Here is a 70644-nt window from a genome sequence, read left to right as displayed (position 1 = left end):
ATCAATCAGTTTTTTATCTTCCTCCGGAGTCCATGGACCCCTTTTCAATCCGTTTTTGTCACAACAAGGAATTTTCCCCATAATATTCGTCGAAAACAAAAACTAGTTTAGAAACCAGTAATGTATGCTCCAGAGAGAGAGAGAGAGAGAGAGAGAGAGAGAGAGAGAGAGAGAGAGAGAGAGAGAGAGAGAGAGAGAGAGAGAGGGAGAGGGGATTTTGAGGTATTGATCACTTGGTTTGAGGTGAAGAAGCAAACGAAGAGCAGAAATGTTGGTGTAGGGCAAGTGTGAGGTGGGATATATATATATAGGGAGGGGAAGGAAAGCAAGCGAAGCAAATTGGGAAGTCAATGGAATTGGGTACCGCCCTTTTAAGGAGACGTGTCTTGTTATGACGACAAATTACAGAGCTAGCCGCAAATTATCTCCCTCCTCTATCAGATATTTAAATATGAAATAAATATGGTCCCCTCTTTTAATCAATCAGATCACGTACGCAGCATGCAGGATTATGCTACGTAATATTTACGTACCCATAATTATTATTAAAAAAAAAATTACACTTACGGCTGAAAATTTATATATACAGTTATTTTCTTATGCGGACGTCCGCACGTTATTACATCGTGCATAATCACTGTAAATAAGAAGGAAAGCAGGGAAAGGGAGTAGAAAATATATAGCGTTGGCGTTGGAGAAAATTCTCAAATTTTTAAAACTAATAAGCTTATCAAAAATAAACAATGAGCTAAATGTCTTAAATATAAGCAACCAAGAATGGAATAACGAGGGAGAATCAGAAGAGAAAAAGAAGTTATTTTTTCAAACAACTAAAATACCATTACTCCAAAGTCCTGTGTATATATACCAAAATAGAAAAGCATATCTCTATTTCAGATTTTGTCTTCTTTTCTAACAATTCATATTGAAATTGACTCTTGTTTTTGTTGGCATTTAAAATGAAATTCAAACACGGTTTGAAAGTTCATGAGATAATAATGAGTTACGGACTCTTTTCCTGGGCAGATAAAACCTTGAGTTTTGTTTTTGTTCATTGAACTATCTTTCTAATATAAATTCAAAATTTTCAACTCTCTTAATTCTAAACTTTCAACCCTAATTCTAATTGGATTATCCTATTTCATAATTAGTAGATTCCAGAAAGGTAGCTCTTAATCTCAAAGACAAAAAGGTTTCTGTTTGTAATCTTGTTTAACGCAAATAAAATTGTAACAAGGAAAAGACAAATTAGGAATGGGAAGAACTATTTCACATATTTCTTTTGAAGCACCAAATGGCCATTGGGATATATTCAACAATCCCAACTGTGCAGGCTCGCACAATCAAGAGCATGGCAATCAACCTCGTCAACTTCTCTCTCTCTAGTTAATCTCTCAGTTGGTAGAAAAATTTGTATATCACGAAGAACACTGTTTTGATATCCCGAATCAATATACTGCCACACGTAATGGGATTCTACCCTATGACAGTCCTCCGTCTCAGCTGGAGCGGATTGATGTATCTGTCCAGATACTTTTGACCCGATTTGCATCTAAAGTCGTTAAACTGTGTTTGTGTTGACACATGCAGATCCTTTTCCCTGGGGAGGTCTAATTGTGTGTATTGGCTCTTCTTATCACAATTACATTACTAGCTGGCACCACAATAATATCACCACGTTAGCCCCCCACTGACGCAATCGTAGACCTTGCTACAGCAACACACAAAACGTAGCTTCTACACTAGTCTACACTACACCTAGCGTTCACACATGGCTCCCAGCCTCCAAGCCGCCCAGCTGCAATTTGTTTATTTGATTCTCGTTTTCAACATGAAGTCACAAAGCGGATTCCAGTGACTTTGTGTAAGGAGTTGTTATAATTTAATGATATGTCTACTGATTTGTAATTAGATTTGAATGAATTGAATTGAGGAAGAGTTGGATTGAGAAAAATTAAATTTTAAATTTTTATCAAAATTATTTATTAAACTATATGAATTGAGGAGAGTTATATTTTGAATTCATGTTAAAGTTGTTTATTAAACTATACGGAATTGGGATATAAGTGGTGCTAATTATTAAAATGTTCTCGTAGTTAGGTTAAAGTATATGACAAATTTTAAAATTGTAAAATTGTGTGAGGATATAATGGGTAAAAAGAAGATTTCCTAATAAATTAGTTTTCCAATAATTAGAATACAACATCCCACCCAAAAATTAGAAGTAAACGCATGAATCTTTCATAATTGAAATTCAATTTCTGATTCTAACTTTAATTCCTGATGAGTAAACAAACTTAAGTGGAGACAGTAACTTTGTATATGCATAAAAGAAATTGTTCGGATTTAAGTAGATCAATTCTTGCAGGAGTGGAGCTTGCTAAGTTCTTAAAGACTACCACGAAATTAATGTTTTTTTTTTTTCTAAAAACGTGTACTGTGCTAGAGTCCACTCCATAGTCTAGTCTAAGAGTGGCTTTGTCCTTGGCACAAAATTGACCACACGTGAAACCATCATTATTATTTATTGGTGTTTTTTATTTTCATTTTTGAAGATTATATTAGTGATTGATAGGGAAAGATTAATATCAACAGCGACATAAATTAATCAAGGGGTGACCGACTAAAATTGTTTTTCACTAAATATAGTCTTTAGTTATGTCCATTACTACGAATATCTTCAAGGAAAATTCAACTGAAATATTGAACCATACCTGAAATAACATTTCTCTCTTTTGTTATTATTTTTAACTATTTGACTTTGTAATGTTTTATTATTATTTTTTTATTATTGTTATTCAAGTAAAATGTGCCTAGATTGTAGTAAACTAATAAACAATATGTAATAAAATAATATTTTAATTTGACATATCGCGTAGAATGTAAAATCCTAAATTATCACATTAGTCATCAAATTCAAATTTAATAATTGATATTTGACACTTCTCTTGAAAAAGAATATAGATCCTTTTTTTGGGCAGGTACAGTGATCCTAATTTACATGTGTCATGAAGAGCTAGAAGTGATTGATGTGCCTAGATTATATGTAACGACAGCGGAACAATTTCTAAAGCAATTTCGTAAAGAAGATTTTGAATTGAAAAGAGAAAAAGATGGTCAAGATTTTGACAGCAATGACAACTATATATGCATGAATATACCCAATTGTTTCCGTTGTGGAGCTCGGTCGGTCACATTGGTGGTAGTGTATGGCAACCGTATATATAGATATATAAATATATATATAAAGATAGCGATACCCTAAACTTAGGAACCCTAACCCTATTTGAAAGGGAATTCTACTTCCCATTTCCATTTGTTTAATAAGTCCTCCTTTAATAAATATATCTTTGACAAGAATATTCAACAAGTGCATGCATGCATCAAAAAATCCATGTATGCCTAGAGTCTTCATTTCATATCTTTCCGTAATCTTGAAAATATATTCTTCGTATGCAGATTTTAATGTCAAAATGTTATCAAAAAGTGTGACATATATAATACGTATTGTCATACTATCAATTTAGATCGTTTTTCAAACATGTCAAATATGCAATTTCCCCTGATTCTATGCATTTCATGCCCAACTCATTCTATGCTGGCTACCACTACCCATCAGAAAAACTATATGTGAAAAAACGAGAAAGGTCTAAAAAAAGCATGTGATAATTGATGTTATTTCCACGGATCTTTAATTCCTAGAAATATGAAATTTTGACCAAATCTTGTGTTACAGTGAGTGATGGACACCTATAGTACTCGTTCTACAAGTTAGTCTCTCGAGGAGTGACAGGTAACAAGACAAGGATGCCATTACCCATTAGAGGACTATGAACCCATGGGCTTTGACTAATCACATCAGATTCATTTCTGCTTCCTGTTTCCATGTTTTGACCATCCCTAAGTATATTTCTCCCTCTCGTAAGTTGTCTTTTAGTGCATGTTCTTTCAGTGCGAACCATATGACTAGATAGTCGACCAGCTTTGTATCGGACTGTTTGATATGTCATTGATAATGTGTTGATATTATTATTGCCAACTAAACGTACAAATACGTTATCGATACATTTTGTTCAATTAAAAACCGGATCCGATGTTGAGAATTTCTATATTAATTCATCAAAAAAAAATTATATATGATTTGGTAATTGGTCATATATATTTGTAACCCACTGTCAGTTCTGGATAATGCAATGTGAAAAACTCACCCTCAACTCTCTTTTCCGGTCCCATGAAACCATCACATCAACTTTGTTTGGATAGCATTGTACATTCGACCGAAAAGAAAGATAGCATTGTACACTGTATCTGATGGCTCCCGTTCTTGTCAAAGAAAGTTTGGGAGAAGTTTGAATGCAAATCAATGAAAAATAAATAAATAAATGTGCGGATGGAGATATGTCATGAGTTCATGTCACCCTCTTGTTCAAACATTGAACATAAACACTTTGCTTTCTCAATTTACTCCTTAGATTTAGCAGGCATAAAGAGAAATATAAAGTTCGTCGTAGTTTCAGTATATCTTATATGGTTCTAGTTGGTAGTATTATTAAAATTGTTTATAAATATCTAACTAGAAATTAACGAGCGATTAATTTTGAAGTTTTCTCTCCAGATAGACTTTATAAGAATTTTTGTATAATAAGTCATCTTAGATTAGTTCCGTAGTTTTTTAAAGATATATGATCAATGGGCCCGCATTTTACTTCAATCAATCATCAGTTTATCATTAACAATCCCATCCGATCAATAGTTCAACTCAAGGCCCCATATACGGTTGTTGATGTTTGGGTTGTGCAGCATGCTTTCAACTATATGTAGCCCTATTCACACGATCTGAACTGTAGTGTCAACGTCAAGAAAGAAAGAGAAAAAGCTACAAATAAATAAATAAAATAATTATATATATATATATATATATATTTTTTATAGTTATATATGTCAAATTGATCTTAACACAAGTAGTATGAGATAGATATGTAGAATCAAAACTAAATATTTTGATTAGGTTGAAACATGGCTCTTCCATTCACAATCTTGCTCAACTTACGCAGGGGCTAATCTATTAAGGGTTAGCTATGAGATGTCAAGTTTTCATAATTTTTTGTGTCGGACGAGGGCAATCTCTTTGATAAAATGTCTCAAAGAAGACCAAGCCAAAGAGGGCCAACTCCTTCACGACTCATGTTTTTCTTCTTGTTCTTTAGATTTACTCTCTATTTTTCTTTTTTTGACGTGCAATGGAGAAATTATGTGGAAAATATAAAGTTTGTGCTTCATTTATTTTATTTTTCCATGGATATGTTTATATAATGTGTTATACTACATTTATTAGTAGTAGAAATTTCCTCAATCTATTGAACCTAGGTACCTTATTTTAATTAAAAAATATATTTATTTATTTTTTTTAATCTTTATACAAGATTACTTTAAATGAAACAAAACACTAGTAGCAAAAGGAGCAAAAGCTACAGACGTCACGGCCACGTCAGATTAGTTGTCGTGGCCCAATATCAAAAGCAACACCATGCTTGGACCATTGTTATGGAACATGTGGCCAATACTCTATATGTGGTTCACATGTATAAGTCACGGATATCACACCTGGTGTAAGTGGCGTTATTGCATAGGGCTTCTGATTGTTTAGGGCTCCGAACTTTTTTGACTTTATATTATATATAGAGATATTTAGTGATATACCCATTTCTAGCACTAATATTATAAATAAACCCTACACAATTGAATTCCTATAAACAAACCCAAAAAAAATCCAAAAAATGATAGCTGGCCTTATTGAATTTAATATTGATTATTAAATTACTTTGATGCCCTATTGAGTGCTTTAGGTATTTTTATGAGATTTTGGGGTTGGGCTTGTTTTAAGAAATTGATGGCAGTTTTGTAATTTATAAGAAGTTAAAAGCTTTTTTGTTATGTTGTAAATGGGCTTTGGGTGTGTTTCTAAAGTCCATTTTATGTAGGGTATTTTTATAATTTGGGCCCCCATATTGGGTATAATAGTGAATCTCCCTTATATATATTAATATTATAAAAACTGCAGTATGCAACACAATGAAACAAAAGTGTATGTGGTGGAATTTGTTTCTAACTCATATCCCTTGGTACAATGCCCAAGTTCGAGTCTCAAAATCCAAAAAAAAAAAACCTTTCTTCCGCTCAAAATAAAACTCAAAAAAAAATTCATGCATTCTTCTATCTCTTGAACTCTTATCTTTTTAACCGAATATATTAATATTTAATGTTATCAAATGTAAACATTAAAAAATTTATAAATTTGATTTTTAATTGTTATTACATCCTAATGGATGATGCATTTAGTTATAAAAAAAATTATTTTATAACATTAAGTCATAACAAATTTTAACACAGGGCCTTCAAAATCTCGTAACCGGCCTTGTTTTTAGTAAGCCTTGACTTGAACAAAGTTGGCTTAGTGGCTAGCTACTAGCTACCCTAGCTAGCCTAACATGGAGTGTATAGGTTATATATATTATGAATCTTATCAACGTCGTAGCATTAATATTGCATGCTGACTGGACCACAAGGTCTTCGGTCCACAAGAACAAGGCGGCTCTTTGTAAAATATTTTTTCGTTTCATTTGCTGACGTGGAACATGATTATTTGTTAATATTAGAAGATAACAGAATTGGGTTTCTAATTCTATGGGATCATGGATTGTGTGGTGGTGGGTCTCCTTTACTTCAATAAATAATGGGGATATTTCTGGATTGAGACTTGTGAGACGGTTACCTAATCGGACAAGTAAAAGTCTTGGACCCTGAGGCACGAAATTTAAATTTTAAAAAAGAAAATTGAAAAAAAAAACACCCAAAAGAGACCGTTTATACTTACATCAAAATTATATTAGTGGTGTGTTTATTAATCAAGAATTAGAATTTTTATCAGGAATTGAATTCCACATATGGAGGTTTTCTATGTTTAATTCACATCAAAGAATTAAAAAGTAAGTAGGACCCATACAAAATTAGGAATTGAATTCCTGAATTCCTGATTTTGGAAGAATTCAATTCTTAGGTGGGAGGTGGTATTCTAATTTCTGAAGAAGTAACACATTATGAAATCATTTTTTTATCCATTATATCCTCACAAAAATTTAAAAATTTCAAATTTGCCATATATTTTAAAATTTTGCCAAATTTACCATCTACTTTAACCCAACAACGATGACATTTTAGTAATTAGTACCAGTCATACTCCAATTCCATATGATTTAGTAAAAAACTTTAATGCGCAAAGGACCCACTAGTGTAGTGGTTTGGAGTATTTACTCCCTTAGGCAAGGTCCTGGGTTTGAGTCCTAGCATCCGTGTTATGTATATGAATTTAATATGTTATCGCCCATTTCAATAGGAAATGTCCTTAAAAATAAAAATAAAATAAAATAAAATAAAACAACTTCAATAAGAATCCAGAATCTAACTCTCCTCAATCTATATAGTTTAGTAAACAACTTCAATAGGAATCTGAAATCTAATTCTCCGCAATCAAACTCCTCCTCATTTCAATTCATCCACAATTCAATTCTTCCTAATCCAATTACAGATTAGTAAATATAACATAGAATATGTGGTACTAAAAAACTTGTTATAGACACTTCAAAATAATTATAAATGACTATTTCATAATTATAATCATTTATTTTCTAAATCACACCTCAAAAATTGCTAAAGTAAGTTTTTTTTTAATACAAACAATAGTCTAAACTACTAAAGAATAGAGGTTTCTCACACACACTACTAATGTATTATAAGGGTTCAAACTTAAGACTGTTAATTTATAAATCAGACCTTATTTTCACTGTACTAGACCTCGAGTCCTTGGATTTAGAAAATGAATTATTCTAACTATACAATTATTGTCCATTAAGAGGAGGGCTGAGTTCATATTTCATATAAAAACAAGGAGGAGGAGATGTTTTATGCTTTTTGGCCGATAGGTTCCTACGCAGGTATACTCCACAAGTTGACATGACATATACCAAAGAACATGTGTGGGTATTATTAACTGTGATCTGATCGCGATCTAAAATAAAACAAATAGTAGAAAATAAGTCTTTCATAATCTAGTTTTATATATTAATAACCCTAAACGACAAGACAATCGGTCAAACCTTATTTTATACTTGAACTTTCATTTGTTTTTATTCGAGTTTTCTATTGAATAGAAAAATAAAGCCAAAACCTGCATTATTTTTGTTTTGGCCCTACTCATCATGACTGTGGAACTCCCTAGAAACTGCAGTCTAATCAATAAAATAGATATGCAATAATATAATGGAACTAAGATATACATCTTATTATTATTATTATTATTATTTTGGTGGCGGAGTGTGTAACGCAAAGATTGAAACCGTCCAACCTCAATTTATATGATTATGATGAATTGAGATGATTATTATTATGATGATAATGATATAATTAATAGAAATTTTGGTATATAAGTTCAAAATCGAAAACATAAGTTAGGTGAAATTCACATATTTTTTTGTTGTTGATACAAGTTCTTTAACTTTTATGCTACATATGATTATATTTTTATTTATTTATGTTTACATATTATTTTTTTTCAGCTTTTAATTATTTTGTTGTACCAATTATGCCCCTAAAACATAAAATTAGGTAATAAATTAATTTATGTCATAATAATAAAAACAGCATACACATCCTACAAATCTCGCCTCCATCTACAAATCACTCAAAATTATACCTATGACTATGTTTTAGGGGATCTCAAGCCTCTATATTTAGAATTTATGCATTTTCCCGTATTTCGCAAAATCTTGACCATCATAATAATCTAACTATTTAAAAGACATGACATGTGAACAATATAAGTATTTAATTTTCCTTTTTATCATAAAATTTATTTAAATTTAACAATTATTTGTTTAAATAAAAAACATAAAAGAAAAATTAACTCCCTTTCCATAAGGTGGGTGGGAGGGAGGCTATAGGTTTTTTCCCGAAAGGTTAGGGGTAATTAAAGGGGGGCTGTGAAGAATATAGAGAAAGATTATTAAGAGAGAGAGAGAGAGAGAGAGAGAGAGAGAGAGAGAGAGATGGTGAATGGTATATATAACGGCTTGGGTGGTGTTGGGGTGGGTTGGGGAGAAAGATGGTGGATGGTATGTATGCTTGGGTGTGTTGGGGTTGGTAGGGGCGTCGGGGATAGTGGTGGGGAGGGAAAGTTGCATTTCTGGTTTTTTTAATTTTTAGATTATGTGACTTTTTTAATCTTATTTTTTAATTTGAAGTTTGTTTTTAATTTTTTTTTTTTAAAGGTTTGATTATGTGTCTTGTTTTAAACGGTTAGATAATGAGGATGGTGAAGATTGTGCGAAATGCGGGAAAATACATAAATTCTAAATGTAGATACTTAGGATTCGTGTTCCAGGTATACTAAGCCAAACCGGTAAATATGCCTCTTGTCCACGTACTCCTCCTCAAAACTAGGGGTGCATACAAACCGAAACCGGGGTCAAACTGCCCAAACCAAGCCGTACGGTTTGGTTTGGTTTGTTTTCTTCTTTTGTAGTGTCATTGGTTTGACACCGAACCGTTTTCTATGGTTCGGTGCTCTACGTTGGATATTGAAAATCACGGTTTAACCAAACTAAACCAGTGGTATTTACATATACTAAATAAAATTTTATTATAAGTAATATATAATATATGAGAACTAAAAATTAAAACTAAAAACCTTTGTCCTGCCACCAACACGCATGCTACATGCATGCCTCTGACCAAAAACAAAAAAACAAAAAAACCCATGCATCCCTCTCCATCTCTCACGCTCTATCTTTTATCTTTTTCTTTTTTTGTCTTCTTCTTCCTCTCTCTTCGTCTGTTTCAGTCTCTTTTTCTTTCCTTTTGCTTCTTCTTCTTCCTTTTCACTTGTCTCTGTCTTTTTTTGTTTCTTCTTCTTCTTCTCTCTCTCTTTTATTTATTTTTTTCCTTCTTCTATCTATCTCTCTTTTCCTTCTTCTTCATCTGTCTCCATCTCTCTATCTTTTTTTTTTCTTTCTTTCTTCTCATTTTTCTTCAACCTAAACCTGACATCGAGATAATCCAAATCGTTCAACTGGTTAACCAGAGGTGGTGGTTCGACGTTGGTGTTGAAATTGCTACATCGAAAGCTCTGATTCGATGAACGATTTGGGATCAAACCCGAACCAACCCAGACCGAACTCACCCATACTCAAAACCGTACCTACGCCTCAGATATAGGTACATCAACAAACATCCTCCCACATTCAAAAAACTAAAAAAAATAAACATTTACCTATGCTCCAGGCATTGAAACCCAAGTATTAGTTAAAAACATAATATCTAGGTAATTTTTTGGTTGATAATATCTACATATAAAAAGCAAAATGCATAGAATGGTGAAACATTCAAAATACTAGAAAATGCCCCTGGTTAATGCAAATATTAAGAATTAAAATTATTAATAAAATGTGAAAAATATGATAAATTCATACCTTCCGTATTTAATAAATTTAAAATTAAAAACAAAATCAGATAATGGGTCATATTTTTATGGAACACAACTAACCATTATCTTTTTTAATTCTGAAATAAAAAAATAAAAAAGAAAATCAATTGGCACGCACGTGAGCGTGTGCAAAGAGACTAATCTAGGTAATCAGGGGAATAATTGCGTTTTAAATGTGTAATGGCATAATTCCATACCAGGTAAGGTAAAATAACCAATGAAAAAAACACCTATAAGAAAATCGAATATATGAATTTATACCTAAAAGGCAGGTATAGCGCGGTTATATTTTTAAAATACATTAATATTTTAAAAGTATAGCCACACTAATATACAGCACAAACCACACTAATATACAGCACAAAATATTTTTATAATTAAGTGATATCTTAGCTCTTTTTAATTAATTTAATTAGTAATTATATTTTAATTATTAGTCTTTAAGGAATAATTAGTATTTAAATCTTTTACTAATTTCATCAATTACTTAATAATTAATAATTAATAATTTCAAATTATTTTGTGGACTTTGTTCTTTATTTTTTTTAATACAAGATTAGTTTGTTTATTTAATATTTGCAATCAGTAATATCTTAGCCTTATTTAATTACACTAATTATTATTTATGTATTAATTATTTTTTATTTAATGAATAATTAGTATTTAAGTATTTTAATTAATTTCATAAATTACTTAATTAATACTAATTAATTATATTTACTTATATTAAATGAGTTTTTGGACTTTAAAATTATTTTCAATTTTCCAATATATTTTAAAACTATTTTCAATAATTAGAAAATTATACCAAAATAGGACTAACCCAAGACCCAATCTATGATTATTAAATATTAATTATTATGTATATATAATCAAAGCCCAATAAAAAGGTAAGGCCCAAGTTCCACTCCACTAGGCCCACAGTACATATTGCATGTGTAGAAAGATTCGCACTTATAAGGATACATATTTTCTTTTCTTTTCTAATGTGGGATTCAAGTTCATGTATTTCATTCAAACTCTAGCAAGTAGTTTATATTATCGAATCATGTTGTAACTTGGATTTAGAGTTTGGACTATAAGATCTATATTTGGAATTTTAAGGACTCAATTAGGCTCCGACATGTAAATATTAAAAGCAAGCAGATCCTAACGGAGTAGAGGATCCAAACCCATAAAAAATTGCACGACATTAAAAGTTTACAATTATTTAAAAAATTGCTTAACACGCTTTGGCTAATATGAAATCCATCAACCTTTTTGGGTTCAGTAGATATGTTGGAATTTAATTGCATTGGAACATGTGAGTTATTTTTCTAATGCATATGTGATCTGGTTTAATGCAATTCCTAATTGCTAGACCTAATTACTCTTATTTAAAGCATATAGCCACACAGCTATACTTTTAAAATATTCGAATACATTTACATAGTATAGCTGGAGGCTATATGATTAAAATATATTAATATTTAAAGAATATAGCCACTTAGCTATATTTAAATATTTTAATATTAAAGTCGCCCAATTATAGTTTTAAAATATATAAATATTTAAAGAGTATAGTCGTGTGGCTATACTTTTTAAATATATTTGAATATTTAAAAAGTATAGTCGTGCCACAAAATATGTTTATAATTACATTACGTAATATCTTAGTCTTTTTTTAAATTATTTTAATTAATAATTATGTTTTATTTATTATTTCTTAGTGAATAATTAGTATTTAAATATTTTACTAATTTAATCAATTACTTAATAAATAGTAATTAATTATTTTAAATTATTTTGTGTTCTTTTTTTTTTATTTTTTTTATACAATATTGATTTGTTTAGTTTAATATTTTCAATTAGTAATATCTTAGCCTTATTTAATTATACTAATTATTTTTTTATGTTTTAATTAATTTCATAAATTACATAGTAAATACTAATTAATTATATTTGCTTATCTTAAATGATTATTTGGGCTTTAAAATTATTTTCAATTTCCGAATATATTTTAAAAATAGTTTCAATTATGAGAAATTATTTTATGAATTAAATTTTTTTTGAATCCATATGGAGTGAAATCAGCATAAATTGAATGCCAAAAGCTTCGATGCAGGTGGAAACGAAAGTTTAGGATTCGTATTTGCAAAGACTTGCCATTTCTTTTCTTTTTTTTTGTTACAAGGCAGGCCGAAGCCAGAAAAAAAAAAAAAAAGCTTAACAAGGCACAACCCTACTTTGGGCTCTTCCTAGTTCATCATCCAGCAGAAAGCTTGAGAGGGAGATAGGAGCAGATTCTAGATATGAAGCCCCAAGGGTAACTCATACCCCAAGTTAGTAAGGTAATTAACTGCTCTGTTTTGCTCCCTATAGATATGAGAGACATTGCCATTTCCATAATTAAATACTAGCCTCTTTGCACGTGCTTCTGCGCCTGCAAGAGACTTTTTAAAAAAGTTTTAAATTTATTTTAGAATTAAAAAAGATAATGGGTAGTTGTGTTCCATAAAAATAGGATCACCCATTATCTGATTTTTCTTTTAATTTTAATTTTCTTTGTATGAAAAAGTGTGAATTTACCATATTATTCTCATTTAATTAATAATTTCAATTCTTAAAGTTTGCATTAACCAAAGATATTTTTTGGTATTTTGAATGTTTTACCATTCTCTGCCTTTTGCTTTATGTATATAGATATAGATATGTAGGAATTAATTAATTATATGTACCCCATCATTAAATTAATTAAACTAGTTAAAGCATATCAATGAACCTAAACTATTAAGAAAATATCCTAATTAAGATTCAGGTATATACTTAAATTGAAGAAGGCCTATCATTTATTGGATTGTATGTATATTTTATATCTAATGAATGCAATTTAAAGTGCAAGATTAGAAATATGTAACAAATGGCGGACTTAATACACTAGCATACTTGGCCGACTTATTACACTAGCATGTATGTTTATGCTTAATCTGTGTAGCCACAATATTGTTTTGAATGCAAGTATGTCACTATTAGTACTACATACAAAGAGCCTAATAAAAACATATATAATTAATTTTGGTACAAATAATTCAAGCTAGTTGTATATGCATATTTTCTTTGGAATCTGCAATCCAGATTAGATTATATGCTTCACCCACAACATTATTCATAAAGCTAAAAATTTGCAAGCCATGAATTATTTTCATATAATAAATAATTTATGATCAAGTACTGTACACATGTCAAAGCAAGTCGAAAAGTACTTGATAAAAAAATATTTATCTATATCTATATATACTAGCCTCTCTACACGCGCTTCCGCGCTTGAGAGAGGTTTTTTTAAAAAAATAAGTAAATTTATTTTAGAATTAAAAAAGATAATGGATAGGTGTGCGCCAAAGCGCGTGGAGAGAGGCTAGTATATATAAAGCAAAAGGCTTAGAATTGTGAAACATTCAAAATACCAAAAAATATCATTGGTTAATGCAAATATTAAGAATTGAAATTATTAATTAAATGAGGATAATATAGTAAATTCACACTTTTTTATATTAAAAAAAATAAAAATTAGATAATGGATCCTATTTTTACGGAACACAACTACCCATTATCTTTTTTAATTCTAAAATAAATTTAATCTATATATATAAAGCAAAAGTCAGAGAATGGTGAAACATTCAAAATACCAGAAAATGTCCTTTGTTAATTCAAACATTAAGAATTGAAATTATTAATTAAATGAGGATAATATGGTAAATTCATATTTTTTAATATTAAAAAAATTAAAATTAAAAACAAAATAAGATAATAGGTCCTACTTTTATGGAACATAACTACCCTGTTATCTTTTATTAATTCTAAAAATAAAATAAAAAAGAAAAAAAAACAATTGGCACATGCGTGAGCATGTGTCAAGGGGCTAGTTTTTTATAAAAAAAATTCTCATAGGCGCGTGCGAAAAGACTAATTATTTAAATAATTGATACCCCATCCATAATATTAAAACCCTGCAAAAGTTCTGTACCACACTAATTGTCTCTGAATTTGTTTTGTATGACATATATATGGAGAGCAATCAAGGAGCATATATATATATATATATATATATACGCACAATTCTTTAATCTCTAAAAAACTAAACACAAATTCTCTCACGTGCATCTTATGATGTGGATTCGAAGGAGTTCGTAGTTCAAGTGATTGAGAGTATTTATTTTTGTATCTGAGGTCTAAAATTCAATTCACCCCTTATACAATATTGCTTAGATAAAAAAAAATATGAGCATTTTTGCTCACAACTTTAAACCCAATGTGTACCATCACCACCCTCTTAAAAACTTAACACATGTCTATGATTATAACCATATTTAACTTTCTATTTTCTAATTTTTTAAAGTATTTGAAAATAAAAAACAAAGTCAAATAATAATTTTTTTGTTTTTATTTAAAAAAACCTCTCTTTCTCCCTCTCCCATTGCCGACCCATCTCTACTCTTGAGACTCTATTCTCTACAGCCACTGCCCTTAGCAACTCCATACACCATTCCCCTACCGCAACTCCAGACACCATTCCTTCCCTCAACTCCACAATTCCCTTCTTTACACGCATTGGATTGCCAATTAAATTAAATAAAAAAATACCAACTTAGAGAGATTGAATCAATTTAGGACTAGCCTCCTTTAATAGCTCCTCTTTCGATTTCTTATTAAAATCATGCGTCGTCACCATCCCCTCTGTCCACTCATTTCCCTATCTCCCTCTCTCTCTCTAGACTCTTCTCTATCCATAGAAAAGAACCAACAGCTTCTCAATACACAAACCCCAAATCCCAAACCCGTCTCCCATCTCTCTCTCTCTCTCTCTCTCTCTCTATATATATATATATATAGATGTGTACGAGAGACTTCAGAGGCTAAATGAAAATCATATGAAAATTTTGGATTATAATTTCTCTCGAATTTGGGCTTATTCCTTTTGTGGTTGTCTATGTTGTTTGTGCTTCGCCTCAACCCAGTAGGCCCAAATAGTAAGGCCTGACTAGCCACGTCACTCTCAACGTTTCATATCCAATGTGGAACCCACTTCCCCCAACACAGTCCGAGGTAATTTCCTTCATCCACGTGGCACATTCAAATCCGGCAACACATTACAGGACAATAGATCCTACCCCACAAGATAACCACTCCATTTCCTAATTTGAAATCCGATGGCGTGGCGTGTAGCGAAGATCCCAAAAACAAAGAAACACCTTCTTAAATTGTGACGAGTTCAAATCAAATGATTCTCTCTCCCAATTTTATATGAACTCGCTGCTTTCTCACCTAACATTAAAAAATAAAATCCCTAATTCTAAATCCATGTCCGCAATTTTCTCAATTTGAAGTTTATAATAGGGAAGACCGAAATCATGCAAGATTCTAATTCCTTCCCTCTCTCCGTACCTGCAATGCTCTGATTCCTTTCTCGGAATCAGAATCAGAGCATTGCTTGTCATCCGAACAGTGGATTTTTTGTCTTCAATCTCTTGGCCTGGAAATTTCTCTGCAACTTGTTCTTTCCCAGGTAAAGTACAAAAAGACGCCATTCCGTACAACCATTTCTTTCCTTTTGTTATCCACATTCCATTCCACTCCACAACAACCTGGTTGGTTGCTCGAAAAACTGGAGGAAAATTTTAAACATCATTTCTTGACGTTTGAAACCCTGTGGTTTTTGGACCCGGTTATGGAATTTCTGAACCGGATTTCCGTTCGTTCTGGGAATCGCTTGGCATCTCATATTCACAGTTTTCTTGCCAAGAGGTTGAAACTTTTGAAAATTTGCATTTGCACAAACTAGATAATGATTATTTTTGTAGTTATTTAATGACGTTGTTTGCTGTTTTGAAATTTGTTTATGGAATGGAATAGAACTCTGACATGATTATGAACACTTCAGTTGGGATGTAATGGTGGGTGATATGAAATCCGAGGATAAGTTGAGGGACTTTTACGTTCCGAATTACATGCTTGTGAGTGGATCGGATATGCCAAAAGTTAAAATTGTGCCTTCATGTCCAGTCATGGTGTTTGTTAATGCCAAAAGTGGTGGTCAGATTGGAGGTGAACTCCTTCTTACGTATCGATCTCTTCTCAATGAGAACCAGGTTACTTATAGGCTCTGCAGCTACTTGTATTTTCGCTTTGTGGGTTCACATTTCTTTTGAGTTTGAGGTAATGGGAATCTGGGATGATTGATTCGGATCGTTTTTATTCAGGTTATTGACTTGGGAGAAAAGGCTCCTGACAAGGTGCTACACACCCTTTATGTAACTTTAGAAACACTCAAGAGCAGTGGAGATGTTTTGGCTGCTGAAATCCAGAAGAGGTTGAGAATAATCGTGAGTTGAGCTTGTATATATTGAAAGTTGTGTGTACAAAATGACCATGATTTCATTCTATTATCTATGAATTGATAGACACTTGCTGTGATAGGTTGCAGGTGGAGATGGTACAGTTGGCTGGCTCCTCAGTGTAGTTTCTGATCTTAAACTACCTCATCCACCTCCAATTGCCCCAGTGCCATTGGGAACTGGAAACAATATCCATTTCGCTTTTGGTTGGGTAATGTTCTGTTTGCCAGCCTTGTGTGTTTGAATCTACGTTAATCTCTTGTTGGTCATTCATTGTTTGATTTTCACACTCCTGTTTGGTTTTATTCTTTCGTTGTTGATCTCACTTGCCTTGATCATGTAGTCAGAGCACTCTGTAGTATATGAACTACTGTATTTAATGGTGCAGGTTCCTGCATATTCTTAATATTTAGCTATTTTAGTTTTGGCATTGGAAGAAGTTACATCTTTGCATTTGAAAAGTATCTAGTGAAAAGTCTATAACCATGCCATCTATTTGGTATTGTGAGGTATTTTCTAGTAAATTAAAGCTGCATTCATTGTATCACTAATGTACACATGATATATGTAAGCAGCATTCTTTTTAGGCAAGACCATTGTGAAGTTTTCATAAGCTATTGTTGCAAAAAAGCTGAGATTTAGAAATCAAACAAGAAACCTGTCCCCTCATAAAAGGAAACTCTGTGCATTCCAATGGAAACCTGGCCTGTAGCCTCCACCAAAACACATGGTCATTCACACCATCCCCAAATAATCTTCTCGTCTCTGCCAGAACTGCCTACTCCATCCTATTCCCAAAGGACCTGAACTGCCTCATAAATCATTCAGAATCTTGCCTCTCCTATCGCACAGTTTTAAATAGAACTTTAATATGTGGCTAGATATAAATTTTGCTTTGGTTGACAATAGTTTGAATTAAGTTGGGATGTTTTGGTGTTAAATCATGGCATACGTGTATTACTAAGAAGGAATTTTTTTTTAATTTATGCACAGGGCCTCATATATCTCAGAGGCAGCCTTGAATAAACTAGTATATGCTAAGTGTTTTTGTGGTAAACATTTGGCTTCTTGCATTGACTCAACTTACAGTAGATTTGTTAGCTGATCAGAGTTTTAATCCACAGGGAAAGAAAAATCCTTTCATCGACCGTCAATCTGTGCTGACGTTCTTGAATCAAGTGAAGACTGCGAAGGAAATGAACATTGACAGGTGACATCAACTATATTTTGAATTTTGACTGTCTGATCTTAAAAAATATACACATTTAAAATCTCCTTGTGGGTTACATTACTGCTGAGCGAATCAATACTTTTCAAGGTGGAGTTGAGACATAGTTTATTTGATTATTATTATTATTATTATTATTATTATTATTATTATTATTATTATTTTTACGTATCTCAGCTGGCACATAATAATGAGAATGAGGTCTCCAACGGAAGGTTCTTGTGACCCTATTGCGCCTCTAGAACTACCCCATTCTTTGCATGCATTTCATCGAGTCTCCCAAACTGATACACTCAATATGGTGTGTTTCCTGTTTCCTGGTCAAGTGCCAATCTGATAAGTGATTACTCAATTTATGTATCATTTTATTTTTTGCTTCATCGTAACACAACTTGCTTTTGCAAACTTATTACCACTAAAATGTTGGCTGTTCTCAGGAGGGTTACCAGACCTTTCGTGGGGGCTTTTGGAACTACTTCAGCATGGGTAAGAAGTCAAGAATGTTTTTAATTAAGAAATCTAAGTGTTCTGTTTGTGTGCGTGTGCCTCTGATTTGTGCACATAACCTTTAGGGGCCTTGTGGTCGAGGACAACCGTCCTACCCGTTATTGTTGTTAGGAAGGGATTTGAGGATAAAATTTTAGTTTATTTTGAAGTTCTATATATAAAGGAAAAGTGGAATTAAATAAGCATAGTATTGTTCTCATTTGAAGCATCCCTATATGTAGACATGTTTCATAAACATTCTTAAAGTGTCAATATTTGTGATGGGAAAGTCTCCTATTTGATGTTTTGAAGCTTGCTTCTTTGGTTCACTACTGCCTGCGGTGTTGGGTGATAGAAGTTTATGGGTATATAATCAGATAAATGCCTTCTTGCATAAATCTCAGTCTATCATCTCTGGATGAATCAAGCTTATTATGGCATGGGATGGAGAGAGAGTAATCAGGGTAGTTATTCATATTAGAAACATTTTGAAGATATTAACCATTGGCGTGCAGTGTACTTAGGTTAAGTCCCCTCTTATATTGATGTTATAAGTTAATGTTGTCTAGCCCTTCCAAAAATTTAGAAGTAAATATTGGTTTGGTTCAGTAACTAGTTGCAAGAACTATTGCATGACAGCAGTTTCCAGGTTTTCTGACAAATGTATTTTGTTTTATACAGGAATGGATGCTCAAATATCATATGATTTTCACGCACAGAGGAAGTTGCATGCAGAAAAATTTAAAAACCAGTTAGTTAATCAAGTACTAAATTATTCCGCATCTTTAACATCATGCTCTAAAGTAGATAAGTAGTATAATAATGTCTACATATGTGTAACGATTCTTTTTTGAAGTCTACCAACCATCCATCTCGAATGATGGATACCTAATAGGTGTTTTCATTAGTTTTGGTGTCTAGGTGTTTCCATTTGTTTTGCCAAGGGTCTAACTTCTTGTTTTCCCGTCATTAATAAATTCGCTACTTATTATCGTTGTTTTGCTTTTTTAATTGGTTCAGGGTACTTACTTGAAGCTTGGATGTACACAAGGATGGTTTTGTGCTTCTCTATCGCATCCTTCTTCACGGTTAGTCTTCTTCGCAGTTTTGTGCTTTTTTTAATAGGTGCTTCTCTATAACCCAATTTTTTATCGACAGTCCAAAAAAATGGAGCCAAATTTATGACTCTTCTTGTTCACTTTATTTTTGCACTGTTCTGAAATCAGGAAATGGGGTGAATGTATTTGCACATCTTAAGATCTATGTTATCAACCATTCTTCAAGTTAGCCTTTTGTTTGGTTGTTTATATTAGTGGTAATGCCTTGATTTCAACACAGGAACATAGCACATCAGACAAAGATTAAGATCATGAAACGACAAGGTCAATGGGAAGACCTCCTCATACCTCGCAGGTGATATAAACTTTCTGTTTAACTTTCTGTAACTGTTATGGTTCTCTTAATCTCTAAAGCCACTTGTCCCAAAAAGTCGTTTCACCTATTTTTTCTTCCAGATTACAATATGTGGCGTTCCATTTCGCATGCTTAAATTAAAGAAATGATACAATGAGGCCCTGGCAAATTAGAATGACATGTATTTCAGATAATGTATTAAACATTAATCAGTTGAATTAACTGACTAGACAAAGACTTCATTGTTTCCACTTTCCATCCTTTCTTATGTTTGCAATCAACATTTGTAGCCTTTCCATCACTTAATTTTTTTATATTATCTCTGATTTACAGCATTAGGTCTATTGTGTGCCTCAACTTACCCAGTTTTTCTGGTGGTCTTGACCCATGGGGGAAACCAAATACGAAGAAAGTGCAATATGTAATTTCTGATTGCTCTCCTATCTGTTTCAGACAGATTGGCTTTTTCCTAAGTTCCAGTTAAAAATACAGAAATATATCTTGCCAACTCTTTGTAATTCCAAATAATATGTGCTTCACAGAGGGATTTAACTCCTCCATATGTGGATGATGGCCTCATCGAGATTGTTGGTTTTAGAGATGCCTGGCATGGGCTCATCTTACTTGCTCCTAAGGGACATGGGACTCGTCTTGCACAGGTATCATATACTATCCTTAGATCATTTAATGCTGTCATCTCAATATAAACAGAATCAAACTAGTTTTCAACTGATCATGGTTCAAACCTTATTTTGGAGGATCTCATATGTAAGTACTTTCATCTCTCTCTCTCTCTCTCTCTCTCTGTGAAATAGATTAATTGTTCAACATTTATACTTCATTGTAGGCAAACAGAATACGTTTCGAGTTTTGCAAGGGTGCAGCTGAGCATACATTCATGAGAATTGATGGAGAGCCATGGAAACAACCTCTTCCAGCAGACGATGACACAGTGGTTGTAGAGATTTCTCACTTTGGCCAAGTGAACATGCTTGCCACACCATTAAATCGATCCAAAAGTGTAAATGACCCCATGTCTCCAGTTAGTTCCCACGATGAGGATGATGACAGTAATGACGAAGAATATGAAGATGCAGAAGATACTGAAGAGAAAAGGAAGTTTGGTGCATCGGACACGTTCAAATTTCCAGACGGCGTTGACATAGCTCGACTTACTTAAGCCTATTCCTAGTATCATCACCCTGCATTGGGATTTTTTTTCACATAAATCACAGTAGTTTTTGTCCAACAAAATCTGCCCGGGCCTCAATTTGAAAGAACACCATCCTGACAATGTACAAATACATTTTCTTGTCATTGATTAGTGATTGGTTATTTTGCGATTGCGCATGTACAAATCTGGCAAATCTGGTAGATTCCAAATCCAATTCTTTACCTGAAATCGCTTGATTGTATAGGGTATTTGCTTGATTCAATTATTATCTGCATTGTAAATCCCTAGCTTGTGCAGCTAACTCTGGTAGTTATAGTTATAAAAACAGAGCTCTACTGACTCAAGATATCTTTTCTTTTATGTGACGCTGTTATTTTTAATACATCTCACTAATCTCAGCCCGAGACCAATTCAAAACTGGAGCTATGTACAATTTCCCAAGCCACTTTGGAATTTCATCAGTTTAGAACTGACCTCAGTATGCAAACTCATCACAACTTGTCCTCACCGAGTGTGGCCGCAGTAGCCATGGATGGCAAATCCTATCGAGTGTTACCGAGATATGCTAGTCAAGACTCATGATCATGCTAATTGATTACATTCTGTAACAATTTTTAATTAACCGGTGACCGTGATAATTGATACATAAGCATCAACTGTGACATCATGTGGCTAGTTCACTATCAATACAAAGACTAAGTCTTCTAGTCACGAAATGCACTTGGAGAAATTGCGTGCAACTCAAGTGAAAATAAAACACAGCAAGCTCATGCTTCAGGTTATTGAAAAGGTAAACCGGGGAAATACGAATGAGAATGCAAAGCCTACTTATCAGGTCATAAATGATGAAATTTAAAATGACGAAAATTAATGTTATAGAATTTATAAAGTTTTTTGTATGGATAACGGATTTAAATACATAATTTAACATTTATTTGTAAAGTTATCTTTTTTTAAAACTCAATTTCTCTTGGAATTTTAAAAATGGCGACTTTTAGATAGAAGTTAAAGTTGAGATTTCTGACCTCTAAATTTCATGATTTTTTCACGCGGAATTTCTAAATTTCTATGCTTTCTTATCCAAACACGGGAATTGGTTCATTTCAATTTCTGACTTTTATCAAAATTCCAAGTTTATTTCCCTCATCCAAAAGCAGGGTTGGAGTTTCAAAGCCCCATTTTATAACTAGTAAATACAGCATAATTCCCCATGTTTAATTTATATCGAGAATCTGAGATGCTTGCACCAAAAGACTATGGGTCAGCTTGGTTTTTTTGTTTCAGTCAGTGTCGACCATCTACGTTAGTTTCTATTCTCAATTCTTCAAACAAAACAATCCAATTATTGCCCCTTTTTTTTTTTTTGGCAGAGAGTTATTGGCAACTTCCTTATCCTTCTAAATAAATTGCAATTCTAAGTAAAACAGGGAAGAAAAAGAAAGTCAAGAGAGAAAAACTTGTATATCACGGGAATAGCATTGTTTTGTTATTCTCAACTAATCATGTTATGTCACGCGTTATAAGAATTTTACATAATAACGCGTGATTAGATGAAGATAGTAAAACAATATTATTCCCGTTACAATTGAGCCATTCTCCATATAAAAGAGAGCAATTGAGGGATAATGGGATATGAGCATGATTCATTCCTCATTGATGTCTGTTTGTGGGATATGAAAGTGAATGGAAGGTGTGGGAAGCCTTTGCTATTTTGTAACCCCAAAATTTTAAGTTTCTTGGAAAAGCAATATAATTCATGACATTGAGGCCATTCTTTTGCTTCTTTCCATGTGGGTGTATTTGCCCCCTCCCCCCTTCCTTGGTTGTGACCTTTGTTTTGCTCAACGAAAATTTTATTCCTTCGAAGGAAAAAAAAAAATCCCAAAAGTATTATTAAAAAAATGAAAAAAGAGGAAAGCGCGTGGGTTTTGGCTCCCACAAAGAAGAGCCCCCTTTTTTTCTGGGCCTGACGCAAAAACAAGAGCTCAGCACCTGGTTTTGCTAAACCTATTACCACAGATTTCGTCCTAAACAATTAGTGCCAGTGCCTTGATTTTCACTATTTTTTTTTCTTATATTAGCTGCCTATATATAGAGAATGGTCCTACCCTTTAACCCACAACAGAAAACCAAGAAACCCCAGATTCAGACTTTCAATTTAAACTCTCCCTTTCAAAGCTTTCATCTTTCACCCATCCACCTGTTACCCATAAAAGATCTTCTTCAAAATCAGATACCAGAAGAAAAAAAAATCTGCAAAAATGGTGAATGCAGCTTGCAGGGCTTGGATTGTGGCAGCAAGTATTGGAGCTGTTGAGGCTCTGAAAGACCAAGGAATTTGCAGGTGGAATGGGGTTTTGAGGTCACTGCAACAGCATGCCAAGAACAACATGAGATCATATTCCCAGGCCAAGAAACTCTCTGGGTCTTCTTCTTCAGCAATTTCTAACAAGATGCAGAGGTCACAGGAGGAGAAGGTGAGGAAAGTCATGGAGTTGAACTGCTGGGGTCCTAACACTACTAGGTTTTAGATTTTAGATTTTGAGTCTGTGGATGGATGTAATCCCTTTTTCCATGAATTACATGACTTCACTTCACTACTCTTTGATCCTTTTCGCTTCATTTTCTTTTTCTTTCCCCTGTTTGTATCAAAAAAAAGGGTTCTTTTGTTGTTGTCTTTTTGATGAAGCTGAGTGCCAAAGTTTTATAACTTGGGCCTAAAGAAATGAGATTAAATGCTGCCTCACTAAATAGATAGAATTAAAGAGAAATTTGCCATATTGGTTTTTTCATATTTCTCTTCTGTTTTGCATTTCCTTTTAATCAGTGCCTCATAATAATAATGTGGTAGAATTTGGATGGTGTTTTTCTTGCACAAATCAACAAATCCACAATAACAAACAAAATTGGTTCAGATGCATCGGCCCCAATTTTAATAGATCAATTTTATTAACATCATAAAACAGGCGATCAAACAATTCCCAATCATGGATCCGCAAACATGGTCCTTGTGGATCGGATCATAGAAAACTCTTTTCTGTTTACTTTTTCCGGTTCTATTGCTACCGCGGACATTATGCAATCGGATCATATAGATATCCTTTCAACACGACATAGGTTCCCTTCAACACTACATAGGTCATTGAAAGAATCTTGGACACGGGCCAAATCACGAAATATTTTTAAAATTGATTTACGTTACTTACACAGAAAAAGAATTGGCCTCCCTTCAGAACTGGAGTTTTTTGTTTTTTTGGGTATACAGAACTGAAATTTTCGCCCTTAATTTTCTACCATTTGAAGAAGTATAATGGGGCGGGCTCACTTTTATATGGCAGAATAGGGGGAGAAGGCGCAGAGTTTCTCCAACTGTTTCCAAGGCTATGACAAAACTAAGCGGCCCATGGGGCGCACAGCACCAAGCAACCCCAAAATTTGTCTTTATAAACCATTTAAAGCATCGGCCCTTCCCCCTTCCCCCGCTTGACACCCAGGTTCGAAATTTCAAGGGATTTCTTTCTTTTTAATGTAACCACAAAAAAAAAGTTATAGTCAGGCATTGTCAATATGGTTTAGCCTAATAAAAAGAGTCTTAACTTGCAGATCATAGGTTTTATGTTTTACTCCAATCATTGGCAGACTCATGAATTTTTCAGAGGAGGAGGGGCAACATTTAAAAGGCTAAAAGTATGTGAGGGAAATCCAAGTGCAATGAATCCATGAACCCATCTAGGAAAGGACATATGTCAAATAAGAGGGGTTAAAGCTCATGGATATATATTAAATAGAGATACACCATTAGGAGAATTTTGGGAGACAACAAGTTTATGTGAAGCAAAAAAAAAAAAATTGAATATTACAGAGTCTCTTTCAGACATTTAATCGAACATATGATGGGCACCAGCAGAGGGGCAAATTCTTGCCAACCCAAAGGATTTTCCGGCGATGGGAGGTGCAGCGGCACTCCTTGCTCATGTGTAGGTCTGCCAGTGACCCAAATAACATTTTAGTTGTGTGTGTATGAGAAACTCTCTTCTCTAATAATTTAGCATCGTTCGGCATTATGCTGCTAAGTAAATGGTTTTGTCATCTAAATACTAGGGGCGGGCAGAGGCGTACAATGCAGCTCAATTTAAAGGCTTTGGTTAGAAGAACAAAGCTTCTAAACCAACTTTGTCATTCAAGTAAGCTTTTAGAAACAAAAGAAAAAAGGATAGCTGTGAATGTTGTCGGTAATTTGGGCTGAGCCTAAACATGGCCACACATAGGGGTCGCAAATATTGACTTTGAGACATTTCAACAAAACATCTTGGCCGCTATCACGCATAATTAGGTTGCTGACTACCCAAAACGCATCCATGGTTATAAATCCAAACCTGGACTAAACCGGTGGAAACCACCCTCTCCACCCTCTGGTTTTCAATATCTCAAATCCAGGTTCACTACAACTCTACAACTCATATAATATATCCATGTATACATTTCTCTTTACAGCACACAACTTCATACTAATACAATTACCTGCAGATCACAATTTTGAAATCCATGTATACAATTACTTGCAAACGGTCATTTGTCTACAAGCTTAATTGCGATTGCACTAAATTCACAAGTTTGGGATTTATTCAGGGGTCGTTTTAGATCAGATGACTCATTAGATTAAAAGTACGTTAAAAGGACGAAATGAAGGATACATGTGAATGATTTTTCATTTTTGAGATTATAAGGGATAAGTTACAAGGTGTTGATATCCTGTCACTTTCGGGATTGAATATGATAAATTTTTTTAATTTCATTATTAATTCATCCTCTACCTTTAATTTGGACAAAATTTAACTATTTCTTCCTTCAACATGTCTTAAATATGATGAGATTTCCAATCTAATTCCATTCTAAGCACCAAAACAAAGGAGTCCTAAAGTTTAAAGTTTGGCCCTAGAACTTATATAAAGCCATAATCCTTTATAAATTTCAATGTGATTTTAAACTATAACTATGGCGGCAATAACATCATAAGCTAAATGTAAAAAAAGGAATCCGGCCTTCTGGTCGGCTAGATGTCAAATAGATTCGTGAACCCAAACTACTTGTGGTTTCTAATATTAAAAAAGAAAAAATGTTCATTATTGTTTTGTTGAAAAGGAAATGTTTCTAATTTAAATTTTATATTCTTTTAATCACATGCTAGAACAACAGAAAAACCAGAGAATCCAGCGGATTTAGAAAAACCAGTGCCACAAATCTGGGAGCTAAAAAAACCTGCCAATTCAATCTCAGTTTCCCAAAAGGCCACTGCCCCACAAACCTTCGAGAAATGTTTTGTCCACCCAACTCTCTGGCTCTTCTCTGTATTTATAAACTAACATACAGACATCTGCTTTACCAAGAAGAAAAAAAACACCATTTCTTTACTGCTCTCTGAATTTGAGCAACGAAAAGCGAGAGAGAGAGAGAGAGAGAGAGAAACAAAGCAAATGGGTGGTGAAATATGCAAGTTTGAGAAGGAATTGAAGTCCATGATGCAGCAGAAGATGAATGCTGCAGAGCCATCAGCTGCTGGTGGTGGTGGCGGCAATGGGGCCAAAACCAGGTGGAGCAATACTGCTGCTGCTGGGGGTGTGAGCCAGGAAAATAGGATGACCCTTGATGATGAGAGAAGAAGAAGAGACAAGGCTGAAAATTTGATTCAGCTAATCTGCTGGGGACCCAATTGAGGAAACTATTTCTTCTCTCTGTTTTGTTGATCAGGGGATAATTATGTGTAGGAAAGAAACTATCTTTCTTTTCCTGTTATGTTTTGTTCTTTTTGGTGATAGAATTTGTAGAAAAGATAGCATTACTAGTAACAGTATACAATATATACAACAAGAAATTTTTGTTTGGTAAAAATAAATGAAACTTTTGTTACCAAGAAATTTTCATTTCCATAGTGTTTCATTTGTTTTCATTATGAGCTCATTTTGGACTTTACCCCTTTGATCTCGTGTTCAAATGAATGAGACCAGAGGTATAAGGCTCAGCGTTCAACTTTGAGGTTTAGGGAAATAGTTTCCACGAGGTTCGAATCCCAGGCTTGAGACGCAAGATCTAGGATTTATACTCAAGGCTTGGGAAGCGAGGTTTGAAGACATGACTCGAGTCCATGGTTAGGGTTCATGCTCTATAATAGGGTTCGAAGTTTCGAGTCCTGTAATAGGGTTCGGGCTCTATTATAGGACTCGAAGTTTGAATCCTATAGCAGAGCTCGAAGTTTGAGTCCACGGTTTAAGGACAAAGCTTGTGTTTTGGGCTAGAGGTCCAAGGGTCAAGGCCTAAAGTATGGGGCTTATTAGGGCTCAAGCTCAATGTTGTCTTGGTGGTTAGAATCCAGGGTTGGAGGCCCACGAACCAGTTTTCTTTTTGTCCAATTTTTTTCCTTAGTGATATCAAAAAGATCATACCTTATCTTTAATTTTTCAAGTCCCACTCAGCCACAGTTCGTTAGCCAACAACTCATACATACACACAAGTAATGTCATTATTCACCTAATCAATTCCTAACCTCCACACTAAATACACACCGACAACCTTAGCCAACCCTCCTAAATGCATTAAACAAACACCCCACCTAATTTCCACTCCATTTCTTAATTGCACTGCAAAAAAACACACCTAATTTTCTTACCATCATTAAGAACCATACCCACCTCAACCGCAAATCTTAATTTCCGTTGTTTCATTTTTTCAAAATAAGAAAGAAAAAGAAAATCTTACATTGCCTTTTGATTTTTTAAGTGAAACGAAGCAAGTTTGTTCTTTTTTTTTTTTTTTTCTGTGACAAAGTGAAATTCTAATTATTTTAATTTTTTTTTATTGAGAAATTTTGGAATTGCATTCATAATTCAATCAAAAAAGTCACTAGTTACAAAAGGCAAATACAAACTAGTCACAAGGGGCCATTACAATAACGAAGCGGTTTAACATCAAAATTAAGACAATCTAGTGCACTTCCACTAACGATCACGCATGATTGAAGAAACTCTGACATTGACATCCTAACAAGTGTTTTTAAAGGCATGCATTCGTGCGCGTTGGAGCGAGGCAGCAGGTACCTGAGGCGGTTGGTAGTTTCGCAAGTTGCACGTTTAGTGAGGTGATGTGTGAGGAGGCGTTGCAAAGCGTGGCCAGGCGGAACAAGGTGGCATTGTGTAATATGCAAATGGCTGCGCGAGGAAGACGTCGTTTCAATTTCAGTGTTTTAAAAATTTTAAATGAAACAACGTCGTTTCACTTTGAGTGTTTAAAAAAAAAAAAATTAAACGCAACTTTTTGTTGTTTTTTTTTTCTTAACTTTTTTCTGATAAAATTAAAGGTAAGAGGATATTAATATATTTCTTACCTTTTTTCTAACTCCAAGCGGCTGTTGCCTTTATTTTACTTACCTTTTTTTTTTCTTTTCTAAATTAATATATTAACAATGGAACTATATATATATATATATATATTAGTACAACCCTAATTTCTACCCTTACCAGATAATCTCCATCAATTTCAAGAATTATCCTAATCTTTAGACTGCAAGTAAGCCATTCTATTTTTCTCTCTAATTCTTCGCAACTGTAATTTGAAGTTTCATATAATTTTTTTTTCCTTCAATATTATCTTATTCATTTATATGAGATAGTAGAAATTTAATCGCTATGGTTCAATAAGAATTAGTTGTACAATTTAATTGTATTGTATTGTTTATAAAATTTTCTTATTAAAATAAATTATTGTTCAAAAGGCTTACGTCTCACTGCTTCAAGGCTTACGACTCGCATAGCGTGACTAAAACGCCTCGCATTTCAAAACAATGATCCCAATTAAGATTGCAAATTCAGAATAATTAAAAAGAGATAAACTTGAAAAAACGAAGCCATAACAATACAAATAAAGCTCTCACAAAAGGAGATGTGAAAACTACATCATAGAGAACCCAAAAAGTCTCTGTAACTTATTCCAAACATAAAGAAATTGCAAAAAGGATGATGATGGAGATTTGAGGCTGAGACGCGACCGTTTGTGATGGTTGGAGGAAAATCATAACAAAACGAAGACAAATCGGGAAAACTTTTTGTCTCTGAAAATGAGGGAAGAAGAGGAGGAGGAAGAGAGCAGGGGATAAAGGAGGAAGAACAGTGGCTTCTTCCCCCTTCAAAGTGAAAACGGCTCTAGAAGAGTTCTTTTAAAAAAAAGAAGGCTAGAATTTGGTATCTAATTACTCTAATATAAAGGGAGATAATCGAACTCGGTTGGACACATTACCTTGAATAATTGTGGAAATCCACGTTTACAATGAAATGAGTGTTTTAATTATGAAAGTTTCAAACCTTGTATGTTTCAACTTTTTATTTTATGATTTTGGAATCTTATTGGAAATTAGTTTTGATAATTCCAAAATGAGTACAAAACGCGTCTCTTCCAAGTTCCAACGACAGAGATAGCACGAAACGACATATAGCAGGTCGTTTTAGTAAAATTCAGTCACAACAACTACTCATGAGTTCACAACTGAAAGAAAGCTTTCGTCACTGAGATCCGATCCGACTTATCCTTTCAAGCACGGCAGTCGCCAATCTGACACGTAGCTTCAACGCAGGAAAATGACACCTGAACTCACGAATAGGAAAGTCACACGTGTCAAAGCAACAAATTTCAGACTGAAGAGAGCCACAGCTGATCCCTCCCTCACATCCGATTTATGTCGCACACCCTGGCACCTTCCACTCCAAAAAAATCATAGATAGACTGAGAGAGTGAGAGAGAGAAATTTCTAAAGCGACCAACTGAAAAACGCGAACTCAATCGCCGAGCTTCTTCAAAACGCTAATTGGATGCCACGTGTCTGATTCCGGTGAATAAAGCATGGCCATCGTGGAGAACCACCACCACCATCACCACCGGCACAAGTCCCACTCCGACGTGAAGCTCTTCGCTCTCTGCCCGTTTTGGCAGTCCGGGGGCCAAACGTCGTCGTCTTCCTCCTCCACGCAGAACCTCCAGGGCCACGTCGACGGATCCAAGTCGAAGCCCAAAACGGTGTCGTCCGTCGCCAGATCGCTTCTCCCTCCCCGCCGTCGGCTCCGGCTCGACCCCGCCAACAAACTCTACTTCCCTTGTACGTCGTCGTTTTTCTTTCATTTCTACGCCCTCGCTGACTTCGAGCTTTTGGTCACTTCTATGACTTATTTTCAATTGGGTTTGGAATTTTGACTTTTCCTTACTCTACCAGCATTATTTTAAAAGCGCTTCTTAAAAAAGCATTTATTTTATGACTTTTTCTTTCCTCTTCACATGCTGCTGAGATAAGCGGTAACTTTTTTTTTTTCTTTCCTTTTTTGGAATTATTTTGGACTGAAACTGACCAATTGTGTTTTTATGGGGTTTAATTTTAAAGATGAACCTGGGAAACAGGTGAAGAGCGCAATCCGGTTAAAGAACACTAGCAGGTCTCATGTAGCTTTCAAGGTATTTCCTAATTCCTGACATCAACGTAAAGCTATGTTCTTAATTATATATTGATTTTGATTACTTATATTCTAAGCAAGGATTTAGAATGCTGATAATATTTATTTTATGGGTTGTGTTGTGACTGGTGTTGCATTTGTGTATATGGATTTTGATATGTGACCCATTAAACTGCTTTTCTTGTGCTGCTAGTTTCAAACTACTGCGCCAAAAAGCTGTTATATGCGTCCTCCGGGAGGTATACTTGCTCCGGGAGAAAGCATAATTGCGACTGGTAATGGCCTTGCACTTGCTCTGATGTTACAAATTGTCTGACATGCATTTAAACTTCTTGTTCTTATCTTTTGTTTTTACTATGCTTTTGATGATGACAGTGTTTAGGTTTGTCGAACAACCCGAGAACAATGAGAAACATTTGGATCAGAAAACCAAGGTTAAGTTCAAGATTGTGAGTCTGAAGGTGACAGCAGGAACAGACTATGTGCCTGAGCTGGTAATATAGTGCTCTTCCGATCATGATCAACATTTCTTGCATACGTTTTGGGTGTATTTGAGTGCTACTTTCCAATTGTTCTGATTATGTTTATGGTGTCTTGATTCAACTTAGTAGCTCGCTTAAATTGGGGTTTTTTTGTTGGATATGATTGCAGTAAAATTTAGTGTTGTTTTCTTGCTCTTAGGAAAATACCAGCGATGACCTTAATTTTTTCAACTGGCCCTTTTTTCATACAGTTTGACGAACAAAAGGATCAAGTGACTGTTGAGCGAATTTTGCGGGTTGTATTTTTGGATGCAGAGCACCCTAGTCCTGTAAGTTGAATCTGATTTGTTTAATGGTATTTGTGCGTCCATCTTGTAGATACTGCTTTTCCAGTAGTGACATTCTGGTTTACAGGCTCTGGAAAAACTGAAGAGACAGTTGGCCGAAGCTGAGGCTGCACTTGAAGTGCGTAAAAAACCTCCTGTGGACTCGGGCCCTCGTGATGTCGGGGAAGGCCTTGTAATAGATGAATGGGTAACAATACTGCCAACATTACATCTGATCCATACATGCACATACAATGGACTAAATTTCTTATGTGATGTTCTTGTGCATAATCTTTTGGTTTGTTCTGTTTTTCAGAAGGAGCGGAGGGAGAAATACTTGGCTCGGCAGCAAGTTGGAGCAGTAGATTCAGTATAAATTGTTATTAGCTTTTGCTGTAAGTGCTTTTGGCCTTAATGGAAATTTCTCATATTGTAATTTTGTATTCTTTTTGCTCGTCAGTCTTTGGATAAATGGTAGGGGGGATAAGGTGAGGAAGTAACTGGCATTCAGAAATATTATGGTGTAAACCAAAGTAACATGTTATTGTGCCATTACTTATGTGATGGGGGGAATTCTGATCATGGTACCTGGATCCAGGCTGAGCTGCCCTCTTGTAGATAATGAGTTTTGTTTTAGGATGAAAATAAGCGACAAGCTCTATTGGTATAAGCGTGTTTGTTGTACTTGTAAATTTTCAATGTTGAGATGCCCTAGTGTTCTTTCTTCGAATTACCATTTCAATAGTAAGAGCTTTCATGAATTTTCCTGTAATTCCCGGATTTTAGCTCTCTTCTCAGCTTGACGTTCATTTCTTTCTTGGCCATTTGTATGGTTGAATTGGTGAAAATCTCCACCCTAAATTGTTTTCGATAATTTCTGGATATGTCGCTGATTGTTCGAACAAAAACATTACGAAGGGATTCTACCAGTCTGAATTGGTTTGATTTTGATTCTGTTCAGTATCAATGAGAAAAGCAAATGAAAACAGCACACAGTTGACCATCCTCATCTCTCAAGCCGAGAAATAGTGATTCAATTCATACAACCAAAGTCCAAATCTGAAAAAGAATGTTCATATATGAATGCAAATCTCTCCCATCTTCTAAATATCAAATCCCAGAAACAAGAAAGAAAAACCCAAACTGAGAAAGAAAAAGAAATCAGTACTCTACTATGAACACATCCTGTACATAACCTACTGCAATCTTGGCCATGGCTTGCTGGAGTAACAACACAACAAACACAGGCTATTCAGTCCCTATAACCGTGTCAATTATCCGGCAGCTGAAAGTTCTGTGAACCAAAAATTTGATGGGAGGGGTTTTGAACAAAGAGGACCAAACCACACTTGGAGGGATTGAAGCCTTCCCACAAGGGGAAGTTGAGAGTCCCCGAAATGGTCTTCTTGGCATTGACGTCTTTGACAGTAGAGAGCTTTTCAAGTCTTCGGACAACGAAGTCACTGGACAGGACACGTCCTTGGTTCTCTCCCTTGGGGCAGTCTGTGATCAGCCCGTTTTCATAGAGCGCCACCATCACATTGGCACCATAACTATCCACCTTTGACCTTAAGGATCCTGTTAGAGATACTTGCAAGGAGTCTGGGGAGGGCCTTTCGAAAGTTGCCTGCTCATCCACAAAAACAACCAATTACAAAGAATCATAGTTGGATAGCCGTGTAGTTGGGCATCATTATTTAGAAGATGTCGAGAATTTCTCAGTCTAACAACGTAACATTTCATTTCAGATATCTAACACGTTTAGATTATTCATATCATGAAAATTTATAAATTTAAAAAGGCACTAGGTTTAGCTTTGAATTAAAGTTGTTACATTGAAACTTGACATCACCATTTCTCAAAGTGTCAAAAGTGAACATAGCTTTTAGGTGTACCAGAAAGTGGATGAGGCTCATTTTAAGATTAGGGTTTAAGATGATTAAATAATGATGAAGATAGAGACATATTTCTTTAATTGAGCCTATCACTTTTTTACACCACCACAATCACAAAAGCAAGAAGTATGATCACATCATGTAAGTAATCATGCAAGTACTAGTGCAAATATAAATTTTTTTTTTTTAAAGAAAAAGAAAAAGAAAAGGCACCAAAAAAAATAATATATATATATATATATATATAATGAGAAAATAGAGACCTGGAACGTCGGTGCAGTGTATCGAGGTGCAGCCCTGATCGACGACAGCAAGGCACTCTCATCATTGCCAACACACTGGTCCCTACCTTGAAGCACAATCTGGGGGGTGAACATGGTGTCCAGACCCAAGGCCTCCACATAGGCCTTCTGCCGTACAGTCCACTGGCTGGACCCAAATGGGTCCTTCCAGCCCATGTAGTCCCAGTAGTCCACGTGGTAGGCCAGGACCACAACTGGGGGCAGGTCCATCTCATTAAAATCCCCCCTCCCAAGCCTCGACACCAGCAGGTCGGCCACCGGCGAGGTGGTGCAGCCCTGCGACGAGAACAGCTCCACCAGAACTGGCCCGCTCCGCCGCTGCTCCTCGGCAGAAATGTCCGCCGTCGCTCCCGCGTGCTTTTCGCGGGGCGTACCCTCGACGACCCCTTTTGATCCAAAGCAGGCGAAGAGACCACGTGCCATCAGTATATGTCGTGTCTCGTCGCCTAATTGGTGGTAGTAGTGGCGGCGGTGGTGGTGGCGGCGATGTTAATAGAAACTCAGCTAAAGAAAAGGGAGAGAAAAATAAAAAAAATGAGGAAATGTAGGTGTTTTGTATATGGAAATATAAAGGGAAGGAGAGATGTGTAATATTGGGGGGGTGAGGGGTGGATGGTTGAGAGGGAAAGGTGGCGAAGAATATTTTCTATTAACGATTGGGGGAGGAGGACGGTGACAGGTGGCATGGTGTGGTGAGGGAGGAAACGTTGCGTTTCAGACAGGGTATGTGGTTGACACGTTGGTTGTCAGGATTGGGTTGAATGTCATTTTAGTTTGAGAAACAAATAATTTAACATATTAACTCCGCAACAGAGCAGTTCCACCAGCCCACATTACTACATATGAGTTGGGAGTTTGACAAGGAATCTTGACCATAAAGTTATGGAAAAACTGTCTTTTTAGAGTAAGATTAGATCAACAGCAAATACCTACAACACGTGACGAGAGAGATAGATAAATGAATTGCATAAATTTATGATATGTATGTATACGCTGTAATGTGGTTTTATTTGATTATAAGATGCATATGATCAAGGCCAGCTGGTGTTGAAAAAGTAACCAATTTTTGTGGCCATGGAATTACGGGTTGGTCGGTGAGCAAAGTTGAAAACACAACCGAATTTTGGAGTGGTTTGATGATTTGATAACATGCTTGGACGGCAGAATCGGACATGGATACGTTGTTTTCTAAAGCAGCCTCTGAATTTGAACCATTTTGTTCCCATGCTGACCACTAAGTCGGTAAGTATACTTGGAGATAGAGGACAGATGAACTATAATATCTAGCAGGACTTTGGTGAGTCACTGCCCACTACGTCTAAAAAAAATAAGATCAGTTGGAGATGCAGGGTATCGAACCCTGTACCTCTCGCATGCAAAGCGAGCGCTCTACCATTTGAGCTACATCCCCATTTCTTGTTAGTTTTAACCGTTACTAGTTATTTGAACGAATTTTATTTCTGCTATTAAAGGTCTGATGATATACGCGAGTTTGCAAATCTCCCTCAAGACTTTCCAATCAGAGGCAACCTCCTCATCAATGGAATTGGACTTGAGAAAAATATTTTTTGGATCAAATGATAATTTGGCCCATTGATAGGCCTTAGACCAAATAAAGTTTAGCAAGGTGTAAACAAACCGCTGTGACCCAAAATAGTCCAAGACTAGTTTTGAAAACTCAGGCTAAGCTTGTTTGGTCTGGATTGGCCTGGCCTAACTCATTTTCCAGCCCAAGTTTTATAGTTGCATTGTTTTAGGTCACCAATTAACATACGAATAATATTACTCTTACCACATTCTCATACCACTTTATGTGGCAGATGAGGTGGACAACTACATTAATTAAAATTAATTTAACATTTTCTTTTCTTTTATGATTTATTAACACTTTTTAATCGATGTGAAAGTCCACTTCATGAGCCACATAAAATGGTGTGAGAATGTGGTATACAAATGTGATAAGAGTAGCATTACTCTTAACATTATTGGCACATTAAGTTGATGTTCTAGTTTCTTGATGCTGAAAGTGATTACAAGTCTTGATGTTTAGACAGGTGGGTTTTCCCCAGCCAAATGAAAATGGGCAACAACCAAAAAAAAAAAAGATAATTTGGATAATTCAATAATTGAGGTCCAAGCTAAACCCTAACTCAATTTTTGAAATCAAACAAACTGTCCATTCTTGTGCAAAGTGGTTAGCTATGATGACAACAAGACACAATGGCACCAGAGTTGTCTTCAAAAAAACTTGAAAGATGGTTTTCAATCACCAAAAAGTAACAATCTCATTAATGGTTGACTTGAATAAATTGGCTTTAAGGTTTGCCTGGTAATCTAATATGAGAGAAGTAAGAGGTAAAAAGAAAAAAAGGTTCACACCTTCTTCTTGTGATAAATGTTCTGTTCTTCATCAGATATGCTGTAATGATCGCTGCACTGCAACAAAGACATGCAAACGTAAACCCTTTAAACTTGACAATTCAGAAAACTTGAAAAGCTTTTAGAATGTAGGCCTGTTGGTATTCTAAAAACTGAAAATAATAAACTGAGAGAAAACAATGTGTACCTTTCTGGAAACACCAACAAAGCAATGCACCAAACCAGACCCCTCCTTTCTACTCTGATCAATAAAATCCAAACACACATCCAAATAATCCAACAAATTCTCATTCTCCATATCTCTCAGCAGAACCCCCATCCTCACCAGCTTCAAATCCTTGCCTGCATATTCCAGCAAGTACAAAAGCTTCTCCGAGAGCAAACAACTTTTTGACCCATCACCCAAATCGTCCACAGAAGCCAACCCACCAACAGACCCGCCAGCATACACCTTCTTGATTTCCTTTGTGGGAATTGCAACACTCTACTTTCTTCTATAATACTTGCTTTGTGCTTTTGCAACACTCTACTCTACTTCCTTTGGAACTAAACCTAAATCAGAGCCTCAGCAAATCCAATTGGAAAAATTATTAGAAGGCAAAAAAAATAGACATGCTCTGCCTCAACAGATAAACACATTGATAGGTACCAAGGAGAAGAAAGGAAAATAAAGGGGAAAGAGGGAAAATAAAATAACAATTCTTCATTCAAATCCCAAAATGGCCAAGGGCCTCAAACTAAATAGAGAACATTACACCTGTCTGTCTATGGGCTGCTAACAATAGGCCCACTAGTGAAGGATCCTAACATTCCACCCCCCTTTAAAAAAAGGCATGTCCTCAGGCCTCTTAAGAGCATCTCCACCCATAAGGGCTAAGTCTAGGGCAAGGGCAAGCAAGGGCTGCCACTATTCACATGAATAGTGTCAGCCTTGCTATTTGTGGTTCCATCCATGAGGGCTAAGTCTAAGGCAATTACTATTCACTTAAATTTATTTTTTATTTTTTATACTTAAACCATTGATTTTGATAAGCTTTTCGGATAAGATTTTCGTTTCTCAAGTGTTAATATTTATCGTAAAATTCTCACCTAAAAATCAAGATAATATTTTCGGATAAAATTTTGAAATTAAAATTGGTGTGGAAAGTGAATAATATTGGTAAGTATGTATAGAAAAAATTTCCAGAATTTTTTGATATTTTTAAAAAAAAATTTTGATATTTTTTTCAATTTTTTTTAGCCAAAAATTGGACAACCGTTGGATTGTGCAAGATTTTATGATCAAAGACTCCTGGAGAAGCCACATGGCTTGTAATCATTGGGCAATGTGGGCTGGTGGGTCCAACAGTAAAAAAAAAATTGAAAATCAGCTGCTGACGTCATGCTGACGTCAGCAGCCCGAGGGCAACAGCCCAGTCAATTTCTGCCTGTGGGCTTGCTCGGGCTGGTGGGTCCCATGCTTTGCCTGAGCTGGATTTCCTGCGCTGGAGCGATATTGGGCTTGCCAGGGGGCCTTTTGCCCAGTTTGATAGCAGCGGTGGAGCTGCTCTAACACCAATTAGCGGAAACCAATACCAACTTACTGGATACACAAGCTTGCACATGTTGGGAAGAAAGAACCTTTAACAATGAGCCATCTGCTCCCAAAAGAGAATCGCTTTGTTCAGTAACAAAAACACAATCACCACCACAATCCGAAGTAAACTGAGTTGTTCAAGAGAATCTGCTGTTATCAATCCTCCAGCTCCCTTCTTGCGATTCTTGTCATAGATGTCAATCTTTGGTTTGCCTTCAGCTGATCCAGCAAACCATGCTTCAACCGATTTTCCAGTCGCATTATGTTATCTTGGTCATCTCCAAGAGCATCATATCGAATTGCCAATGCAGTTTTTGCTGCAAATGATTGGGATATTTTACCCTTGAGCTTTGGTGCTGCTTGACCAATCAAGGATGCATGGTAGATAAGCCCATATTGTGGTGTTGCATGCTTAATCTTTAGTGCTCTGAAGAGGGCCTTTTTAGCTCCAAGAATCGGAACTGTGCTCCCAGGCTGCTTTGCAAGGTTCAACAAGCTACCACCATGGGCAATGAGGTGAGCACCAACAAGCTCCCCAACAAGAGCAGTGAAATTTGGTGCAATGGTGTTCATCCTGTTTTTTAAAGAATCATATAACTGAGCTCTGTACTCAGAGAGGAAGAGGACTTGGTCACAGATTTCTTTGATGTTAACCAAATCAAACACGCTAACTTCAGTTCCCATGGATATCATAGCTGCTTCCTTCAATTTGACGGACAATTCTTCACCTTTGCAGACACCTCTTCCCTTCTGGGATGAGAACGATCACTTGCATGGAAAGTATGAAGGATTTGGTCAAGCTCAATCCAACTTCTTCCTGGCTCCTTTATCGTGGCCTTCTCTGTCATCAATTCCCTTACAATTCTTATATCCTCCCATCTCCTTGAAACTGAACCCCATATAGCGGCAGTTGGTGCTAAACGCAAATGCCACTTCAACTCGACCAGCACGCTTGTTTGAGGCCACAGTCTTGTTTGAGGCCTCAGAGTCCGATTTGAAGCTTGGACAACACCTTGACAAAAATATACGTAATAATTTATAACACAAACTCTGTGATTTCATGGGAAGCCATCTTTACCTTCTTCGCATCAGTAATAACAAAATAGGCAAAGGGGCACTCTTTTGACACCATAACTAACCGAGCAACTAGCTAAGAAAGATCAGCCACGTACTATACTTTGTAAGGTCATCACCTTAGCCAAAAAAGCATTACCACAAGTCACAACTCTAAGCAAGAGAAGGAGTCCCACATCGGAAAACTATAAGAGATAAAGACTCCCCCTCACCTATAAAGAAGACTACTCTCCACTTAGAAAGGGGTCTTGGGTCTTGGATTCTTGTGTTTTGTACCTTATGTCTTGGGCCTTCTTCTCCTTATATTTGGGTCCAACCCCATATACAAATGTAAACATACATTATTATAATGAGAACATCCTTCTCCGTAGACGTAGTCTATTCATTAAGGGTGAACTACATATATCTCGTCTTCTATATATTTATCGCTTGCCCAAATCTTCACACACATGTTGAAGGTCCTCACCTTCACCCATCATCCACCATTCCACCTCTATCTAAGTTGACCATCCTAAAAAGAGCATCAACACACTCCATTGTGTAAACCCATCCCCACGGAGCACCATCAACAAAACAAGGAAACTCCATTTTTACATGAGGATGACGAGATTGAAGGGAAGTATCTCGCCGTCGTTGAAAATCATCACCGCGACCAATAACCGAATCTGGCAAAACTGAGTGGCCAGCATCGTGATCGAAAACATCTCTACGAAATGAAGTGAGCAACGTAGAGCATGTTTCATCCGAGGCACTAGATTGACGGAACGAATGTCGGAGTGGAGAGATTGCGGATCGCCTCCGATGTTAAACAAAAGAGCCCAGAATTTAAACATAAACGGTTCAAATCACAGATAGTGAGTTCAATAATCTCAAAGTTACTAAAATAATTATATAAAAAATCCAAATCAAAAGGTACCTGCTTGCTTGCGAGCAGGACACCCTTTTGGTATTAGATCCATTAGCTAAAATGGGGTTGAGCGGAAACTTTTGAGTTATCTTCTTAATGAGGTCGGGCGACATTGGAAGGTTAGGAGGAAGTTGTCAGCCACGCAAGATGGTATCATAAATAAGGATAATTGCCAAAGTCCCACATCGGGAAAATATGTCATCATTCAAAGTTTTATAATGACTTACATAGCATTTTATATTGTCGAGCCTAGTAGCGTAGGCTTATAACTAAGCAGGGCATTAAAGTGATTGGTTGCTTGATTGAAACTTTCTTAGGTGAGGCATGGTGTGAGATGTTCACCTTTGACCTTGGTGTTTGAACTCCCACAAAGCACGCCCATTAACCTCGGGTTAGTAGGTCCCCCAACCACAAAGGTTGGGTAGCAAACATCAAAATGAGAATTGCCTTGCCTCAGTGTGCTGCCTGAGATAGGACCCCTCATCACACAATCACTTTTTATATATATATCATAAAATAAGGATAATTGCCAAAGTCCCACATCGGGAAAATATGTCATCATACAAAGTTTTATAATGACTTACATAGCATTTCATATTGCCGAGCCTAGTAGCGCGGGTTTATAACTAAGCAGGGCATTAAAGTGATTGGTTGTTTGATTGAAACCTTCTTAGGTGAGGCATGATGTGAGATGTTCATATTCACCTTTGACCTTGGTGGGTGAACTCGCACAAAGCACGCCCATTAACCTCGGGTTAGTAGGTCCCCCAACCACAAAGGTTGGGTAGCAAACCTCAAAATGAGAATTGCCTTGCCTCAGTGTGCTGCCTGAGATAGTACCTCATCACACAATCACTTTTTATATATCCTCCTCCTCCTATTCTTTATCCAAGTAATTGTTTTTTTGTTTTGTTTCGTGTCATCCATTTTAATTGCTTTTCATATGCACGCCAGGAAAGACATCAGTTTGAACAAAGTTGTTGATGGCAATAGCTGTTCTCATTTTCATACACATGATGATGACACAACCCGATCTTGTTTGGGGTTGCTGAAAATATAAATTTGTTAATGTTGTAAGATAGATGCAAATTAAACAATGCTCTTTGTGAAGCCTGTGCCATTGTATGCAAATTCTAGTTTCTTGATGCTGAAAGTGATTACAAGTCTTGATGTTTAGACAACTGGGTTTTCCCCAGCCAAATGAAAATGGGGCAAAAACAAAAGTTGTCTTCAGAAAAAACTTGAAAGATGGTTTTCAATCTCATTAAGGAGGTAATCTAAATATGAGAGAAGTCAGAGGGAAAAAAAAAAGTTCACGAAGAGTTGGGTTCTAAATCATTTCCCATATCTTTTTATACTGGCCAGAAAAAATATATCAAACATTTCCAGGTTCCCCAAGAGACAGCATATATACTGAATAATTTTAGTTTTCACATGGAAATGCAACTCTATTTGCAACCACTTCATTTTGGCCACCTTCTTTAGAAATATCTTGATTGCTTATCCTCAGAAGGTAAAGATGGCAATTCATGATTGATTGGATGGATATGTTCCAAGGAAAATGGAGAATTCCAGAACTTGACAAAACATATCCATGCAATCATGAATTGCAGGTGGACACGTGGCAGAAAACTGATGACGAAGCCAGTCAAAAATCGATTCGGGACCAGAAACTGATGGCAATTTTTCATGCCTCCCCTGCACCTCTAGTGCATTTGTCTGCTCACTTACCATACTGGTGGTGTAAGCTTGAGCCATTTGCTACAAGTCCACAAAGCGCTAGTTACTAATTTGGCATAATGCACAGCACAACTTGGTGGCCACAAACAAAGAATATCCACATATACGTGGCTGCCTCACTACACCAGCCGTTTTTTCCCAAGCTCAATATAAGCTGCACCACAACCACCTCTTTATCCACAACTTGGTCTAAAAAGCTCAATTTTCTTCATCACTCTTTCTATCAAGAAAAAATATTTGGTAAACTAGCTCTGCATCTTGGTAGCCATGCTAGAAGGCAAGGCAGTCATTGTTGAGACAGACATGCTTCAAACCATGCAGCAGGATGCACTTGTCTTAGGATCGAAAGCCCTCGATGTCTTTGATGTCACTGAGGCCACTGAGATAGGCCGCTTCATTAAAACGGTAATTAATTAGGGACTAATATGAATAAAGGTGTCAGCCTAGTGCATGTTTGTACTTCAAAATTTATCTGACAAGTGCTTGCTTATGAACAATATGCTATGTTTTGGTGACATGAATTAACTTTTTGGCTACTGATTTTGCTGTGTAGTGTTCTTTTTTTTTTTTTTTTTGGCAGGAATTTGACAAGACATATGGACCGGGATGGCAGTGCATTGTAGGAACAGATTTCAGTTCGTTTGTTACACATTGTCATGGCTGTTTCATCTATTTTTGCCTAGGCAACCTTGCAATTTTGCTCTTCAGGGGAGTTGCAGGTCCAGAAGCTGAGGCAAAGCAGCCCTGTGCAGCCTTGGAGGCTGTAAAAGCATGAAGTTCCCTCTTTTAAATTACTTTATGCTTTTCTTGTGTGCTGCCCTTATAGAATAGGTTAGATATTAAGACTGTAAGAAAAAATTCCAGGGTTTGGATTTTTAGATTCACCCATCCATCTGTTTATATTTTTCATGTTTCAAAGGACTGTATTTTGTATGGCATGTTATTGCAGCCATTTGGAAGTTTCTTCTTAGCCAAAGCCATCTTTTAATCTGTGTGAGCAGCAATTAAAAGCAATTGAGATGAAAAGGAAATGGAATAATTTCATGTGCAATTCTAGCCCACAAAATTTTGCACTTGGGAAATGCCCTGATAAGGAAATTAGAGCTCAATGCCTTGTCATGGATATAAACCAGAAAGTGTATGGGGCTGCATGGATTGAAAAAAAAAAAATAATTATAATTTGCGGTGTTTACACCATAATCAACTAAGCATATTCAGTATCAAAACGACTGGCACCAAGGCAGACACGCCTTCTCCCTTACTGAAATACCCCAAAGGAACACACAGACAAGTCCTTAGAAAGTGAGTAACATCATCACCTTCTAACACGTTGAAGGAAGACACTCTTCTGAAGAGGCAGCTACCTGCTGAAGCTCTCGACTGCCGAACATAATTTCCATGGACACATGTTACCTTTGCAGCAACTTGCACAAAGTTCCACATTGAAACTTTGTGCAAAGCTCCCATTTTCACTTCCTTATAAATAGGAAACAGTGCCCAAATAAAAAAGGTAACTATTGTTTGGGCCTTATTTGGCACACCCAGTCCAAAAGATCAAAGGCCCATATCAATTTTGGACAGTTACCAGCGTTCCCTTAGTGTTGGGCCAAAATTACACACTCAGCCCAACACTGGAGACCCAGAAGGACGAGGCAAAATCAAACTCAGGCAGTATGGACTAGAATTGGTATCAAGGGCCCAAAGTCAAAATGCCCAAACCCAAGTCAAATTCTTACCAACGCCCAAATTTGTAGAAACCCAAAACAGTTTTTTTTTCAAAACTACAAACTCTCCACCCAAAACTGAAGAATGGGCCGAAATACCACTTTAAAAAGTAAACGCACTCAACCCTGGATTTTAGAGGAACTCACGTGACTACCTAGCTTTGAAAAGTCAACAATTTCAACTGGGTTGATAAAAAGTTAAATAGAGGCAGGTATAAAAGAAAGACATCTTTGAAATCTTTGCCACCAGAAGATCAAAGTCCCTTTAGTATATTTAGAAAAATTTATGCTCCAGAGCAGGCACCATTTTCAAGAGATAAGCAGACTACGTTTTTGGGAGATAAATGGGGTGCATGGAGTTGTTCATCTGGAAGATCAAACTAACCATCATAGTTTGAGCTCTTACAAAGAGCAGTTGAATTGAAAAAGGATTAGGCTTTCTTTCAAAAAAAATAGGGAAGTGACTGCGTTAGAAACTGATTGTTGATGGTCTTCTTGCCAGAAAAGATAACTTCCCTTTCTTTGACATTTGAAAACAAAAGATCTTGTTTTCTAGAAAATCTACCGCCCATTTTAAAGATTAAAAATGTCCTACTCCAGCATTTGTTCTATAAATATGAGAGGAGATGAACAGATCAAAGGACAACCAAAAAATCAATCAAAGACAAAACTCAAAATGATCACTTGATCTATAAAAAAAACCTTTAAACAAACTGAAGCAACCAAAAGCTCATCGAGCCACAAGAAAGAAGCCATCTACAAGTCAAAACTTCCAGTTTCAGACTTAGAGAAATAAGTCATTCAAAACGAGATTTCTCTCGTTACAAATTTGGTTCAGCAAAAGCCAAATCAAACAGAGTTCGGGTTTTTACAAATATGAAAACCTCAACAAATTTATGAAGAGCCCTGATCAAGCAGAACAGGTACCACAGTGCAGTTCCAACTCAATAATCCTCAAGTCCAGCCACTTCTGCCCCTTTCAGACTGAAGAGACCGCAATTCTGCCCGTTCAAAAAGCCTTTCAGGGCTTGAAATAGATTAAAAGTTTTGTCAAACTCGAACGTTGGTATCGATTTACAGATGAAACCTAGCAGTTGAAGTTGTGACAGTCCAGTCTAGCACAGGCATACCCAATCCAACCCGGATTAGAAGCCTCTACCCAGGCAGAAATGGAAGTCCAGCCTTCTTTTTGTTTTTCTAGAGTTGGTTTTTTCCTTTTGAGTTTTGTAAAAGGCAGTTCTACCAAAAAAACAGTTCGTTTTCTTATCATTTATTCTAGCAAGAACTACTAGTTTTATACTGTAAAAAATTGTAAAGTCCTCACCAGTCTGAGGCAAGAAAAGAACTTACTTGGGAGATATTTCTTACCCAAATTCACAATCGCTTGTTTAGAAATTGGTAACTTGGGGCGCAAGTTATCTATTTTTAAGAAGTCTGCTAGGATTTTTCATTGCTAGCAGTGGCACACTCGCACACTAAAGAAAGTTGACTTGTTGACCGGTCAATGGTTTTCAAGGCAATGAGGAACTTTGCCCTACCATCGCAGGAACAAACATCAAACGGGTGAACAACTATTTTCTCACATTTACTGTTACTCTACCAAAATTACCACATATAGCTGACTTAAGCATCAGAGAGCCTTCGGCAGGCACCACACCGGTGTCCGAAGCTTGACGACTGCTTCTTCCTCCTTGTCTTCTGCAGGTTCTCCAAATTCTGAAGGTACCCCTATCTAAGTTGACCCTTCCAAAAAGAGCATCAACATGCGGATGCCACAAAATTGAAACAAGTCAGGCAAATAAATATCACTTGTAGCAAATCCAATCAAATCAAACCAAGCTCAAGTTTCCTTATCAGCTTCTGTTTGCGTTGTAACTCAGTGGATCCTACAGTTTTTTGGAGCTTAAGTGAAAGACAGTACTTATTAACTATTAAGTATGTAAGTTATTAGTGGAAATCTCAAAATAATGATAAAGATTTTTTACCGTTAAATATGTAATTTAGTGCGTACAAAACTGAGATATCAATAACATACAGCTTTGGACTGATCGCAGTAATCAATAAAAAAAATCATCTTGATCATTTGGCTTTGGAGAAGTTAACAAAGCCGTATATAATCTCAGCCTGTCCTCCCCAAGTGAAGAACACCTTGACAGAGGTCTCCTAGGCCTTATAAAAGACAGCGAAGTGAGCGTTAACCGGTGCTTGTACCTCCTCCAGGCCAACTGAATTGCCACAGCAGCCCAAGTTCTCCAACCCGGTGAGTAGTACCTTGCACTTCTCTTAACCTTTTCGTTCACGAATGTGTACCGAAAATGTTGTGTCACATATTTCACATCGTCTGCTTCGAGGCTGAATGCCTCTGTGGTCTCAAGTGTGACTAGGGTTGAGGAAGAGGGTGGCAGTCTTTCTATGAAGGGCCTTCTGAGGCACCATGACAAGAGCTCATCTCCACTGAAGTTTCCAGGGCCTAACATGCAGCAACTTTTCACACCATCTCTCAGAACTTGGCTGCTTTGAAGGTGACCCCTGACTACAAAAAGCATTCTTTGAACCGGGTCTCCCTCTCTGGTTATCTGTTTATGAAGCTCAAAAGCGTTACTGCTAAAATTGGAATTGCAGAATGAAAAATTATGTAGGACCAACTTTTCATACTATCAACTACAATGTTCTTGTGCCATTTTAATATATTTCAATTGAGCAAACAAATTAAATTTTCCTTTCCAAAAAAGGGTAGAACGAGAATTGAACTCTTGACATAGGTGTGGGCAAGTCCGCATATAAAACCATAACCCCCATAAATGCTGTCATAGTTAAAACATAGTCTTATTAGTAACTCACTGTTTCTCCTTTGGGGAATATAAGAGACTTCACACGGTCACAAATATTCTCAAGAACTAGATCATCCATATGCTGGAACAATGGTACCTAAAACAAGTTTTCAAAAATTAAGAAATTAGCTACAGCCAACGCATTTATGGGATAAAATGCATCATTGGTTTAGAGTGAATAGTTTAATAGTTGACCAAAAGGAAAAAGAAAAAGAGAGTGAAAGTGAAAAGGTTGATAGTGTGTACGCACTTGTCTCACTAAATCCAAGCAGAGATGATACTTGATGTCCCTCCTGAGGCCCTCAGGGAGGTTCCTGATCATCTCACATTCGTCGACACCACGCATGGCTGCCCATCGCTGCCGCTCGTAGTTTCGCACCCGATGCCTAAACCCCTGAGGCAAGTGCCTCTTCCTCATCCACCACTCTATGTTCCTCATTTTCAATTGCATTGCTTGTTTCTTGGAAGTTGTCGCATGCAAAAACACCTGCATATATACATAGTATCCAAAAGAAATGGAAACCAATTAACCACAAAATGTCGCATATTAGGTTATCAAACTATAAATCAAAATTATTAATTACGCTTTAGCTATTTGAATGTATGGTCGTGATTTACAGACAACGTAACATACTAAAGGGTTGTAAAGTTGATTACCTTTATGTTTCCTATCAACATAGTGACCAAAAGGAGCCCACTGGTTAGAACAATGATGTTGAAAACAACCTCCAACCACTCAGTTGAGCTTTCCAAGTTCCCGAATGTGCTGCACAAAACAGCAAAGGGCAATATTAAAACAAAACCAAAATGAAAAACGAAAGGGTGGCGATTGATTAATAATAATTAGGAGGCGAAGGAGAAGAGTGCCTGAGAGTCATTAGGCCCCAAAAGATGGGAAAAAGTATCTTTTCCAAGCGGCTATCATTTGTGACAAGCTGCACAGTCCATGAATAAGCTCCATAGTCGTAATGATCTGCGTTTTCTAAGCATGTAGATTTTGCTCTTTTGTTGTCAGCCCATGCCAGTCTTGCTCTGTCTCTCAGTGGGTTTGTTGCTCCATAGTAAATAGGGTTTTTGCAAGATAATATTCTCAAGCTGCAGCCACTTATTTCTCTGCATTGCTCTTTCAGGCATTTCTCTGCCCTCTGGATCCCTAACAAGTACCAGCATGCTCCTGCAGCCTGCAAACATGATCAGGTTATAGAGATGGAGACACAGTTATTAAATCAACTGTTTGGTGCACAACTTAATTCTTCAAACAATGGCCAGGAAAAAAACAACATAATTAATTATTGGATTGCAAGACAATTAGCTAATGGTATTTCTCTTCCTAATTTCGGAAGACATTCCAAGTTTGAATCTCCTCCTCCGTTGATTTTTTTTCTTCTTGATACAATCGATGTTGAGAGAGGGAGAATTAAATATAAGATCCCTGATGCATAAATAAATACTTTTAACACGTGAGCTATGATTCCTGTACTTTATTCGTTGATTTATAAAAATTTGAGGTTTAATTATGAAGAAGGTTAAAAATATAGTTCCAGTAATAGTGATCATCATCTCGGTCTTTGCAATGGGAACTGTTTCCCCGCATGGATCACGACTGGGGCCAATTCTTTGTAGTCTTATTCATTTCATGATTTCTTGAGTCATGACTTTGGTAACCCTATGGAGTCTCTTTTTCTCTTTATTGTCGGTTGCGCTGGACAACTTTTTTAACCCATCGAAAACCCTAGACGTAACACAAGACTTTTAACTTGCATTGCATCGAAATTCCAAACACCCTTTTATCTAAAAGCAGAATGTTATAAGTTATAAATGAATGATCTTTTGTTTTTTTTGCTAAAGTTAAGAAGGGGGAGAAGTTAGGATAGTTGAGCAAGGTAGTGTGTCCGCTTATTGTATATATTTGTCAATGTATTTTTCTACTAAATTAGACATTATTAACAATATAACAATATTTGATAATATAACATGTTAAACTACCTGACGAAATTTGAAGGATATATATATATATATATATATATATGAAAGAGGGATATATACTTACATGGGCAGCAACAAAATAAGCAATCAAGTTGAGTGCAATTCCCCACCAAACAGTTCCAAAGATGTAGCCAGAGAGGTTTTGCATTCGACGCAAGAGGCAAACAGAGTGATAAATCTTTGGGAGATATTGGAAGAAAAACATCAAGAACACTGTCATCACTACCGTCACTGATCCTTTCTCCAATAGCGTAGGAATTACCACCCATAATATTATCTGAAAAAGCAATACACATTCATACAACAATTATGCAAAAATATCCTTTTCATGATATTTCTCTATCGAGAAGGCCCAGCTACATGGTTCTGTTCTGTCATGATTAAAGAATAAATATTCATGTTGATCATGTGATGCATGAAACTTGACCCATTTGTCAACATTAATCATCTTTCAGTGAAACTTTTTATGCATACTATTATTTTTACTGGATGCGATCGTTTCTCCATAACTTTTGAGAATCTTTATAAGTAATATATCTATATCTATATATATATATATATATATATATATACTTTCTAAATTCTTGAATATTTCAAAAAATATAATTTTTTTTTTTTCTGTGTATGGCCCCAACCAACAGAATGTTTGTGAGTTTCAGGGAGACAATAATTATTCAAGTATCGAATAATCTGACCAACTGATGCAATCATACAAGTATATTAAGAAAATAAATCATTGAGTGTTATGAAATGACAAGTATAGCCTTAAAGTTTCAAAAACAGCTTTAAATAACTAATAGAGAAGATTATGGTAAAAAAAGAAAATTACACAAAGTGTAAATGCTACAGTTTTGTGTGGAAAATTCTAGTTATTTCTAGGTAACCTACTTCCTTGAGGATAAATTTTATTCTTTTGTCATCATCTTGCTCTTAGTTTAGTTGGCAGTACATGTACTTCTCTTTTCTTCAAGTTTGGAGATATTCCACGTTCGAATTCCTTCCCCGTAAGCGCTCTTTTATTTTTACTTTAAAAAAAAAAACAAAACAAAACAATAGCGGGCTACAAGCAGCAACAACAAAACAAAAAAAAAAAGAGAAAAATAGACACTACATTTCTTGCCACCTTATCTGATTAGCAATCATATATGACTTATTAAGAAAAGACGTTAGATAAGTAAGTAGATCTGAGTGGCATTATTCAGCCTGAGATATTTATCAACTGGGTGAACCAAAGAAAATTTATAGGACCTCATTATTGCACCATATATGTGACCTCCACAACCAAAATCTTATTGAGAAAGGAAAGGAGGATGTGTATATATATATACAGATTTTTTACTACCTTTAATCACTTTTCTCTTTATTTATAATGACGTACGCACATTAATATATATGTGAAAAAAAGATAGTCAGAAATGAAAAGGAAAAACCCTGGCTGTCTCTACTGTCTCCCTTTTCTAAAAATGAACAGAGGACATGGCTACTTCACATGTTACACCTTTCCTCCCTGCAACATATAGCATAAAAACAACTTCTGGCATGCATCTGTCACCTTTTCATTTCTCAATGCTCTAGCAACTCTAGTAACTCTACAGCAAACATTAAACGCATATGGACCTCGTGATGTAAAATGACAAAAAAAGGCTATAACAATTATAGTAATAACGACGGAGACAGAGAAAATAAAAGAAGGAAAGAAAAAAAAATCATGCTTCGAGCTTGATTAATCTAATTTATTACGAGTATGATGATTTGAACTTGATTATGAAGGGACGAATTCACTGTCCTTACCAACTCAGGATTAATTAAAGTAAATTAAATTTAAATGATTATTTAGTTACCTGGGGTATGGGGAGAATGACAAAGAGGTCAAAGAAAAACCCCTTCTTGGACCTCAAGTACTTGAGAGCCACAGACCTTGCACTTGTGTCACGCAGCCCATTGGCTCCTCCACCTTCCCTGCCGGCACCACCAACCATGGCGGTGAAGGAGTAGCGCTTGGCCATCTTCAGCTGCAACCACATGTTCCACACGTGCAAAACATCCGTCATGCACCGGAGCACCGTCACCGTTATGGCCAGCCACCCGTCCACAAACAGGCACATACAGTTGCTGCTTATCGACAGGGCGTAGAAAAAAAGAGGGTCTATGATGAGCCCCGTTGCACAGACGAGCAGGAAAACCCTGTTCCATTCTTGGACCCATTTGGCTCTTGGGTCAAGTACTTGGCCCAGCGACCAACCCGGGCTCCTCCTCCGGGTACTGCAGGTGCTGTGCAAACAGTTGTAGTTGCCACTACTTCCACTTTCTTCCTCATCTTCTTGTTCCTGATCGTCTTCCTCATCTTCTTCTTCTTCTTCGCTTTCGGGTTCGCCGTCTGTGAGGTAGGCTTGCATGCGGGAAATTTCTTGGTCGCTTCGCATGGTGTTTGGGAGTTATGCGGGGCCTTAGTAGTTTGTGGGGAGCGGAATTATGAGTTTTGGGTTTGGACGGGCAACGGTAGCTTGGTCTGATATATGTGTGCTTTCATAAAGGACACAAATAATTGGAGAGGTGTGAAGGAACCAGTGAAATTAGGTATGGGGGAGATAGTAATGACAAAATTTTGTTTGAAGTTACCAGATTACCCTCCAGTTAAAATCCACTCGGAAAGTGCCAGTTTTTTTTTTTTTTTAACTGCATTGTACAGTGTGTTTTGAGGGCATTTGTGAAGTGTATTTGGTTCCAAGGACAATTGAGTAAATTCACAGTTCCAAACCAAAATATTTGACTTCATATGACAGGTCACCACCACCCTATCCACATGTGCATGAAGTCCGGCACGGCCAAATGGGGATGTTGCAAAGCACAAAGTTGCAGAATTTATTCTCTCTACATAAGGGAAAATGTTAGGTCCCTATATCTTTCTTTGTTCTTCATTTGGATAACTAAGCAAGTAGCCGCATGGCTTTTATGTTGTTCATAATAAGTAGTTGTGTGCTAATTTTGGTTCCAATTTCGGTTAAGCTGACCTTATTCATTTAATCATTTTTTCTTTCATATTTTTTTATATTTGTTTGTTTACAAATATCAAACTTAATCCTAACACGTTTCTCCACTCTAATGGGCTAGCTCCTAAGTTAAAATTTAAATATGATTTAAAAACCTAACTCCAGTCACGGTCTCTATCCAACACCTAATAGCTCATAAATTTAAAAATTTTAAAAATACATGATTGGAGATGCTCTTAAATTATACCAGCGAATCTTGTTAACTACATATGATAACAAAATTATGCTCCCAACTTTGTACGTGAGAGGCACCTAGTGCTCTAGGTATGTCATGACATACGTTCGATCGACTTCTTAATAGTTTTATATTACTTTGATGTAGAATTCATCTTTATTATAAAATTTATCAGTAATATAATCCGTAAATGCGATATAAATAACATTTTTCTCTTTAACTTCAAGATAAATGGTAGAAAGAAGTAGTCAAGCTTAGAAATATCTTTTGGGTTCCAATAAATTTACAAAAAGGGCAAGCAATTAAGATCGATCTTGCATAGGATGCCATTTCAACAATATATGTCCTCAGTTGATTTTTGAGATCGAAGCAAATCCATGATTTTCCAATAGACTGCTAGCTTGTCATGAGGTTTCTCCATCATGGGCTCCGAGTCTAACCAACCAAATGTCTGCTAGTTTCGGTTTGTTTTTTTTTTTCAAGAAGACATTTATACGAATCAAAGACTTAAAAAATAATAATGATGAGATAGCCTCTCCGATCAGTTTCAGTAAATGAAATTTCTTTTTTGGTTGTGGGGTATTATGTCTAACACAACTCGTCAAAAAGACAGAACGGGTCTCATATAATTTTGAACATAGCATGTGACAAATGTCCAAAATATATGTCCTGGAATTCAGAAATAATTCAAATGATTTCTTTTTGTGTGGGAATCCTATATCCACATACATCAGCTTATTGCACGATTTTACTCATGTAAAGATGTAAAGGGACTTATTTTGGTGTAATAAATAAGGTTCATTTTATCTATATCTATATATAAAGCAAAAGACAAAGAATTGTAAAACATTCAAAATATCAGCAAATGTCATTGGTAATGCAAATATTAAAAATTAAAATTATTAATTAAATGAGGATAATATGGTAAATTCACACTTTTTCATATTAAAAAAATTAAAATTAAAAGAAAAGTCAGATAATGGATCCTATTTTTACGGAACACAACTACCTATTATCTTTTTTATTTAAAATGTTTATAAAAAAAAAAAAAGCATCTCTCAGATGCAGAAGCTCGTGTGGAGAGGATAATGTAGAATATGTAACAGTTTTTACTTAAAACCCTTTTATCATCTCTCATCCTTTCCCATTGCAACCGTCTAACTGTTATTATCAAACGGTTTGCTAATTTGGTTGATATTTTGCATGAATGAATCTTGAAGGATGACTATGAAAATGAACAGTTTCGATTATCATAAAATATTGCAGAAGGAGAAGGAGAAAGAGAAAGTATCGCATTCCAAGAAAGGAAGAAAAAGTTACTTTAGAGTACAATAGTGATAACTTTTTGGTAATACGAAATATGATTATAATCCTCCAAATTCCAGAGGTGAAGGGGGGATTGTTAAGCAAAGGTGCGAAAGGACTGGGGATGGTGCCCATGCTGAAAAGATTAGCATGTTTTCAAATCCTATGCTACGATAGGTAAGCTACTAAGCTTGATCAAACTGCTCTCCCTATAGCTGAAAGAAAGACATAGCCAGTCCTGTCTTGTCACAACCTGTGCATCCGGATCCTCCACGTAATGAACAAAGTCCTTCTATTCCCCACCTTTGTTTTTTTCTCCGCATCATGTCTTTTTGGCAGATGCTAACACTGTCATTTCCAAAATGTAAGCATGTTTAAGATCCTCTTATTTACATATTATCCTTCAATTATTAGTACGTAGCCATTGGCATTTCACAATTAGTATGTGTTCATGTAGCACCTTGTTTGTGAGAACCTGACACAAATTATATTTCAAGCTGTTCATGATTAAAGTGGCTTGCTGTACGATGATTGGACTGAAGAATCAGAATGTGTTATGGAACTGAAGATTCATTTGTGTGAGAGAAGTGAGCCTTAGGGTTGAAATTGGAGGAGAAGGCAAGGGTGCATGCACATTTCTTAAGATTCATTTGGTGTATCTTTCTTGTTCTTCCTTTTAAATCCCACGATGGTAGGTGTGGTGTTTGTGCCACCATCGAAAGGGCCAAAATTTCACTCACTTTTTATACAAAATGGCCCGCCTTACTAGGTTTTGCCTATTTGGCTCCAATGTGCCGGACATTAAAGATGAGATAGGGATCGCCATAGGTCAAATTCATGTATTACGAATATATCTCCATATATTATTATGTGAAAGTGTTTTTCAAAATGATTTCTCAACGTTGGATTTGACCTGAAATTATTTCTCAGCGTTGTATGTTTATATCTAAGATATTTCCATTCCATGCCATCTAAAATATGAAATTCATTGGAGCTAAGTAGTTAAGTGCACACATAACGTTGGACGTAACGAAGAATGAACATAGAAACGATCTCTAAATTATTTTTTCATGTTTGGTAAGCCCAGTATGGAAAATGGTTGCATGATACATGAGAAAGTAAGGGAGAAAGTGAAGTCATCCTCCCAACTCGAGTTTTGTTTTCCCTTATTATAGAAAAGTTTGGGAAAATTGACCAATATTAAATGTACATTTTTCATGACCATTTTGTCTCTATTAACAATTTGACATTACAATATATAATTAAATGCATTCTTTTTTTATTTGATGTAATATGAGTATAATTGAAAAATTATACAAACTTTTTCTTCCATTCATACTCAAAACAAACATGCGAAATAAAATAAAGTGATATCTTACGGTTACTTTCCTGGCATTACCAAATATAGAAAAAGAATCTTATATTTTCCATTCATTAAAGAATAACACGAAAAATAATTTTTCCTCAAATCCATCCCTCGAACAAAACGAGCATAATTGTTTTGTTGTGTTTGTTTTAATAATTGCGAGAGAGAGAGAGGGAGTGATCTTTGGTAGTCCCCATTCGTTTACTAGGAGCACCAATATTCGAGCCTTTTGGAAGGTGAGAAACTAATTTATCATCACATGACACAGTAATAGTGTAATAGGGTGGAGGGCAGATTGGGAAATTAAAGAAAGAGAGAAAGTTTGGAGTCTCAGAAATAGACACGTCAGACATTTATTTATAAAAAAGGTAGGGTTGTGGAACGCGGGGGCAGACAGTACTAGGGGTAGCAGTCACATATAAGTTAGAAGAAGCCGGGTTCCATGCAGCTTCCTCCTTTTGTTTTTATGCTCGTCAATTATCATCAATTTTATATTAATTAAGGTGATGATTGATGAGGCATTTACTTACCTTGGACACATTCTGAAATTCTAACCCACTCATATCATCACATCTATAAATGATAAACGTAACGAAAGGATACTGCTTGATTCTTTATATATTTCTGGCTGTGATTTGTCCTTTGCATTGTTATGGCGTGATTTGTTTGATTATCAAAATGAGATAAAGTTAAAAAAAAATCAAATCATAATAATATAAATAAAACTCTTATAAGAGAGATATGAAAAATTCTCATAAAGGAAAAGTGAAAAGTTCTCATAAAAAGAGAAGTGAAAACTATACAGATAACCCAAAGAGTTTCTATAACTTATTTCAAACATAAAGAAACAACAAAAAAGAATGGTGGTGGAGATTCGAAGCCGAAACGCATGTGGAGATTAGATGCCGAGATGCAATAGCCTGTGATGGTTGGATGGAAATCATAAAAAAAAAAAAAAAAAAAGACAAATAGGGAAGGATGAAGGGAGGAAGAAAAGAGAGGAGAGGGGAGGAAGAACAATGACTTCCTCCCCCACCTCCTTAAAAATGAAAACGACTATAAAGATGTTTTTTGAGAGAAAAAAAAAATGCTAGGATTTTTTTGAGAAAAATCACGAGTGTGACATGAAAGATTAACACCCCTTCATTGTTTAAAAGATAAAAAAAAAAAAAGCCAATTGTAAACACACATATAAATTTTTGACAAAAAAAGAAAAAAAAAGAAACACACATATTAATTAGCAGTTAATCTTACAAAATAATATTGGAGAGACCATATTTATACATCGCGATGACTCATAAGTATTATTAGGAGTTTTTCATTTAAAGACAACATATATTATGAAATTATATTATTAGGACCCTACAAGTGTGTCACTGGGTTAAGGTTGCGAGTCGAAACAAAAGGCTTCAAATCTTCTGTATCCTGCTCCGTTTCTGTCCTCTAGTAAATAAAACTGTCCCACACATTTTTCTTTTCTCTAAACCAACATTCAAGCACCACATCGATCACAATTAATTCTGATGATAACATATTAGTTTAGAGAGAAAAATAATCACTTGGCGCAGTTTAATGGGGTCAACACTTAGAATTTTTTTAAGTGCGACGGTGGTATTGTTACGTGATATTATTAATTTATATATTAAACTATAGTATTAATGAATAAATACACATGTTATAACACAAGTGAATTAACTATTTAGTTTTAGTAAATTTGACGTAGTGGACGACTAAAAAAGTAAGGAAAATGCTAGAAACCTTATCTCTAACCTTCTTTTTTAGACCTTCTCTCTTTCCCTCATGACATGTGTCATTTTCTTTATACTTAAAACAATATCTATCTTTTGTTTTCCATATTTACCTTTATTTGATGTATTGACTTTAATGTTTACTTCAATTCATTCAAATTTTTTTTTTTTTTACAACTTTCTCTCTCTTCGAATAATCACAAACTTGCAGCCCCATATCCAACCCTCCCTCTTATCATTTTGAGAGAGCTAGACCTTCACATCCGAAACAACATGACATCTCCCAACAAAAAAAAATCAAATCAAAATCAAAATCCATCAAAATCATTTTGTTTATTTCTCATATTAACGTTTGCAACTTTAAGGTGAGATTTTTAAATTTGGGCTGGGCTGTTGTTGGTGCTTGGTGATGGTCCCCAAAACCAAATTTAGTATAATGGCCAATGCTTGCCATGACCTTGAGGGTGTTCTTACCATAGCCAAAACTTGCAGGGCTTGGTTTTTTTTGAAGAGAGATTGGGGGAAGAGAGAAAAAGAGGGAGAGAGAAGGAAGAGAGTATGGGGAGGTGGTGAGGAGAGGGTGGGGTGGAGATGGGTGGCACTAAGGAGATGGTGGGGAAGATGGAGGTGCTGGGCTTGGGGGAAGAAGATGGGGACGACTTGAGATGGGTTTTTTATTTTTATTTTTTAAATATTTAATAAATTAATATAATAATTTTTTCAAAGTATTAAGAATTCTGTAAAATCTATATATATAAAGCAAAAGGCAGAGAACGGTGAAACATTCAAAATACCAAAAAATGCCCTTGGTTAATGCAAACATTAAGAATTGAAATTATTAATTAAATGAGGATAATATGGTAAATTCACAATTTTTCGTATTAAAAAAATTAAAATTAAAAGAAAATTCAGATAATGGGTCCTATTTTTATGGAACACAAATATCCATTATCTTTTTTAATTCTAAAATAAATTAAATTTTTTAAAAAAAAAACCTCTCGCATGCGCGGAAGCGCGTGCAGAAAGGCTAGTAAATAAATAAATAAAAGCAAAGTTAATACATTAAATAAGGTTTAAAAAACAAAAATTAGGTTGTTTGATGTATTAATGACATTGTTTTAAGTGTAAAGAAAATGACACATGTCATTAGGAAAAGAGAGAAGATCTAAATAAGAAAGTTAGAGAGAAAATTGTTAGCATTTCTAAAAAAGTAATCAAGTTGCCATTGCTAACAAAATCTTGTCGCTTTTTGATATTTTCATGTACGAGTATGTTCTCAGACATTCTCAATTGAGGTTTGTTCTTGGTACCCTTTGTTCTTGGATAAGACAAGGCCACGTAAACGGTACAAGCTAATTGTTTTAAACTTTACAATTAACAATCTTTTAATAAACGTATTGTCTTTCGTCTACGAGGAAAACTTATATATTTCATGTTTTATTTCGAGAGATTGTAGAATGTATATGAAATATGGAGGGATTATATAAATTAATTTACAACTTTTTCAATAAAATACAACAGATAATTTAAAGTTATACACTGATGAATAATTATTGTGTGATATTAAAATATGAAAGCTTTAGAAAAAAGAAATATTAGTACTAATCTTCGGACCTCCCATCTCATTCCACATAAACTAGCTTAGCCTACCAAAGAAAAAAAATCATCAATCATATTATTTACTCATATTATAACACGAGTGAACTGATCATACCAATAACTTTTCCAAATTAAAAGCCACATGCAAAATATGAGACGGTGGTGCATATGGGCATGTGAATGTGTTGTAATTCATGATCGACAGTTCAACCACACTCACCAATCAACAGGTCCAGTCCAGAGAAGTTTCCTTCTCCGGTATGCTTCTTCCTTGGTGTGATAAACCAAGTAGCTATAACCTAGCAAATGAAGACACTGACTTGCCACTAGAGTACTCATAACTACGAAAGAGGGGCGTCACGTATATAGGCTATGTAGGGTAAGGGTACCCTATAAGGAGAGACAAGAATTCTGATGCTTCTGAAAAGAATGTGGTCCAATTTAAGGACTCGGTTGTTTGGGCTATATAATTAAATTTGGCCTCTTATATATCAATGTCCATATGCTTCCAATACTACAACGTGTCCCGAAAGATTCCTCAACTGAATCTTCCTTTATATATAGATTTATAATATAAAAAAATCATAAATGGTTTTTGAGATTTGTCAAATTATCATTTTTGGTCTTTTATGTTTTTTTATGATATTATTAGTAGTCTTTTATGTTACATCTCACACATCAATGTGATCTCGCCGTCACGTTCCATCAAAATTTTCCGTTAGATTGCTGACGTGGATTAAATAATGTTTTAAATATTTTGGGTTTTATCACAAATAGTCCCTAAGGTTTGCGAAATTATTACCTTTAGTCATTGATATTTTTTTAATGACATTATTGGTCCTTGTGTTACACCTCACACATCAATTTGATCCTATCATGAGATTTTGTTAAATTGTTTACATGACACATGTGTGGTGCACACATGGCCAATGACAAAATGTCAAGTGGATCTAAATGAAGAAATGTTTTATAAAAAATAGTTTAACATTTAAAATCTTTTAAAAAAAGAGAGAAAAATTTCAAAACATACATAATTTTATTCAAATTCACTGGGTATGTTATTAATGGACATGTAGGCGCTCCACATACATGTCGCGTCAAATCCGTTAGGTTTTGTTGAAAAACCCTAAACTCTTTAAAAAATAGTTTATAACATTTAAAATATTTTTTTTAAAAGAGAGAAATTTCAAAACATAATTTTTTTATATAATTCAAATCCACTTGAAATGTTATTATTGGATATGTAGGCTCCACATTCGTGTCATGTCAAATCCGTTAGGTTATATTGAAATTTTCATTAATTTAACAAAAATTTCAACATAACATAATGAATTTGACGTGACATGTTACATGTACAATAATAATATTTCACATGGATTTGAATAAAAAAAAAATTATGTTTTGAAAATTTTCTCTTTTTTTTAGTAATTTTTTTCTAAAAGATTTTAAATGTTAAACTATTTTAAAAATATATAAAGGACCAATAATGTAAAAAAAAAAAAAAAAATCATAAATGATCAAAGATGATAATTTTGCAAACCTCAAGGACCATTTGTGATAAAACCTAAAATGTTTAAAACATTGTTTAATCAGCATGGCGTCCATGTCAGCAATCTAACTGAAAATTTTGACGGAACCTAACGGCGGGATCAAATTGATGTGTGAGGTGTAACATAAGAGACTAATAATGTAAAAAATATATATATATAAATGACCAAATGTGATAATTTGGCAAACCTCAAAGATTATTTATAATAAAAACCCTTATATATATAATTCAATTAAAAAATTTATATAGAAGACACTCTTGTAGTTCTTACCACGCATTATATTTCAACTGTATTACTGTGTGGACCCAGCAATATGTACCCTTTACAAAATTACGTCAATAAATGTAACTTTCTGCCGTGCATGCAAACCATCCATGTCTAATATGTAATAATTTCATTGACCCAAAAAGAAAAAAGTGAAACAAACTTTGACGGAACTTGACACTAAAGAACTCACGCGGTGCACAGGTAATTAGACAAATTCGTTTTTCAAGGATCAGTTTGACTAAATCGGTAACACATCACTAAGTTAGTAGAAAAAACTTATATGAAACGGGAATATAACTATTTTGTTATTCTCAATTAATTATAAATTTTAATGTAGAAAAATTATTATATGTGATATGTTGTGATTGGTATAGGATAGCAAAATAGTGCTATCCTCCTTGTACACACGTGTTTCTCCTAAATTAAGGCTAAGTGTAAAATTTACGGATAAAAAAGTAATTTACTCTAATTTCGTGTAAGTTTTTTCGGCTTGAAGTTATGGATATGTCTTGGTGCTGGTGGTGAGAATAGTCAATCTCTCTCTAAACTTTCGTGTAAACAAGAAAAAATCAGTTGCCTGTCAAACGTCATTGGTACACAGCATGGGTATATAATAGCTAAGCAAGCATCTTCTATATATTTCAAAGGTGCCAAAGTGACATTTAATAAGGGGCAGATCCCTCCAAACCCGAATTCAATTGAGAACATACAAAGGGATAAACTGAGCATATTATGTAAGCAGATTTTATTTTTCCTGGGTTATTTTATTTATTTATTTAAAATATTTTTTTATTAAGATGAACGATAACATATTAAATTCATACACACTACATTAATAGTATGACTCAAACCCATTTCCGAATTAAGTATACATCAGATTTTCAATTACAGAGCGTTTATCGTTATTTGGTCATATGGAAATCAAAATCATTAATAACATAATTAACAAACTTAATAGAAAAGAGACTGCTTAGCTTACTCGAAAAAGAAATGAAAGAAAATAAAATCCCACATGCTACTTTGCATGCGTTTTGGCTGTATCAGGCCTCGATCTGCACTTGATATGAACTTGTTTGGTAGCATTCAAATGCAGCTTCCTACTAAATCTTCTACATATCTAGAGCGTTGTCTAGTATTCCGTACTACATATACATATCTAGAACATATAAGGGAACAAAGTTTAGGAATATATTATTTGATTGACACTACTTTTTTCTTAATAAAAATATTATTCTTCAAAAATAACAAACACAAAATAATTTCAATAATATTACGAAAATTTGCCCACCATATCTCTTCAGTTTTCTTTGAAAGATTATATGTTTGAAAACATCAATGAAATACTATTACATTAATTTTTGGGCATTTTATTATTTTTCTTAATTTATGCCTTTAGTTTCATGTCATAAGATATTATGATGCATTTAATTTTGTTAATAAATTAGGTATAAAAATTAAAAAAATTATAGAATAAAAGGGCCCAACGGGGAGCAAACCAGTGAGCTCTTGATTGCAGTCAAATGCTCTATCACTGAGCTATGGACCAACCTTGCTATTAATTTTATATTTTAATAGTTTTTTTTTTCCATTTCAAATGAAATATTATTACATTAATTTGTGGGCATTATATTTTTTTCTTTAATTTATGCATTTAGTTTCATACCATAAGAATAAGATATCATTATGCATTTTCTAAAAAAAAAAAAGAAAATAAAAAGAGAGGATATTATTATGCATTTAATTGTTAATAAATTAGGTAGAAAAACTAAAAAATTATAATAGAAGGGCCCAACCAGGATCGAACCGGTGACCTCTTGATCTGCAGTCAAATGCTCTACCACTGAGCTATGGACCCATCTTGTTAATAATTTTATATTTTAATAGCTTTTTCCATTTCATTTGGCTATCAAAATAGTCATCATACCTCATTTTTTGTTATATAAAAAGAAAAAAAAGCGAGAAGGGTTCTCCTTTAGTAAAAAAAGAAGGAGAAATGCATAATGATGATGATGATGATTATTATTATTATTATTTATTAGTATAGTTGTAGTCTAAACTATATGAGAGAAGTATTTCTCACACATACACAACTATGATGCCGTAGAAATTCGAACATGAGACCTCTAGTCTATAAATAAAGGCCCTTTTTTACTGGACTAGATCCCATTAACTCATAATCATTATTTTAGAGTGCAAACTGTTGGCGTGACTTGTGGATATTGACTTACTTTCCTTACACACTAAGAATTCCTATTATAATTGTAATTGATTTACTTTAATTCCAGATTTCCTACTGCAAATAGATTTAGGAATTTATTATTTACTTGCCCATTCAGGTTTCGTTGTATTATAAATATGACCTCCTACAAGGAGAAGAATACACAGAAAATTCCCACAAACAAATATTCTCTCATAGTTTTCATATTTTAGCATGGTATCAGAGCGGCGATCTTGGAATTGCTGACTCTAGTTTCAAACCCCCGCCGCTGCTATGGGGGTTGATGATTTTTTCAACCCTCATGGAGGTAGCACCACCGACTCCTTCTCTCATTCTCCACCAACCATCATTGGGTTGAGTGCCCAGATGGCTCCGCTCCTACAGATGCAGACTTTGACCCTGAACCCGATCCAGAATCAGGATCCTTTTTTGACGACCCCGACCCCGACCCTGACTATGACGACGACGACCCCGACCCCGACTATGACGACGACGACCCCGACCCCAACCCCGACTATGACGACGACGACCCCGACCCCGACCCCGACTCCGAAGACGACCCCGACCCCCACTCCGATGATGACCCCAAACCCGAATTTGTCTCTGATTCAGACCCTGATCCCAATTTCGACTCCGACTCCGGCCCCGACTCAGGCTCAGATTCCGATCCCAATTCCTACTCAACCTGTATCCTATGCATCTTCCGCTGCACAAATTATGACTTCTAGACTAACGACCCCGACACATGGACTAGATTGCGCATATTGTGGTGATCCACGACACACTTGCGAGACTTGTTTTAAATCGCATGGCTACCCCAATTGGTGGGCTACTCTTATAGATCGAGGACCATGCAATATGACCAGTAATGGTACTGGTTATGGATTCCATACTTCCGATAAGATTGATTCCATGAGCTGGATAATTGATTCCGGTGCAACTGATCATATGACGTTTGATCCTGATGATTTTCTGAATACTACACAACCTCGACGAACCTGTATTGCAAATGCCAATGGTGTTACTTATCCTGTGACAGGGGCTGGCACTGTTGCACTCTCATCCTCTCTCACACTGTCTAATACTTTACTTGTTCCATCTTTATCCACTAAATTATTGTCAGTTAGTCAGCTTACTGAACAATTGAATTGTTGTGTACTCATTTACCCGAGTTTTTGTTTGCTTCAGGATATTCACACTAAGGAGATTCTTGGTCGTGGTACTAAGAGAGGGGGGCTATATTATGTCGATGACTTCAGTCCCGGCATGGCTAACAGCGTGACACATCCCTTTGATAGCAAACAAAAGCAAATCTGGTTGTGGCACCGTCGATTGGGACATCCTTCTTTTAGTTATATGAAGCATCTTATACCAGATTTATTCTCAGGTTTCAAGGACTCTGACTTCACATGTGATACTTGTATTTTGGCCAAGAGTCACCGTGTGCCCTACCCGTTGAGTACGAACAAGTGTACTACTCCATTTACGTTAATTCACTCTGATGTCTGGGGACCTTCTCCTATCACTGCTCCTTCTGGTGTTCGATGGTTTGTCACATTCATCGATGATTGTACACGGATGACATGGCTTTATTTGCTGAAGAATAAAAACGAAGTGTTTTCCTGTTTTCAGTCCTTCCACAAACAGATGAAAACTCAGTTTAATGCTCAAATCCAGATTCTTCGCTCCGACAATGGTGGAGAATTTGTCAATCATGACTTTCAGACTTACTTCCAACAACATGGAATTATCCATGAGACGACTTGTCCTCAGACACCACAACAAAATGGTGTTGCTGAACGAAAGAATCGACATCTTCTTGAAACCGCCCGAGCACTTCTGATTGGCGCTCATGTTCCTCGCCATCACTGGGATGATGCTATTGTCACCGCAGTTCATCTGATCAACCGCATGCCTTCTAGTGTACTGACCTTTAAAACTCCCTTACAGGTGCTTGCACAACACAGACCTCTGCCTTCTGTTTTGGTACTCACACCCCGAATCTTTGGATGTGTGGCTTTCGTTCATCTCCACAAAAATCAACGTAGCAAACTTGATCCATGTGCACTTCGTTGTGTTTTTGTGGGTTATGCCACTCATCAGAAAGGCTACCGTTGTTATCACCCTCCTACCCAACGAACCTATGTCACTTTGGATGTGACCTTTCTGGAATCTGAGCTGTTCTTCCATGACCCATCATCCAATTCTACACTTCAGTGGGAGATACGAAGTGAAGAGAAGAATTGGAGCAACTTGGAAAATCAAGAAATTCTCCTTTGTACAGAAATGATTGATCATTCCGAGTCTGGAGCACGAGATTACTCTCTGTCGAAAAGCGACCAATCGCTCATTCATAGCGATCAATTGCCTGACCCACCTGATCCACGCGAAGATATTTCTGATCCGAGTCTCACACTTACAGACAATACAGAACAACAAGATGAAGACCCCCCCTCTAACTCAACAGTACCAACAGACCAATCTCTTGAGAATATCCTTGAGGTAACTACTCCTACTAGACTTGTGCATTTAGATGATAAAACTATTGGATATCAATTACCTTTCAGGCAAAATCGTGGGAAGCCACCAAACCGTTATTCACCTGATATTGGCAAGACATCCAAGTATCCAATTGCAAATCATGTATCCACTGAGAAGCTGTCTGAACCACTTAAGGCTTTTGTGCATCAGTTGTCTGCTATCCATATTCCAACCAAGGTCTCTGAAGCATTGAAAGATCCTAAGTGGGTCCAAGCTATAAAAGAGGAGATGAAAGCCCTTGAGAAAAATCAGACTTGGACATTGGAGATTATACCCCGAGGAAAAAAGACTATCGGATGTAGATGGGTGTTTACTATAAAACACAATGCAGATGGATCTATCGAGCGATACAAGGCAAGACTTGTGGCAAAAGGGTACACACAGACCTATGGTATAGACTATGAAGAAACCTTTGCTCCCGTTGCAAAGTTAAACACCGTCAGAGTCTTATTGTCCCTTGCAGCTAATTTAGATTGGCCACTACACCAGTTTGATGTAAAGAATGCTTTTCTACATGGCGAACTCACGGAGGAGGTGTACATGGACATTCCTCCTGGATATAATACTACTCAGACTGGAACAGTTTGCAGGTTACGAAAAGCATTGTATGGATTGAAACAGTCACCACGTGCATGGTTTGGACGGTTCACCATGGCAATGAAGAATAATGGTTTCAAACAGTGCAACTCAGATCATACTTTGTTCTTGAAACATCGAAAAGGGAAGGTAACAGCACTAATAATTTATGTTGATGATATGATTATTACTGGGAATGATAAACATGAAATATCACAGCTACAAGACTATCTGGCTACGGAGTTTGAGATGAAGGATCTAGGTGGACTCAAGTATTTCTTGGGAATTGAGGTGGCTCGATCGCAGCAAGGCATATTTCTCTCTCAAAGGAAATATGTCTTAGACTTGTTGACAGACACAGGAATGCTAGATTGTAAACCTGCGGACACTCCTATTATTCAGAATCATCATCTTGGAGAATATCCGGATCAAGTTCCAACTAACAAAGAAAGATACCAAAGGTTAGTGGGAAGATTGATCTATTTGTCACATACTCGACCAGACATTGCTTATGCGGTGAGCGTTGTCAGTCAATTTATGCACTCTCCAAGTGAAGACCATATGAATGCAGTTCTTCGGATACTTAGATATTTAAAGTCTGCACCTGGAAAAGGACTTATGTTCTCAAAGCATGGTCATCTAAATATTGATGGTTATTCAGATGCAGATTGGGCAGGTAATGTAACAGATAGAAAATCCACATCGGGTTACTTCACATTCGTGGGAGGTAATTTGGTGACATGGAGAAGCAAGAAACAGAATGTAGTAGCTTTATCCAGTGCAGAAGCTGAGTTCAGAGGCATGACTAAAGGGATTTGTGAACTTCTTTGGTTAAGAAAGTTGCTTACTGAACTTGGGTGTAAACCTACATCCACAATGAATCTCTTTTGTGATAACAAGGCTGCTATAGCCATTGCACAGAATCCGGTTCAGCATGATCGTACTAAACATGTTGAGGTGGATCGACACTTCATCAAACAAAAGCTTGAGGCTAAAGTGTTTCAGTTTCCTTTTGTGAAATCCGAGGATCAATTGGCGGATATTTTGACAAAGGCGATTTCTAGTAAAGCATTCCACAATTCACTAGATCAGTTGGGCATTGGCGACATCTATGCACCAACGTGAGGGGGAGTGTTGGCGTGACTTGTGGATATTGACTTACTTTCCTTACACACTAAGAATTCCTATTATAATTGTAATTGATTTACTTTAATTCCTGATTTCCTACTGCAAATAGATTTAGGAATTTATTATTTACTTGCCCATTCAGGTTTCGTTGTATTATAAATATGACCTCCTACAAGGAGAAGAATACACAGAAAATTCCCACAAACAAATATTCTCTCATAGTTTTCATATTTTAGCACAAACAACTCTCATAGGTTTTAAAGATGACAGTGAACTCTTTTTGAATTTAGAAGTTCTTGTCGAATGTTTTGTCCAGTAGTGGGGAGGGTGTTATGCTCCAACTTAAGGTGTATTGTTTCCAGAGCCGGTGCCCATTTGTTAATCTCCGTATCCAATGATCATTCTTACTTGCATTACTTGGGCGAGGAGAAAGAAAAAGAGGGAGTCGTAAGAAAAAGTCTTTTATCTTAAATAAAAATACAATGCAAAGGACTCACTAGTATAGTGATTTGGAGTATTTACTCTCTCAAGCAAGGTTTTGGATTCGAGTCCTAGCATCCGTGTTGTGTGTGTGAGTTTAATATGCTATTGCCCATTTCAAAAGGAAAGGTCCTTAAAAAAAAATAAAAATAAAAAATGCAGATGAAGTAGAAAGTTTTACAATTTTGAGAATAAATCTTGCTACCTTAACAACAAGAGATTTGTAGCTCAAGTGGTTAAGAGCAGTTACCCATACACTCGAGGTCTTAGGTTTGATTTCCCCCCCTTTAATATCGCTTGTATTTAAAATAAAATAAAAACTTACTACCTCAATATTTAGAGCTTGAGTTTGATTTTTCTCTCCCCAATATTGGTTAAAAGAGGTCTCAAGTTAGACTCATATGGAAGTGATGACATTATATATTTGTCGTGAGTTCAATAACTAGTTGTGACTATATGGCGTAGCTTCATTATAAGTGTACTCAATTGTCAACATATTTATGCAATTAATATCCTACAAAACAAATTGGTTGTATATTTTTTTTTTTAAAAACTCACTACAGAATAGGAAACAAAATAATAAATCATTCTCTAAAATAAAAAATAAAAATCATAACGCTTGACATTCTTGGTCCTTGCCTTAGGCTTGACCCAATCCAAAACCAAGACCCCAGCCCAATATGTAAAAGCAAAAGTTGGACACAATTTCAATAGTTATTTTAGTACCGAAATACTTCTTTTCTTTTTCTTTTTCTTCTCGATACATGACCGACAAAAAAAAAAGGAAAAAACAAAAAGAAAACACCTTGCCAACGTACCTTTGTCCTCCACTCTCGTCTTTCAAAATTCCCCGCCACCGTCCCCTTTTTCCGTCACCGAGCTTCGCTGAATCAGCTTTTGCATTCACACTTACTGTCATATTTTACAAAATTTGAACACAGGTAATCATCTCTCACTCTCTGTAGACTGTTTGTTTTCCGAGAAGAAGCAGGAAAATGGAAGGAATACAAGTGAAAAAATCTCGGTGTTTGAAGACAGGATTCGTTCGTTCGCTTAATTTAGTATATTGATTTTTGTTTCCATTTGTTTTTTCACCCAATTTCTCAGATTGCAATTCCATTCTTATTCTGACTTTTCTTCCTCTTTTAGTCTTTCTGATTTTGTGCTGATAAAACCTGTTTTAGGGTTTTAGTATTTTCCTTTTTACTTACTTAACCTGATCATTTTGAATTTTCTTTTTCTATATTAGAAATTGGATGCTTTTAGCAAATGCGTTCCTTGAAATTGAAATTTCAAAAATTTCCTTTCCATTGCCTTTTTTTCTTCTTTTTATTTTGGATTTTGATTTGAATTTGGGTGGTGGAAATAATCGCATTGGAAAAATACTAATTGTAATCGGGTAATTGCAAGGTTATTGTTTTTTTTATTAGCCATAACAGTTCTGTGGTTTGCACATGTTGTAGGTTTAAATAGTTGCAACTATCAGTATGAGTGACTTATCAAGGTAACCTTTCTCTTTTTATCTTTGCACCTAGTAATATGTTTTCTTTCGGGGGGGACTTTTGTTGAACACACCAAGTAGGTATTCTATAAAAACCATTTCTAAGATTTGTCACATAACATATTATTATGTTTACTATGAGATGCACTTGTTTGAATGTGGCGGCGGGGCATACTTCTGTTGGTAGTCACACCTTCCCTCTGAAGAAGAATCCCAAGTTTAAATTCCGCATCCCCAAATGTTGTAATTGATATAAAAAACCATAAAATAGGGAACTTTTCATTGTCAGACCTTTCATATTTGCTCAAAAAAAGGTTTTTTTGTTCTTATGTGTAGTGCAATAATTTTCAGGGAGGATTTTAGTAATACGCTTCGAATACTTGTTGCTACGGATTGCCATCTGGGCTATATGGAGAAGGATGAAATACGGCGGCATGATTCTTTCCAGGCATTTGATGAGATATGCTCAATAGCAGAACAAAAGAATGTAATAGCTAAGTTTTCCTTCTAGCTGTATTTGTAGTACACGCTTTGCAATAGCGCTTTGCCAGTGTGCATTGTTTCCCTTTCTTTAATTCCTTTCAATTTTGAGTCCACATTTGGACAAATACTGTATTGCGAAGCTCTATTCCTTATACTTTCTGTCAACCAAATATATTTACGAACACATTTCAAAATTTATCTACTATCAGGTGGATTTTGTGCTTCTCGGTGGTGATTTGTTCCATGAGAATAAGCCCTCGAGGTCAACTCTAGTTAAGGCCATTGAGATTCTTCGCCGTCATTGCATGAGTGATCAGCCAGTGCAGTTCCAAGTTGTTAGTGACCAGACTGTGAATTTTGCAAATACGTAATGACTCAAATGCACCTTTGTTTTTTAGCTGGATTTTTTTAATTGTAAATGATATTTCTAAGTTGACCTTTGGTTCCAGAACCCTATATATGCTATGAGTTGTGCAATAGGAATAAAACTTCCCTGCACAATTGAATTTAGGACTAAAAACTTCTATCTTTTTAATATAATGTGTTTTTGCATTTATGTTTGTATCAGAAACCTCCCCCGTTTGTATAAATCTTAGAGATATACTATAATACGGAATGCACCCTTCAGCTTATAACAGCATGTTTGTTCTAATAGATTTGGCCATGTAAATTATGAAGATCCTCACTTCAATGTTGGCTTGCCAGTGTTTAGTATTCATGGAAATCATGACGATCCTGCTGGAGTGGTATGTGTTCTTTCTGGTAAAATAACTGTGTGTGTATTTGCTTTTTACTTCCTTTTCTTTTGTGTGTTATATATTATCAATGTCTTCTGATGAGAAATGGTATTAGAGCCATGGTTGTAAGATTATGTTGGCAATTTTAATTTTTATTATTTTATCCTATATAGCTCACTGGTCAAGTTTGTTGGTTGTAATAGGTGGGGTTTCCATGGGATTCAAATTATAAGTCTCATCAGCTTTCTTTTTTAAAATAAAAAAACTTATAAGCCTAGTCAGAAAATTTAAACTTACTGTTTCTTGATATATAAACTCATAGTTAGAGAGAGAGAGAGAGAGAGAGAGAGAGAGAGAGAGAGAGTTGGGCTGCCAATTATCTCCATCTAGAAGAATAGATTTGTTTTGGAAACAACATTTTTGTTATTCCCAGAAAAATAGCAAGGAGCCCCTCTTTGGTACACTCATGCATATATTGAAATGTCTTGCTACAGTTGTTCTTAGTACATGCATTTGTATTTCTTAATGCTGTGACTTTTGGCAGGATAATCTCTCCGCTGTTGATATTCTCTCAGCTTGCAATCTTGTAAACTATTTTGGGAAAATGGTTCTTGGGGGTTCTGGTGTTGGTCAGATCACTGTGTATCCTATCCTTATGAGGAAGGTTAGTTTAAGAAATGATAAATAGCAGGCTTGAGAGTGTTTTAGGTCCTTATGTTGCATGGATCATAATTCCATCTGAATTGCAGGGTGCAACAGCTGTGGCTCTCTATGGTCTTGGGAACATCAGAGATGAGAGACTCAATAGAATGTTTCAGGTATTTTATGTTGAGCATTTGCTTTCTGCTGTTCGCTTGCAGGCTTCAAGTGCAATCACATATATGTTGGGTATATTATTCATATTTCAGACACCACATGCTGTACAATGGATGAGACCTGAATCTCAAGAAGGGTTGCAAGTGTCAGACTGGTTCAACATTCTGGTGCTTCATCAGAACAGGTTTGTCTGAGAGAGAGAGAGAGAGAGAGAGAGAGAGAGAGAGAGATTTGGTTTTAAACCTTATGTTGTTAATCTTCCTAACTATGAAGTTACCATATAATTCTCTCTGCAGAGTGAAGACAAACCCAAAAAATGCCATAAATGAGCACTTTTTACCACGTTTTCTGGACTTTGTGGTGTGGGGGCACGAACATGAATGCCTTGTGGACCCTCAGGTGCCAATGAATATTTGCTTTTTCCCATATACTCAACATGCACAGGTGTGGCTGGGCAGACAGACTGCGTGTGTGTCTGTGCATGAGTGGTCTTTGTCTGGGTGCATATTTGGTTTCGTTGGGGAGGGTTCCTTACAGAACTGGACATGGATCTTTTTTTGACAGGAAGTTCCAGGGATGGGATTTCACATTACACAACCTGGTTCTTCAGTTGCAACATCTCTAATTGATGGAGAATCAAAGCCAAAGCATGTGCTACTTTTAGAGATTAAGGTTGCACATAAGTCAATGCTAGATGTATTTTTCCAGAAAGCAGCATCTTTTCATCCCTTTTATTTCCAAACTGAGTTGGATACTGATAGAGTTTTATGCAGGGGAATCAATATCGTCCAACCAAGATTCCTTTGACGTCAGTGAGGCCTTTTGAGTACACACAGGTGATTTAGTGTTTATCTCTTCGTCTACATTATATTGAAGGCTAACTAAGTTTATTTTAAAGACTAATAACTAAGTTTATTAAATACAGATTGTATTGAAGGACGAACCTGAAATTGATCCCAATGATCAAAATTCAATTCTTGAACACTTAGACAAAGTGGTAAGTTCAATTGGCCAGTAATATTGGACTGTTTTGCTTTCCTTTGCTTTTCTATTTTCCCTGTATTATATCCCCTGATGCATATGCTATATATATATATATATATATATTTTAATAATACAGCTTGAATTTCTATAGGTCCACTCTCTGATAGAGAAATGTAGAAAAAATGTTGTTAGCCAATCACG

The 70644-nt window shown here is 35.6% G+C and overlaps 8 protein-coding genes and 2 non-coding genes across 14 annotated transcripts in view; 5 read left to right on the top strand and 5 right to left on the bottom strand.

Moving 5' to 3' along the window:
- The window catches only part of LOC18781210 (myb-related protein 308), a 1813-nt gene extending 1526 nt beyond the window's left edge, over positions 1 to 287 (bottom strand). Inside the window, exon 1 of the mRNA XM_007212803.2 lies at positions 1 to 287. This exon is cut by the window's left edge and continues 52 nt beyond it. Coding sequence (XP_007212865.1) covers positions 1 to 81 — 81 coding nt within the window. The 5' untranslated portion in view covers positions 82 to 287.
- On the top strand, positions 15771 to 21569 carry LOC18780589 (diacylglycerol kinase 5). Of its 2 annotated transcripts, XM_020561181.1 has the most exons (13): positions 15771 to 16079; positions 16455 to 16662; positions 16774 to 16896; positions 16991 to 17119; positions 18033 to 18118; positions 18314 to 18437; positions 18574 to 18622; positions 19304 to 19386; positions 19643 to 19710; positions 19961 to 20035; positions 20369 to 20456; positions 20578 to 20694; positions 20883 to 21569. In XM_020561181.1, the coding sequence occupies exons 2-13, from the start codon at positions 16465 to 16467 to the stop codon at positions 21213 to 21215; spliced, it is 1473 nt and encodes a 490-aa protein (XP_020416770.1). In that variant the 5' UTR covers positions 15771 to 16079; positions 16455 to 16464; the 3' UTR covers positions 21216 to 21569. The 2 variants fall into 2 exon arrangements, with proteins under 2 accessions (XP_020416770.1, XP_007214480.1); XM_007214418.2 differs by lacking the exon at positions 15771 to 16079 and having other exon boundaries at positions 16439 to 16662.
- On the top strand, positions 23264 to 23998 carry LOC18779075. Its single transcript, XM_007213791.2, has one exon. The coding sequence runs from the start codon at positions 23471 to 23473 to the stop codon at positions 23738 to 23740; it is 270 nt and encodes an 89-aa protein (XP_007213853.1). The 5' UTR covers positions 23264 to 23470; the 3' UTR covers positions 23741 to 23998.
- On the top strand, positions 29718 to 32277 carry LOC18778591 (vesicle-associated protein 4-1). The gene is made up of 7 exons (XM_007211815.2): positions 29718 to 30348; positions 30628 to 30698; positions 30891 to 30972; positions 31073 to 31191; positions 31431 to 31508; positions 31594 to 31713; positions 31822 to 32277. Exons 1-7 carry the CDS (start codon positions 30096 to 30098, stop codon positions 31879 to 31881), a joined length of 783 nt encoding a protein of 260 aa, XP_007211877.1. The 5' UTR covers positions 29718 to 30095; the 3' UTR covers positions 31882 to 32277.
- On the bottom strand, positions 32486 to 34348 carry LOC18779333. Its single transcript, XM_007211746.2, has 2 exons — positions 33664 to 34348; positions 32486 to 33132 (listed from the first exon to the last, which is right to left on the bottom strand). The coding sequence occupies exons 1-2, from the start codon at positions 34123 to 34125 to the stop codon at positions 32776 to 32778; spliced, it is 819 nt and encodes a 272-aa protein (XP_007211808.1). The 5' UTR covers positions 34126 to 34348; the 3' UTR covers positions 32486 to 32775.
- Positions 35041 to 35113, bottom strand: TRNAA-UGC. The gene has a single exon. It is a non-coding gene; the product is annotated as a tRNA-Ala (tRNA).
- On the top strand, positions 41541 to 42368 carry LOC18780354 (dynein light chain 2, cytoplasmic). The gene is made up of 2 exons (XM_007212192.2): positions 41541 to 41783; positions 41959 to 42368. The coding sequence occupies exons 1-2, from the start codon at positions 41646 to 41648 to the stop codon at positions 42151 to 42153; spliced, it is 333 nt and encodes a 110-aa protein (XP_007212254.1). The 5' UTR covers positions 41541 to 41645; the 3' UTR covers positions 42154 to 42368.
- LOC18781267 (cyclic nucleotide-gated ion channel 4) lies at positions 45157 to 50800 on the bottom strand. Its single transcript, XM_007213545.2, has 7 exons — positions 49761 to 50800; positions 47984 to 48196; positions 46801 to 47114; positions 46591 to 46699; positions 46184 to 46420; positions 45944 to 46030; positions 45157 to 45678 (listed from the first exon to the last, which is right to left on the bottom strand). Exons 1-7 carry the CDS (start codon positions 50340 to 50342, stop codon positions 45160 to 45162), a joined length of 2061 nt encoding a protein of 686 aa, XP_007213607.1. The 5' UTR covers positions 50343 to 50800; the 3' UTR covers positions 45157 to 45159.
- On the bottom strand, positions 60763 to 60834 carry TRNAC-GCA. The gene has a single exon. It is a non-coding gene; the product is annotated as a tRNA-Cys (tRNA).
- LOC18779038 (double-strand break repair protein MRE11) overlaps positions 66369 to 70644 on the top strand; it is a 10173-nt gene continuing 5897 nt past the window's right edge. For 2 of the 4 annotated variants that reach the window (XR_002271309.1, XM_020562585.1), the window contains exons 1-13: positions 66369 to 66863; positions 67386 to 67426; positions 67775 to 67910; positions 68116 to 68273; positions 68562 to 68652; positions 69188 to 69307; positions 69393 to 69461; positions 69552 to 69643; positions 69756 to 69858; positions 70024 to 70131; positions 70233 to 70295; positions 70385 to 70456; positions 70595 to 70644. The exon at positions 70595 to 70644 is cut by the window's right edge and continues 28 nt beyond it. Coding sequence is in view for 2 of the 4 variants with exons in the window: in XM_020562585.1 (XP_020418174.1) it covers positions 67410 to 67426; positions 67775 to 67910; positions 68116 to 68273; positions 68562 to 68652; positions 69188 to 69307; positions 69393 to 69461; positions 69552 to 69643; positions 69756 to 69858; positions 70024 to 70131; positions 70233 to 70295; positions 70385 to 70456; positions 70595 to 70644 (1079 nt within the window). In the remaining 2 variants the exon portion in view is untranslated. The remainder of the gene's footprint in view (positions 66864 to 67385; positions 67427 to 67774; positions 67911 to 68115; positions 68274 to 68561; positions 68653 to 69187; positions 69308 to 69392; positions 69462 to 69551; positions 69644 to 69755; positions 69859 to 70023; positions 70132 to 70232; positions 70296 to 70384; positions 70457 to 70594) is intronic. The other 2 variants (XR_002271308.1, XM_020562586.1) reach the window with 2 other exon arrangements.

The sequence above is a fragment of the Prunus persica genome, chromosome G4, assembly GCF_000346465.2.
Source record: "Prunus persica cultivar Lovell chromosome G4, Prunus_persica_NCBIv2, whole genome shotgun sequence".
In the NCBI taxonomy this organism is placed as follows: Eukaryota; Viridiplantae; Streptophyta; class Magnoliopsida; order Rosales; family Rosaceae; genus Prunus; species Prunus persica.
The sequence above is the reverse complement of the archived record's forward strand: the minus strand, read 5'-3'. Positions and strand labels throughout refer to the sequence as shown.

Excerpts from the sequence above, each read along its gene's own strand:
- LOC18780589 (XM_020561181.1), top strand. The coding sequence starts at position 16,465 with ATGGTGGGTGATATGAAATCCGAGGATAAGTTGAGGGACTTTTACGTT. Across the intron at positions 16,897-16,990 it reads AGAAGAGGTTGAGAATAATC|GTTGCAGGTGGAGATGGTAC; the intron begins GTGAGTTGAGCT and ends TTGCTGTGATAG. Across the intron at positions 19,387-19,642 it reads AAAACCAGTTAGTTAATCAA|GGTACTTACTTGAAGCTTGG; the intron begins GTACTAAATTAT and ends TAATTGGTTCAG.
- LOC18779075 (XM_007213791.2), top strand. The coding sequence starts at position 23,471 with ATGGTGAATGCAGCTTGCAGGGCTTGGATTGTGGCAGCAAGTATTGGA.
- LOC18778591 (XM_007211815.2), top strand. The coding sequence starts at position 30,096 with ATGGCCATCGTGGAGAACCACCACCACCATCACCACCGGCACAAGTCC. Across the intron at positions 31,192-31,430 it reads CAGACTATGTGCCTGAGCTG|TTTGACGAACAAAAGGATCA; the intron begins GTAATATAGTGC and ends TTTTTCATACAG. Across the intron at positions 31,714-31,821 it reads GCCTTGTAATAGATGAATGG|AAGGAGCGGAGGGAGAAATA; the intron begins GTAACAATACTG and ends TCTGTTTTTCAG.
- LOC18779333 (XM_007211746.2), bottom strand. The coding sequence starts at position 34,125 with ATGGCACGTGGTCTCTTCGCCTGCTTTGGATCAAAAGGGGTCGTCGAG. Across the intron at positions 33,133-33,663 it reads ACACTGCACCGACGTTCCAG|GCAACTTTCGAAAGGCCCTC; the intron begins GTCTCTATTTTC and ends GTGGATGAGCAG.
- LOC18780354 (XM_007212192.2), top strand. The coding sequence starts at position 41,646 with ATGCTAGAAGGCAAGGCAGTCATTGTTGAGACAGACATGCTTCAAACC. Across the intron at positions 41,784-41,958 it reads TAGGCCGCTTCATTAAAACG|GAATTTGACAAGACATATGG; the intron begins GTAATTAATTAG and ends TTTTTTTGGCAG.
- LOC18781267 (XM_007213545.2), bottom strand. The coding sequence starts at position 50,342 with ATGCGAAGCGACCAAGAAATTTCCCGCATGCAAGCCTACCTCACAGAC. Across the intron at positions 47,115-47,983 it reads CTTATTTTGTTGCTGCCCAT|GCTGCAGGAGCATGCTGGTA; the intron begins GTAAGTATATAT and ends TCATGTTTGCAG. Across the intron at positions 46,031-46,183 it reads GCTTGGATTTAGTGAGACAA|GTACCATTGTTCCAGCATAT; the intron begins GTGCGTACACAC and ends AACTTGTTTTAG.